Source organism: Heloderma suspectum, chromosome 5 (assembly GCF_057233095.1).
Source record: "Heloderma suspectum isolate Gila_16-S chromosome 5, 16-S_ref, whole genome shotgun sequence".
NCBI lineage: Eukaryota > Metazoa > Chordata > Lepidosauria > Squamata > Helodermatidae > Heloderma > Heloderma suspectum.
In genome coordinates, this window is record NC_139462.1 from 120475640 (window position 1) to 120547728 (window position 72089).

Consider the following 72089-nt stretch of genomic DNA (forward strand, 5'->3'; position numbering starts at 1 on the left):
AATAACACCAAAAGTTGAGCCAGCTATTTCACACTTAAAGGTTATATCTCTTTTGTGTGGGGGGGGGGGAGGCAGGGGGAGAGAGAGGGGGCTTTCATGTTATATCCTGGGACGAATCTCTATGGCACTGCTTTTGTTCCACTTTCCACTTTCCTGCGCTTTTACAGCGCTCTGAACCTTCTTATTTGGTGATACACTACTGTGAATTATCCCATGGAGAGCAGGACAAAACTGATGCTGTGGAGATTCTCTGCAATGGTTGCCCAGTGCTCAAATACATCTTTTTGTGCTGCTTCTGGCCTGCTTCTGGGTGGAGCCTAGCATCACCAGAGAACCTTCCACACCAACCATGTGTTCCGTATCCTACTCTTCCGCTATTGTCCTTCCCCCCACCCCTATTCATCCCTCCGATAGTCAATACAGTAGCACTGTTGACTCGCTGTGCTTTTTGTTTATTTTATGATCACTAAATCGCATCATCTCTATAGCAAAGTTCCTGTACCCCATTAAAGTGCAATGTCACTATGTCACATCCATGAATACAAGCAATGGCTTTTCCCTGTGGACCAACTCCCCATTCAAAACCTCAACCCTGTGTTGTGTGTGGTATGTCAGATTCACTCTGTCCAAGTGCTGTCAGACCTTAGGGAAGGAGAGAGTCTTGAAAACGCACTATTTTGAGTGTAGGACTCTCCTTTGACCCCTCCTTCCCCACAGTAATAGAGCGACATTCCGTTATTGCGCATTTTCGCTATCCTGCTCTATTGTTTTATCACCCAATTAAGCTTTTGGGAGCTTTTTAGGGTTGCGTAGGAGTCTCCTTGGACCACTTCCTCCCACCCACTTTAGAGGCAATTTGCTATAGCACATTTTTGCTATCCTGCATCCTTGTATTATGGACAAATTGAGCTTTTCAGAAAGGGGACTACAGGCTTTCTGCTTGCTAGTACAGAGGGCTCCCCTGCCTCCCCTCCTGCTGTCCGCCAGGTGACATTTTGCTAGCATGCATTTTCACACACACACATCCTTGCAGTTTATCCCTCCATTACCTCGCATGGTTGCTCCTCAGAATTGATGGGGGGGTGTGTGTTGCGATTTCACATTTTAACACCATAACGTTTTTAATGGTTTACTTAAAATAAATATTGCTCCCAAGTGACTTCTGCGGATGACAGAGGTTAGATGAAGAGAGATATCAACTACCAGACTGACAAAGTGAATCAGTGTGAACTCTGAACTCCAGTGTGCCTGGCTGAGAAATGGAGGAAACAGTGCAGGGAAAATTGGGAGGGGGACACATCCTTTGACTGGGGTCAGAGAGGTCATGGGAAGGAGAAAGACACACCCCCTGGGCAGGGCTCTCATACTGAAGTAAATGCGGGAGATGAGGTACGCAGCACAAGAAGCACAGAGAAGCCAATTTAAAGGAATAAAATGGACTATTCTTAGAAACTCCGGTTTTTCATCAAAAAATCCTCCGAGTTAGCTGCAAAACGGCCATGACGTCATGCCCCCCAAACAACCTCAAAATACTCCCAATTCAGAGCATATACCCCGTGGGAACACGCCCTGGCCATGCCTGAACACATGTGGTCTCTCAATGTGACGCCTTTATTGCTGGCTGGTGCCTGTAACCTCCTCTGTTATCCTTCAGGCGTCATGCAAAACCCTTGTTTTTCTTCCAGGCCCTTTAGGGTTTTCAATCTCACTGCACTGTTCTAATTAGTGTTTTGAGTTGCTTGTTTTTATACTGATTACATTTTATGTTTTTACTGACATTTCGAGATAAACTGTCCTGGGAACATTTTTTGATGAAGGGTGGTATAAAAATTTGATTTTACCAGCTGAATAACTGGGTCGTGTGTAAAAACAACAACAACAACAACAACCAAGATATGCTGCCCTAAAAATACAGAAGTCTGTTATTACTGCCTATCTTGTCCTTAAGGGCCAAATTAAACTTTCTGCTAATCATGCATAGTGTAGCTATGCGTGATAGTTTTCTTAATCTTGTGTAAAAACGTGTGGCCCCAATTTGGATCAGGACCACAGCACTCTGAGAAAGGGCGTTAAACCTTTCCCAAATCTTTCCCCAGTGAAATTCCACCTGGCCCTGAGGGGGTCTAAAGAAGACAAAAGTCGCCATTGACTCCTTTTTTAATTTGGGGGGTGAGAGAGGTGTGCAATTTTGGGGAGGAGCACCATGGTTCTGATCCAAATTAGGGACATGCACGCTTACTCGAGAGTAAAGCAAACTGTCACACATATCTACACTATGCATGAAGAGCAGGATATTTAGTTTGGCCCTTAGGGACAACAGAGCAAGCAATAACAGTATTAGTAACAGTGATTAGTATTTTCTGCTAATCATACTATGCATGATTAGCAGAATGTTTAGTGTGGCCATAAATCACTCCAATACCCATGATAGTGGAACCGTATAGGTGTCTTCCTTCTATCATGCACATACCAGATCAGATCCAAATCTAAGCATGTGCATCTGGGCAGGCAGAAGCAGACTTCCCTGCCACCTCCTCTCCACAGCAGCCTCTCCAGCCCCCTAAAAATGTTACAAAGAGGGTTGGAGGAGCTATTGTTGGGTGAGCTGTGATGGCGGGTGGAAGGCAGATCCCCCCAAATCGTGCAGACGCATCTTCTGTGCCACCAGTGGAAGGCAGATCCTACTGGTTCTATTAAGTTAACCTTCTTCTGAACAATCCCAATCTTAAAACCAAGAATCACTGGGCTGTAAGGAATCCCTGAAAAGTAACTGAGAGCAACCCCAAAGGTTGGATCCAGATTTAGTCATACTTAAAGTAGACCCATTGAAAAATGAGGTTGGGGCATTTGGGGCATTTCATCAGGAAGGGTAGCTGGCGCACCACCCATGCATCTAATAGGAGTATCCGGTCAAGGAGCACCCCAAGCCAAGCAACACCATCCAAGAGAGGCTGCACACAGAGACCAGAGTCATGAGGTCCAGTGATCAACGGCACATCCACCTTATCTGGGTTCAGCTTCAGCGTGCTCTGTCCCATCCAGTCTTTCACAGCAGACAAACAATTTAAGAGTTTTACTGCCTTGCTAGGATCAGATGAAAATGAAATACACAGCTAGGTGTTAACCGCATACGATGTGCCAGCAGCCCAAACCTCTGAGTGACTACACTCTGCGGTTTCATGTAGATGTTGAACAGCATGGGGGATGAGATGAAACCCTGCAGAACCCCGTAGGTCACTAGCCAAGGGGAAGAGCAGTAGTCCCCTAGCACCACTTTCCAAGAATTTGTGCAACCAACTGGAGACAGTGCCTCCAATGCTCATCCCGAGGTAAGCCAGAAGGATACCATGGTCTATGTACTGAATGCCACTAAGTGGTCCAGGAGAATCAACGGAGCTGCACTCCCTCTGTCCACCTCTCAGTGCAAGTCATCCACTAGGGTGAGTGTGAAACTTCAGGGGGGTCCAGGGGTCACTTTTCACTTGCTGGACCCTCCCCGCCCCCAGGCAGAAAAAAGGTGTGATGGCAGAAAAAAAGTACCAAAAATTGTGCTTTTGAAGCCACTGCAGCAGTTTGCTGGTGAAGTTCAGTAGCAAGCTGTTGAGATTTTTTGCCATCAATCTGCCCATTCTTGAAGACTGATCAAACTGAATAGTTTTGTGACAGCTTGGGGAAATTTCTGGCTGGTATGGCTGGCAGTTCTGCCAATACCGTGGTTAATCTCTGAAATGCAGAGATGATCTGGGCAATTAATACTATGACCTGGTATGCACGTAATGGCAACAGAGAGTATGGGTTGAGTATGTGTTGGGTATGGGTTGTTATTAAATCATGGGTTGTCATTACATACAAACCCTGCACTATGATTTAACTATGGGTTGTTAACCACGAACAACTCAGAGTTCACAACCCAACAACAAACCATGGGTTCTTTTCCTGGGTTGTCTGTGGTTAACAACCGATAGTTAAACCATAGTGCAAGGTTTGCATGTAACGATAACCCATGATACAACAACAACCCACAATTCAGCAACAACCCATACTCCACCCATACTCTGGGTTGTTGTTTTGTGCGAACCAGGCCAATCACTCCTAAGTGACCTCTTCCCCCTGATAGAGTTCATAAGCCCACCCCAGTTTACTGGGGAGCTGGGAGCAATGAGGAAGGTTGGAAGTCAACTCAATAAACAAACAAAAGCAGGATATTGCTAAAAAATGTCAGGAAACAATAAAGATAATAAATCATTGCAGAGGTACCTGCAGCAACCATTCAATCCTGAATCCCTGGCAATTCCATCAACCAAATTCTCCCCTCCCCCCGCCTCACCAGAGGAGCAACCAGATGATAAATCTCCCCTCTTCCTCACTAGGAAAGATATGGATTGGCACCCTTGGCCTTGTGCAACTGCTGAAGTGGTGACACCCAAAGGGGCTATCCCCTGCCACCTGCTGCAGGGCCAAGGGACATCTCCTCTGCCCCAGGAAGTGACCTTTGAGGCCAGTGTTACAGTTTGCTTGGACTGGGGTCACCTGGCCTTTAGACGGCCCTGGCTCCACTGTTCCCTCCAGGTGGCAGCAGCAATAGGAAGGAGCAGGAGCTCAATGGCAACCATCTCTCCCTGTTCCTCCTTGCTCGTCTGGCTACCACTTTGTCTGATTTACTGTTTAGTTTTATTAGAAGCTAGGAATGTTCAAGTGCCTGACGAAGGCAAAAGTGAATAACAGAGGTGCTGAAACGACAAGATCCTCAGTATTGTATCATAAAGATGGGGTAGAATGAATGCTCTTAAATGCTGAAGTGGAATTGCTTGCCCCAGCAGCAGCTGCTGACCTGGTCACTTCCCAAGCCCTTCTCTGTTGCACATGGCTACATATTCCGGCTCCCTCCCTTCCCCTGCCACATTGTGCTCAGGCCTGGGTACAGGAGCCTGCACAGAGAGCAACATGCTGCCTGGTACTTATTAAAGGGATGACATTTCCTGTTCAGGGAGGCAGAGGCAGAGGGGGATGGCGCTCCTTCTCTGATTCCCCTAGTTGGTAGGCCACATCAGCCTACACTAAATAAAATCAGTCTTAACTCTTTAGATTAACTTGAGGTGCTGCGTGCCATAGCAAAACACAAAGAACAAACTGAACAGTTTTCATGCATGCAGTTTTTACAAGGGAATCAGTTCTTCAATCAACATACAAGCAGGTTGTCTTGTAGTATTATAAAATGTATTCCTCAAATATTTGAATGACAAAAAATACCTTTTTCAGTTACATGGTTTATAACTCCGTGCTGCTGAATCCTCATCATCTCCGAATGTAAATCATTAAGTCATTCCAGGAGCCACCAATACCTTGTTAAATAGAGAGGATTCCTGTCCCTGTAATCAGCATCAACACTGTTTGATGTTCTTTTCCAGAATGGTTACTACATTCTTAGCGGGAACGTGCCTTGGCTAATAATACCAGAAAATGTTCATTCCACCTAAGCAAGGATGCACACCTCACATTTTAGATGAGCTGCTGAAATATTTTTGCTGACCCCCCAGGGTTGCTCAGCTTCTTGGACAAGTTATACTTCAAACCTGCTTGCATGTGTGACCTAGACCTGGAAAGGCAACAGCCCTAGGGAGTTCCTGCATGGAGGACTGGAGGTGTCTTTGTCATCTGCATAATATTACATGGGGAGGAAAGATTTGGCAAAGGTTTGCTGTATCTGTATCCTCAAGGGTCAAATGCATCCCCATACCAAAAGCAAGGGAAGCAGTCTGGTTTTGCTTAAAGTAGGACTTGGAATCTTGGGCAACTGGGGTAAATGAAAGCCATTGTATTACCAAGTCCACGTGGTCGAAAGTTATTTGCCCCTAAGAAATCATGAGACTACAGATATATATGCTCATGTTTACTTGAACTAGAATCTATAGTCTTCTTTCACTGCCTTCCACCAACCTTCATATCTACATATACTGGTGAAACCATCCATGTATGATCCTGGATCACATCACCAAGAATCTATTATCATTATCATTATCATCAGCATCAGCATCAGCATCAACCACCTTTTTTTCTAAAAAGCCATCAAGGTCAGTGTATCACCTGTGCTTACCTTAGTTACATTGTTACCTTGAAAGCAGAACAACTGGTAAGACCTATTTCATTAACCAGAACGTCATCTGCAAGTCTAAGAATGTAGTATACACTGTTATATGCAAGTGCCCTGGATGCCACATTCTATACACTGGAAAAAACAACATCAGGCATTCATACACCACTTGTCAGCAATCCTGAAAAATAAGCTTGCGTGACCTATTTCAAAACATTTTAATTCTGATGCCCTCAACCTCTCCAACTTGGAAATACTTCCTTTAAAGCAGCCATCAAATCTGGGTATATTGAGAGAGAATGTCTTGATCTAAAAGTACCTTAATATCCCACTGTAATATGAAAGATAGCATTTGATTTTTCTTTTAAAACCAACAAAACCAAAACTAAACTCTCTTGCAAATGCCACAATAATTAGAACTCTTCCATCTTAGCCTGGGTGCTCTTAAAACGATTGCCTTGGCTCCCACATTTAGATTTCATTTGAAATCTAAACTATATTACTGAGGAAGGGGGAAGCTGAAATATTTAACTAAATAGTGATATGCTTAGTCATTCACTTATATATGTAAATAACAATATATACACCGTGTGTGTGTACGTAACGATATTTGTTGTTGTTCCCCATGGACCATAGCACGCCAGGCCTTTCTGTCCTGCGCTCTCTCCCGGAGTGTGCCCAAGTCCATATTCATTGCATCAGTGATGCTATCTAGCCATCTCATCCTCTGCCGTCCCCTTCTCCTTTTGCCTTCAGTCTTTCCCAGCATCAGGGTCTTTTCCAGAGAGTTTTCTCTTCGCATTAGGTGGCCAAAATACTGGAGCTTCAGCTTCAGTATCTGTCCTTCCAATGAGCACTCAGGGTTGATTTCCTTTAGGATGGACTGATTTGACCTCCTTGCAGTCCAGGGGTACATACATACAAACTACTAACCTTTTTAGAGAGAATTGGCAATCATAAGTATTTCTTTTCATTCACCAGGATAAGAACTAAAAAATGGCTGCGTATTTTTCCCCCCAACAACCAAGCGGATGTTGTTTGCAGTCCAGAAATTGCTACTAGAGCATTTTATTTACTTTTTACATAGATACCATTAAAATCCTATTTAATTACTGAACTTTCCTGCTGCCAGGAAAGTCCCCCATCCTTCTACATCCACTTGCTCAGTTGGAAAGTTCATCCTCCTGGACAGTTCAGAGGGACTCCTGGTGAGACAAATTCAGGGTTTTGTTTCAGATCTGGAAAAACTGTGGGCCAGTTCTAAATGGGGCCCAAGCTTTATCTACTGCACACACCTGATGCCTGCAGGTGTATGCAAAAGTTTTATGAACTTTGTGGTGCCAAGCATGCATCCGGAGCCCTCAGGCACCACTTCTCACCTCCAGCAAAAACTGAAAAATTCAAAAAAGGGTGAAAGGGGATGGCAGGGGGGATGCAGAGTATGACATGAGGCACACACCCTCAGTTTCATTTTCCAGCCTGATGGCAGAAGAAGAGATTGAAAGCTCCCATGCATCATGGGAAGGAACAGCTTGGTGGGGAGATGTAGGGCTCCTTCACACTGAGCTTTTATCCTGTGAGTGCGATTGCTCCTTCATGGAAGTTTGCGGGCTCTTTACATGGCGCCGTGATCTGTTCTGTGTTTAAATAGATCGCAGATAATGAGCTGTCAAATTACTGCATTGTGTTCCACTTCAGTTCCCTCTGTCGAAAGAATCAAAGTGGCAAGAAGAGGAGCGAGATCAATGAAAGAGAATGGAAGACTCAGATATGAGGAGAAGGAGAGGGAAGGGGAGGGAGGAAAAGAAAGGAAGCACGTGTAAAGGGAGTCAGTTGTGATCCTGCATTTAAAACAGAAGCAGAAAGCTCCATTTTAAATGCAGGATTTTAGGCTGGTGTAGAGATGCCCGTGGGAATGACATTAAAGGCAAAACTGAAGTACTTTGGCCACATCATGAGAAGACAGGATACCCTGGAGAAGATGCTGATGCTAGGGACAGTGGAAGGCCAAAGGAAGAGGGGCCGACCAAGGGCAAGGTGGATGGATGATATTCTGGAGGTGATGGACTCGACCTTGGGGGAGCTGGGGGTGGCGACAGCTGACAGGAAGCTCTGGCGTGGGCTGGTCCATGAAGTCACGAAGAGTTGGAAGCAACTGACCAAATAAACAACACAACAACAAAGATGCCCATAGTACTTCTTCCTACAATTCCCATGGGGCCATAGGGCAATGGTTGCTGGATTTCTAACAACTTGGCATCTCTGCTTAGTGCACCTAAAGGACAAGGGGAACACAATCCAACACAGAGTTGGGCCCATGCTTAAACATGTTTAATTCTGTTTTGGATTGTAGCCAAGTGATATATTGGGACCAAAAAACCCAACGTTGGTTTCACTTCCAAAGCTCATAAGACATAGATGAAGAGACATTTGCATTGGTCATCATCTTGAAGAAGGCATGTGGGACTATAGTGTGGGATGTCAGCCCCTCAAATGTGCATCTGGATAGCTTGAGCTAAAGAGGGAGGCTTCACTGGAATATGCTGAATGTGGCAACACACACAACCTCTCGGTGGCGTGCATCTTTAGCCCTTTGGCTTTCTCTCTAGCCACACAAACAGCAGTATCATGCTGAACAAGGAAGGGCAAAAATAGAGAATACAAGAGGGAGCTCACCCCCCAAAAAAGATAAAAATGGCAGATGAAGGAAGAAACGTGAAGCCTAAATTCCAGAAAAGGGATAAATTAACAGCCTTCTTAAAGGTGCAAGTTAATTAATCTGGCTGGCCTTTGGCTGTGTAAGTAAAGGACTTTTGACTATTTTAATAAGATTCTACTCCAGAAGTCACTTTGATACGTACCCTTCCAAAATGCTCTTTTGCCACCCAGCTTGCAGCTGTAAAGCTAGAAACAAAACATTGCTGTTTGCCAGTTGGCTACAGAAATAATTTTTTCTACATTAAAATCCCAGCTAGCTACTAATTGTTACTGGGATCAAAGAAAATAAAAAAAGCAATGGTTTGGGTGTAAAGGCATTTACTAGTTGCTAGATTTGTCCCCGGGTATATCAGCAATGGTAAATCAGAGTCAAATTCACTTCTCAAGTTTGCATTTGCTAAAGCCTGCAGGAATTGTGAGGTGTCAGAGGACAGAGTTCAGCTCTCAACTTAATTCTACAGCCAAAATTGTTAAGCAAGATGTAGTTCAGGGGAATCAAACCACTCTCATTTCCCATTTGAGAGAAGAAAGCATTTTGCAATAGTATTTGCACAAGGGTGCAAATGATTATTGACCTAGTGACATGATTATTTACTTGCACACCGTTTGTGAAAATGACTCTGTGATCCAAAAACTCAGTCACTCATGATATACTTCCAAACGCCCAGATAAAGTCTCTGTCTACTGAGAATAGATACTGCAGGGGAAACTGTAGACCTCACCGTGACTACTTCTATCAGAGATAAGGCATCCCTGTTTCCCATCTTCTCAAATGTCTGAGAGAGCTTCTCCTCTTAAGAACAAAAGAAAATGTAGGAAGTGTATGAACAGCCTCTTGAATGTTTTTTTTTAACTGAAAACCAGCTGTGGGAGGTTGCCATGTTCAGCCAAGGAATATCAGGTGGAGGGGGTGTTCCATCCTTTCACTCCCCACTAGTTGTATGCTCCCAGATTTGCTTTTCTCCCTGTAGGAGCAAAGATATGAGGACTCCATACGTTATTCTTGTAGGTAGGGAAGCAACTGCGGGTGGGAATATTTTGTGCAGAAAAGTACCAGGGAGGGAAATAGTTAAGCAGCCTCTCCCCCTAGCTGCTCATCCACTCCCAGTTACAGTCTCCAATGCTGCATTTCAGTTTTAAAAGTTCAGGAGTCTGTGCATCTCCCACATATCATCCAGCCTGGTCCTCAGTTTTAATTGCTTTTCCTTCTGTCCAAAAAGAAAAGGGGCTATTTACATGATTTAAACTTAGATGGAGGGAGTTATTGACAAACCATTTTTGAATAAATCTTGTTGAAATCTCCCATGGTGTTGAAATGTGGCATTTTCCTAAGCTTGTTGCATCATTTCATCAGCTACCCAAACCATTCCTTTCTCCCTGTGAATCCAACAACCCATCAGTTCCCTTGCCTGCCATCTTTTTCTTTTCTTTTTTAAAACCCAAATGCATGCCACGGCTGGATGTACAGAATAGCCTTTGAACTGTCACCCTGTGTGAAGTCTTCCGGCTGATACCTACCTCACCCGCATCTGTAGTTGCTGTAACCATGAGAACAGATTCCAGTCATATATAATGGTCCAGAAAGCAGCACAGAAATATCACACACATTCCAGGCTGTGTGTGAGTGAGTATGTGTGATCAGTATGAATTGTAAGTGGATGTCATGGACTTCTTTAAAAAGTTGTAGCGTTATGCAATCATACTATAATACTAGAGGTTAATAATACCCCCAGTGACTAACTAGCTGAAAACTCATGGATTTTGCTAGCATTTCCAGACGAGCCTGGAAGGACCTCTTCATACGTCATATCAATTTAGGTGTGTCCTTAGGATGTTTAAGGGTATGCCTACCAATGTGAAATGTGAATGTAATGACCAGATAATTGAAAAGACACGTATCCCACTGGCGCACTCTTCGAAGAATGGACACTGGCTGCCGCTCCTTGATGCACAGCCAGTCGCGAACCCAGTGATGCTGCAGTGCAATGTGCGAAATGTCACTAAGCGATGAGGGCCAGGAAGCGCCCTTCAGCTGCTCAGGCCAAGTGCGATTAGAGGGGGATGTTATGTGGCATAACATAAGAACATCGGAAGAGCCCTGCTGGATCAGACCAGGGGTCCATCTAGTCTAGCATTCTGTTCACACAGTGTCTGCCATGAATACCTCTCAGTGTCTGTAATTTTATTATTTATTTACTTACTTACTTATTTATTTATTTATTACCTTTATATCCCGCCTTTTTTTCTCTTTAAGGAACCTGAGGCGGTGTACATAAACCTCCTCCTCTCCATTTTATCCTCTCCACAACAACCCTGTGAGGTCGGTTGGGCTGAGAGTCTGTGACTGGCCCAAAGTCACCCAGTGAGCTTCCATGGCCGAGTGGGGACTAGAACCTGGATCTCCTGACTCCCATTCCAGCACTCTAACCACAACACCACACTGGCTCTGTAATGATTTTGGAATTACAAATGCCCCAGTCATACAGCCACTGGCACTCCTGTGTGCATGGTGGGGGGCAGATATGCTCCCTGCCCTCACTCATGCAGCTGACTTCATATATACCAAGGGTGGAGGATGCGTGGCCCTCCAGATGTTGAACTGCAACTCCCATCATCCCTCACCATAGGCTTTGCATGTTAGGGATGATGGGAGTTGTAGTCCAACAACTTCTGGAGGGCCACACTTTCCCACCACGGATGTGCCCTGTGGGTGCTCCACACTAAAACCCGGTGCCTGATTTTGTGTGCACCGGTGCATCTCCCTCCTGCCCTCCTGATTTGAGGGGGAAGAATCCTGTGAATTGGGCACCTGTACAATCAAGCATTGGGATAGAGAACATATCTTGCTTCATGCACAAGTCATCTGCAGAAGGGTGTGTGTGTGTGACAGAGAGAGAGAGAGAGAGAGAGAGAGAGAGAGCGAGCAAGACAGCATTTCTACACCAGGCTAAAATCCCACAACTTTACCGGGGCCTTCTGTTTCCATTTTAAATGCAGGATCATGACAGGCTCCCTTTACACACACTTCCTTTCCCCCCTTATCTGTGCGTTCCATATGTTTCATTATACAGCCAAGAGATGGCGCTGTGGTCTAACTCCTCTTATTGCTGGATTTCCTCTTTTCATGTTTAAACTCAATGTGCTGTAAACTGACAGCTCTTTATCTCCGATCTTTAAAAAATGGGATAAAGCTCATTTAGTGTGGGAGACGCCCTGGAGGTTGATGGCATCATCTAAAGGGCCAGCAAACTTCCATGAGTGAGCAATCTCAATTGCAGGATAGAAGGCCTCTGTGTATGTGTGTGTGCACGTGCGCACACGTGCAGGCAGCAGACATGTATGACCAGGTGCTGTGGCATCTTTGAGACTGTCTTACTGTGAGAGGGATGTTTTTTCATGTACCACAACTTACAGTTGTGTCATTTATTTATTACTGTATTTATATAGCTGCCCCATAACAGAAGGCTCACAATCAAACATAACATCAACATGCAGTATAAATCAATTCATTAAAAAAGGAAAGTTATTTAAAAGGCGGGGATGAGTAAAAAGGTCTTCACTTGGTGCTGAAAAGACTGTAGAGATAGTGACAATGAGCCTCTCTGGGGAGGCTGTTCCATAACTGGGCACCACCCTCAAAAAGGCCCCCTCCCTAGCAGTCACCTATGGGCACTCAGAGTGGGGCCTCTGAAGGAGATCTTAAGATTCAAGTAGGCACATGTGGGAGAAGGCAACATTAAAACACACACACACACACACACACATGCATATAAACAAACACAGGAAAAGAAGATGGCATTTTCACAGTTTGCCCAGGCTTGACGTTACATCTGCTTTGCACGCATTTTGGTGGTTGGATCAACAATCTGAATTGCCCAGAATCAGATTGCATCTAAAGCCACTTCTGGTGTTTTGTTTTGTTGCTCAAAGGGGGCGCCGTCCATCACGACTTTCTCTGCTGCACTCTTGCACAGCCCCATCCATTTCAGTGAGGCTCATGCAGAAGAACTTGGACCGTGCTCCAAATCTCTAGAAATGGAGACAAGCTTCAGCATCAAGTCAGGCTATTTTTATGAAATACAAGAAAACAGAAAGTGTTCTGGAAGTTCCTAGTAACCGGTTTTTAATAGCTGAAACAAAACATCTTTCTATCATCAGAGAATGCCAGTGATGCTAGGTCCATATAACCAAGTTTGAGATTTACCTTGGTTTCAACTTCATACATTTCCTATATTTAAACAAATCCATTTAATCACGTTTTATTTTACCCAAGAAGGACCAATGGCCTTGAAATCTGAAAACTATATTCGGCCACACAAACTAATAAGGCACTGGGATTTTAGCAGATACTATAAAATGTAAAATTAGATGGAAAATTGCCTTAAGCCTCTGTAAATTGAAATTACTCTCTTAATAGCAAAAATAACCCTTATATAGCAACAAACAATGTTGCGATCTTCATTTAACTGGCAGTTTTCATATGGCCAAGGGTATTTATTCATCCTGCTCCACTGGCCCAGCCAGCTTTTAATAACATGATGTCTTGCATATTTTCACATCACTGTAAAACAAAACAAAACTTTCTGTAGATTTATTTGATTCCTGTTGAAAAATATTTTACCTCCTCCTAACCTGTGCAAGCTGCAAATTATCCTTAATATGATTCTCTTGGTTCCCCATCCACTTATTAATCAGGAAGCCAATTAGAGATGGTTGGTGTATTCTGATTTGAAAGACTAAAGCAACATATGTTGACAGTTAATTTGGATATTTTTGTTAACAAGCATTCAAGTTTCTTCAATGAAATCATATTTGATTATGCTTTAGAAATAAAAACAAAACAAAACAAAACCACAGGCTATTAAATTGCAGCAGGTTGGGAAAATGCCAGTACATTAATCACTCTGGGAGCAATAATGTAGATCATTTGGTATTTAACATTCTAACATTTTTGCTGGTGATTTTCCATTTTGCCTATTTTTATGCAGTATTACCAGGATTTGATTTAGAGCTTTTGAAATATGTGTCATTGCAATTCTTTAATGCATTTTGAGTTTCTACAGGCCCACACATTGCTGAAGACTCATTCAGGAGGAAAATATGACATATCCTAGCTGCATGCATATCTGTTGTGATTTCAAACACTTCTAGCTTTATGGCTGTTAAATAATGTGATTGAATTCCGTAAAGAGGTAAAATTAATTTAAAGCAACAGTACAGAACCTCAGGCCATGGGGCAAAATCCAGCCCTCCTGGGGTCTCAATTTGGACTTCTGGGGTTCGCCAGATGGCCATGCCCCTTCCCCTGGCCCCACCTCCTTTCCTCCAGCCACCAATCATTTAGTGGTTTCCTAGCTTTTGTGCAGTTTTCTGCCCATTTGAAATACCTCTACAATATGCTGGTATTTTGGCCCCACCCCTTTTGGCTTTGGCTCCACCCACCACTGGGATGCGGCCCCGAGAACTTCTCCAAAATGGAATTCAGCCTTTGAACTGAAAGACATTCAACTTCCCTGATTTAGAACCTAACTTACAACTTTTGGACCTCACTTTGAAGCTCATTTCGGCTCACTCCTGTTATTGTTTTCAACCTGTTTTCCAGCTCATTCAAGTGGGAAAAGTGCACATTTCCCGGCATTGACTGAAGTGTGAAAATGCATATATTTTGAAAAATGCACATTTTTTAAAAGTACACATGTTTTGAGTGCAATTACAAATTCAGGAATTTGCAAACTTTTCTAAAACGGAAGTGCTGCTGCTCACATTCACCTCGTACATCCCTACGATAGAAACAGGAAACTGAAAGATGAGAAGAGGTAACACACATACCCCCCACCGGGTCGAAGGCAAACACCTGAGATTGGATTTCATTATCCAGAGAAACATGAACAGCAACTGTGGAGTGGGTAGGATGAAAATGAAGAGAATAAGGAATAAGAATGGTAATTGTAAGGGCGCAATCCTACGTCCCTTAGACAGCATCTGGGGGACATAGGATATTTCGGTTTCTGGGACCTGAGGTCGGAACCAGGGCTCCACAACCTTGGAGTCCAGAAACCACACTGCCCGTCCCCTCCCCTGCCCCCTCGTAGCCAGTGCGGTTCTTCCCTGTCTCCGTGCTCAGAAATGGAGCATGGAGATGGGGAAAAGGGGCTGTCCGGGGGGCGGGGAGGGGAGAAGACCGCTGAAGCCTCTTCCTTTGTGCTGCATGGCCTCCCTCTCCCCCTCTGAGGCTCCCTGGCGAAAAATGCAGGGCAGCCAGAGTTAAATGGAAATTGTGGGGTGGCTTGTTCTAACCTTAATAAAATTGAAAGGGTTTCACCAAACTTCCTGAAAATCACATGTGCCAGAAAGAAATGTCTGTTTTACATAACTGGAAAATTCAGGAAGTTTGGTTAAAGACTGAGGGAGGAGGGGCAGTTTACAGGAAAAAGAAAATAATTCAGTCATGCAAAAGTGTTTCTGAAAACATGTGTTGGCAACCTCTTGTGCTCATCATTTGTGAAAAACAGTAGGCTATATAGGAAAACTATATATGTTTCCTATTCCCTTTCTATTGTAGTTGGTGGAATTGCTTTTTTAAAAATTCAATTTGCTTATTTTTAAAATAATTTTATTTTATAATGAAACTGGGAGTTCATACCATGGCACTTGGAATGTTGAGTGGGGGAAAGGGAATAACTGCAGAACTGTGGAGGAAAAGCAGCAGCAGCGGTGAGTTTCTGGGACCTGTGTGTGTGTGTATGCAGACAAGCAGTCCCTTCAGCGTGACTGGACCCCACCACTTCTGTTAACTGGTCTGTGCTCCCACTCGCTCCCCTTCTTCTTCTGCACCCCCTTTCTAACCTGGCTTGCTTGATTTTTATCTTTTGCTTCACTGAACTTTATTAGCAGATTTTGATTTGTTTTGACAGCTGTTTTGGTTCTTGCCTTCCTTTTGAGAGAAGAAGAGTCTTCTTTTCTTTTTTTGAACATGTTCTCTCTCAGCTTTGACACTATTTTGGGCTATTTTTCCCTTAGCCAGTTTCTCTGAGCCAGGCCCCTGGCACCTGAGCAGCTCGGTGTAGTTTCTGCCTGCGATTTTATTTCACTCACTGGTGAAGCATGGGTTTCACAACACTTTTCAATTTAAAATATTGTCTTCACTCTCTACCTGGATTAATTTTTCCTACCTGGTCTTTGCTGAGTTCTACACTCTGGATTCTAGGAGAGGTCTCTTTCAACCTTCCTCTGGGTCCATGAAAGCCTGGTCTTCAGATCTCTGCTTGGGATAGGTAGCTATACCTTCCTTTTAATCCCCACCCCCACCCCCACTCCCTTCGTTTTCTCTAAAAATTTGGACTGTACTTCTATAATGTTGAAAGCTTCAAACACTGCATTTAACTAGTTTGGACAGGTGGAAGTTTATGTAGAGCTAAGTACAACTGAAACTGCTCCTGGGCCTACTTGGGCCTCCTAACACTGATTTGGGCCTCCTAACATCGGGCCTCCTACCATTGTATTTTTAATAGGCCTTAGCAAGAGTTAAACTGTGGTGTCTTTTGCATAGTGTACAGAAGTATTTTCTTTGTAATCATTGCATGTTTCACATTTTACTTCTGTATGTGATGTGCATTCACATCTTCTCAGGGCAATTTCTGTGGATTCAAACTAAAAGAAAAGTGCAAATGTCCCAGTTACACAGGATTCTTTGTGCAGCAGAATCAGAAGTATGCCATATCATGCACTCAGAATTTTTCTTTCTTTTTTTTTAATCACAGAAGCTTTGACACTGCCAGTCACTTTTTCAAAACCAGTTTTGAGTGAGAGAAATAGGTTGAAATTGCATACACACCTGTCTGTCTGTCTGTCTATCTATCTATCTATCATTTTATTTATTTATTTATTGTATTTTTATTCCACCTTTTAGCCCATAAGTCTCCCAAGGTGATTTACAAAGGTCACTTAGGGCACAATCCTATGCGTGTTTAGATGGAGAAAAGGCCTACAACTCCCAGCATTCTCCTGCCAGCTGGGAGTTGTAGGCCTTTTCTCTGTCTAAATATGCATAGGACTGTGCCCTTAAAGTCACAGACATCTAGTTAAAAAGATTTTAGGTGGCTTCTGCTTGAGATCTTGCAGAGCTGCAGTCCATCAGAGTAGACCAGCCTTCCATAACCTGGTAGAATCATAGAATAGTAGGGTTGGAAGAGGCCTATAAGACCATCCAGTCCAACCCCCTGCTCAGTGCAGGAATCCAAGTCACAGCATCCCTGACAGATGGCTGTCCAGCCTCGTCTTGAATGCCTCCAGTGTGGGAGAGCCCACCACCTCCCCAGGGAATTGGTTCCATTGTCGTATTGCTGTAACAGTCAGGAAGTTTTTCCTGATGTTCAGCCAGAATCTGGCTTCCTGTCACTTGAGCCCATTATTCCATGTTCTGCATTCTGGGATGAGATCTTGGCCTTCTTCTCTGTGACAACATTTCACGTACTTGAAGAGCGCGATCATATCTCCCCTCAGTCTTCTAATCTCAAGGCTAAGCATGCCCAGTTCTTTCAGTCTCTCTTCATAGGGCTTTGTTTCCAGTCCCCTGATCATCCTCATTGCCCTCCTCTGAACCCTCTCCAGTTGGTCTGCATCCTTCTTCAAGTGTGGTGCCCAGAACTGGACACAGTACTCCAGATGAGGCCTAACCAGTGCTGAATAGAGGGGAACTAGTACTTCCCGGGATTTGGAAGCTATGCTTCTATTAATGCAGTCCAAAATAGCATTTGCCTTTTTTGCAGCCACATCACATTGTTGGCTCATATTCAGCTTGTGATCGACAATAATTCCAAGATCCTTCTCGCTTGTAGTGTAGTTGAGCCACATATCCCCCATCTTGTAACTGTGCATTTGGTTTCTTTTTCCTAGGTGCAGAACTTGGCATTTATCCCTCTTCAATTTCATTCTGTCGTTTTCTGCCCAGCGCTCCAGCCTATCAAGATCTCTTTGAATTTTGTTTCTGTTTTCCAGGGTGTTAGCTATCCCACCCAATTTTGTGTCATCTGCAAATTTGATCAGCATTCCCTGCACCTCCTCCTCCAAGGCCTTCCTGTCCTGCGCTCTCTCCCGGAGCGTGCTCAAGTTCATATTCATTGCATCTGTGATGCTATCTAGCCATCTCATCCTCTGCCGTCCCCTTCTCCTTTTGCCTTCAGTCTTTCCCAGCATCAGGGTCTTTTCCAGGGAGTTTTCTCTTCGCATTAGGTGGCCAAAATATTGGAGCTTCAGCTTCATTATCTGTCCTTCCAATGAGCACTCAGGGTTGATTTCCTTTAGGATGGACTGATTTGACCTCCTTGCAGTCCAGGGCACTCGTAAGAGTCTTCTCCAGCACCACAGTTCGAAAGCATCAATTCTTCGGCGCTCAGCCTTCCTTATAGTCCAGCTCTCACAGCCATACATTACTACTGGGAAAACCATAGCTTTGATTAGACAGACCTTTGTCGGCAAGGTGATGTCTCTGCTTCTTACTATGCTGTCTAGGTTGGCCATAGCTTTCCTCCCAAGGAGCAAGCGTCTTTTAATTTCATGGCTACAGTCACCGTCTGCGGTGATCTTGGAGCCCAAGAAAGTAAAATCTGTCACTGCTTCCATTTCTTCCCCTTCTATATGCCAGGAAGTGATGGGGCCAGATGCCATGATCTTAGTTTTTTTAATGTTGAGTTTCAAACCAGCTTTTGCACTCTCCTCTTTCACCCTCAACAAGAGGCTCTTTAGATCCTCTTCGCTTTCCGCCATTAGGGTGGTATCGTCTGCATATCGGAGGTTGTTGATAATTCTCCCAGCAATCTTAATTCCGACCTGTGATTCATCCAACCCGGTGTTTCCCATGATGTACTCTGCATATAAATTAAATAAGCAGGGCGACAATATACAGCCTTGTCGTACTCCTTTCCCAATTTTGAACCACTCGGTTGTTCCATGTCTGGTTCTTACTATTGCTTCTTGTCCCTCGTACAGGTTTCTCAGGAGACAGGTAAGGTGGTCTGGTACTCCCATCTCTTTTAGAATTTGCCACAGTTTGTTGTGATCCACACAATCAAAGGCTTTAGCGTAGTCAATGAAGCAGAAATAGACGTTTTTCTGGAATTCTCTTGCTTTCTCCATGATCCAACAAATGTTGGCGATTTGATCTCTAGTTCCTCTGCCTCTTCGAAACCCAGCTTGTACTTCTGGTAGTCCTCGGTTCACGTACTGCTGAAGCCTAGCTTGTAGGATTTTGAGCATCACCTTGCTGGCATGTGAAATGAGCACAATTGTACGGTAGTTTGAACACTCTTTGGCATTGCCCTTCTTTGGAATTGGAATGTAAACTGACCTTTTCCAGTCTTGTGGCCACGGTTGAGTGTTCCAAATTTGTTGGCATATTGAGTGCAGCGCTTTAACAGCATCATCTTTTAGGATCTTAAATAGCTCAGCTGGAATACTGTCATCTCCTCTAGCTTTGCTGTTAGTAATGCTTCCTAAGACCCACTTGACTTCACTCTCTAGGATGTCCGGCTCAAGTTCAGTGACCGCACTATCGTGGCTATCAGGGACATTCAGATCTTTCCTGTATAGTTCATTTGTGTATTCTTTCCATCCCTTCTTAATCTCATCTGCTTCTGTTAGGTCCCTGCCTTCTTTGTCCTTTATCATGCCCGTTTTTGCACAAAACGTTCCCTTGAGATCTCCGATTTTCTTGAAAAGATCTCTAGTCTTTCCCATTCTGTTGTTTTCCTCGATTTCTTTGCATTGTTCATTTAAGAAGGCCTTCTTGTCTCTCCTTGCTATTCTCTGGAACTCTGCATTCAGTTGGATATATCTTCCCCTTTCTCCTTCGCTTTTCACTTCCTTTCTTTCCTCAGCTGCTTGTAAAACCTCATCAGACAGCCACTTGGCTTTCTTGCATTTCTTTTTCTTTGGGATGGATTGAGTTGCTGCCTCCTGAACAACGTTACGGACCTCCGTCCATAGTTCCTCAGGCACTCTGTCTATCAGGTCTAATCCCTTAAATCTATTCCTCCACTGTATATTCATAAGGGATTTTGTACACCAAGGCCATGCTTGCCTGTTATCCCGGTGATTTCTTGACTTCCTACTTTAGCATTCCAATCCCCTATGATGAAGAGGACATCTTTTTTTGGTGTTAGGTCTTCATAGACCGTACATGTCTATGATACGGTCTTCATATACAACATAGAAGGTGTTGTAGGTCTTCATAGAACCCATCAACCTCAGCTTCTTCGGCCTCAGTGATTGGGGCATAGACTTGAATTACTGTGATGTTGAATGGTTTGCCTTGGATTCGTACTGAGATCATTCTGTCGTTTTTGAGATTGTACCCCAGTACTGCTTTTCCCACCCTTTTGTTGACTATGAGTGCTACTCCATTTCTTCTAAGGGATTCTTGCCCACAGTAGTAGATATGATGGTCACCTGAAATGAAGAAAATGGTTGGAGGGGCATGATTTGGCTGAGGGGGTAGGAAAATGCTGCAAAGCACTGGGGCACTGATGTTCCAACACACTCTTAAAGGCCCCCTTCCCCCGACCTTCTGGTTGAGGCAAATATAAGGATAGTAATTAGACTTTAGACCCTTTTACAGTCTAAAAAGACACTATATACAAGGAAAAAAATAGGGAGGGATGAGGAAAAAATTAAGATTGCACCCTATGTCTTTCAGTGGGGCTGATAGAATGGTTCTGCTTCCCCCTCTCATCTGAGAAGTGGGGTAATTTATAAGATCAATGCATTCTCTATGGCTGCATTAATTTAAAGCCTTGGCTGCTGCACAGTGATGCATTTCTGGCTTGAATCGAGGGGGACTGAGGTGGGATAATTCTTACCTCTGCGCTGCTTCAAAGGCTTAGACCTTGCTGGCGATGGTTGCCCAGAAGCGTGTTTTGTTTGTCTGTTATTTAACTGTGCTGTTTATGTCTAAGGAACTTTGGGGGGAACTAGGGACACATACTCCTTCCCTGTGCTCATCTTCATCTCCATCCCCACCTCTTCCCCCATCTCTTCTCCCCCCTTCTCCTATATACATGGAATTCAATAAAACAATTGGTGCTGGTCACCAGTTTTGATGGCTTTAAAGGGGGATTGGACAAATTCAGGGAGGATAAGGGTATCAAGAGCTACTAGTCATGATAGCTATAGCTATCTCCAGTATCAGAGGCAGTATGCTTATTTACACCAGTTGCTGGGGAACATGGGCAGAAGGGTGATGTTGCACTCATGTCCTGCTTGTGAGTTTCCTGTGGGCAGCTGGTTGGCCACTGTGTGAACAGAATGCTGGACTCTTAGTCTGATCCATCATGGCTCTTCTTACGTTCATATTAGAGATGGAACCTCAATGTTCAGAGGCACTGTACCTTTGATTTCAAAAAGAGACAGACAGACAGAGTGGTGTGTGTGCGCGTGCACATATCTATATTGGGCAGAGCATTTGCTTTTCAAAAACCAAAGAAATTAAATCATCAAAAAACCTGCCAGTTAAAAGATCAGAAGATAAGGCTATTTCACGTTGGTCCAAGCTCCACAAAGCCAGGAAATTGCTAAGGTGGGGATGCCTTATCTGACGTGCCTTGTAATCAGTGAGGATGTTGTGCAATGTCACAAATTGTGCTTACTTACAACTTACCCTCCATGCGCTACACCTTTCCTGGGTCTTTCAAATCCAGATGGGTAGGGTGGAGGGCCAGGGATCAGCAAAGATGCCCCACGTTGCCCTGGCCCTGTATTGCCTTATGAAGCGTCTGAGCCTTGCTGTATCACATGAAACGCGGCCTACTAGCCATATATTGTGACCTATAGAATCATAGAATAGTGGGGTTGGAAGGGGCCCACAAGGCCATCGAGTCCAACCCCCTGCTCAACGCAGGAATCCAGGTCAGAGCATCCCCGACAGATGGCCGTCCAGCCTCGTCTCAAATGCCCCCAGTGTGGGAGAGCCCACTGCCTCCGTAGGTCATTGGTTCCATTCCACATTGCTCTAGCAGTCGTATTGCTCTAACATCTAACCTGCCAGATGCCTGGCAGCCTGCCTCTTCTTGCAGTCCCAGGCAGGCAGCCGAGAGAAGGTTTTATCACACCCCGAGTAGAATGTCACCAGGGCCAGTGTCAGGGGCTCACCTCTGTTAGGCAGGTGCCACAGCCCTGATCCACCCTTGGCCCCTGAGGCAGAGGAGAGGGAACAGCAGCTGGCGCTGCCACCTGCGCACTCTCTCTCTTCTTTTATTCACTCCAAATGTCTATATACCACATTTTATCAAAGACTTCAAGGTCGCGTTCAAACATTAAAAAGAAGTAAAACAAAAACAGCCAATGCAAACAAAACAAGCAGCAGATAAAAGCACAATCAACAGAGTTCAAAATATTGACCAGCGCAATATGTGCACTCAGAAGTAAATCCAATTGAGTTCAACAGTAGGTGAGCACAGGATTCTTGCGTATGATAGTAAAGAAAGTTTCAAGATGCCCGGATGAATAAAAGTGCTTTGGCGGGAGTGTGAAGGGCAGCAAAGCTGGCCGCATGCACACGTGGCCGGGTGGCATTCTTCCGAAGCTATGAGTCTTCCCTCCAGTGGAGGTGCTGTCTAGAGAAGGGCACTGGCTGGCGACCTGAACGCGTGGGCAGCCTGCACACGTGGAAAGGGTCGACTGCCACGGCATTGGTGGCTGCTGCTCCCTCCACCTTCCTGATTCCTTATCCAGGGGTGCAGGTGTAGAGGGTGGCTAGAAGCCCTGGCCGGGGGAAGGCAGGTGAGTGAGCGACGGCCGCTACTCTTCGCCGCCCTCGCTCTTTGCCCATGGAACAGGCCTCCACCCCCCAGGAGATGCAGAGGGCGAGGAGGTGATGGCCGCTGTTCTTGCTGCTGATTACTCGCTACCTGAAAGTGGCACACGAGAGGGAATATGGCCAAAGGGTGGGCTGTAGACATACAAAAGTCACCACTCCCCCACCCCATCCCACCCAACATACACACACCGCAAACTGCCCGAGATTGGGCATATTTGTGACATCAGTGGCATTTAAAGGGGCAGTCAGATATTACTGTGCAATCCTATGCATGTCTACTCAGAAGTAAGCCCCACTGAGTTCAATGAGGTTTTGTTGTTGTTGTTGTTGTTCAGTCGTTCAGTCGTGTCCGACTCTTCGTGACCCCATGGACCATAGCACGCCAGGCCTTCCTGTCCTGCGCTCTCTCCCGGAGCGTGCTCAAGTTCATATTCATTGCATCCGTGATGCTATCTAGCCATCTCATCCTCTGCCGTCCCCTTCTCCTTTTGCCTTCAGTCTTTCCCAGCATCAGGGTCTTTTCCAGGGAGTTTTCTCTTCGCATTAGGTGGCCAAAATATTGGAGCTTCAGCTTCATTATCTGTCCTTCCAATGAGCACTCAGGGTTGATTTCCTTTAGGATGGACTGATTTGACCTCCTTGCAGTCCAGGGCACTCGTAAGAGTCTTCTCCAGCACCACAGTTCGAAAGCATCAATTCTTCGGCGCTCAGCCTTCCTTATAGTCCAGCTCTCACAGCCATACATTACTACTGGGAAAACCATAGCTTTGATTAGACGGACCTTTGTCGGCAAGGTGATGTCTCTGCTTCTTACTATGCTGTCTAGGTTTGCCATAGCTTTCCTCCCAAGGAGCAAGCGTCTTTTAATTTCATGGCTACAGTCACCGTCTGCAGTGATCTTGGAGCCCAAGAAAGTAAAATCTGTCACTGCTTCCATTTCTTCCCCTTCTATATGCCAGGAAGTGATAGGGCCAGATGACATGATCTTAGTTTTTTAATGTTGAGTTTCAAACCAGCTTTTGCACTCTCCTCTTTCACCCTCAACAAGAGGCTCTTGAGATCCTCTTCGCTTTCTGCCATTAGGGTGGTATCGTCTGCATATCGGAGGTTGTTGATAATTCTCCCGGCAATCTTAATTCCGACCTGTGATTCATCCAACCCGGCATTTCTCATGATGTACTCTGCATATAAGTTAAATAAGCAGGGTGACAATATGCAGCCTTGTCGTACTCTCAATGAGGTTTATTCCCAGGTAAATGAGCATAGGATTGCAGCCTAAATTAGAAACACCTGCGTCCACAGATTACTTCTGAGTCGTGACCACGAGGGGGCAGTGGTCTCTTGTTTTTGTTAATATTGCAAGCACCTGTTTCCCTCTGGTGCAATCTTTTCTCTAGAGAATCAGAAACTAACTGGGAAGAATAGTCCTTATACAAGTTGCTGTCTTGGAATTGTATTGCGTAGGCAGGAAAAACAGTATTTGTGTGGTCAGATATATTCATAACATTACACATAAGTATATATGACAACACAACTACTTGCTGTGAATGTCTGTTGAAACTGCTCCAGTTATTGTTGGGACCTTTAGCATGATAATAGAGAAATGCAAGAACTGACGTGTGAAGTGGAGGCAGAACTTGAAGCACCTAGAGAAATCATGCAGCAGAAAAATCCTGCTGCTCATCCCAACCGATCCACAGAAGAGTTCTACCGGCGGTTCATCTATATTCCCTGCCTGGGTTCACCTCACTGAGGACTTGTTTCAGTGATGAAAACCCACCTGCTTACAGTTTGCTGAAACTACATCCATCTCAGATGTACCACACTGAAGAAAAAGACTTTTAAGCCCAAGTCAGTTCCATTCGAGAACCTTACAAATTTGAAAACTTTGGGGATAAATTTATCACTTGGCATGAGTTGTGGGCAAAAAACATACCAAAGTAATGCACCCATCACCGTGTGACATATGCAACATGACCCTTACTGAACTACTGGACCACACCAAACTGCTCCCTGCCATTAAAATAGCCACCGTTACAGCACTCCCCCCGCCCCCAGTTAGGGCATGCATAATTGAATGATCCTTTAGCACTTTGCCCTCTAAGACTCCAGTTTTTGTCTAAAGAATGGTCCACTTTGTATTATATTTTCCGTTATGTTATGGACAGAAAAGCATTAACAAAAGAAGTATCTTGGGGCTGTGGTGGACAGCTCAAAGAAAATGTTGACCCAGTGTGGGGCTGCTGTAAAAAAGGCAGACTCCACATTAGGCATAATTAGAAAAGAAACTGAGAATAAAACTGCCAATATCATACTGCCCCTATACAAATCTATGGTGAGACCACAGTTGGAATACTATGTACAGTCCTGGTCATCATACCTAAAAAAGGATATTGTAGAGCTGGAAAAAGTGCAGAAAAGGGCAACTAAAATGATCAAGGGGCTGGAGCATCTCCCCTATGAGAGAAGGTTACAACAGCTGGGCTTGTTTAGCTTGAAAAAAAGGAGGGTAAGGGGAGACATGATAGAGGTCTCAGAATGATGCATGGTGTGGAGAATGTGGACAGGGAGACATTTTTCTCCCTCTCTCAAAATACCCAGGGTCATCCCATGAAGCTGATTGGTGGGAGATTCAGGACAGATAAAAGAAAGTACTTTACAAAGCGCATAGTTAAACTATGGGATTCGCTACCACAGGAAGTAGTGCTGGCCACCAATTTGGATGGCTTTAAAATAGGGTTAGATAAATACCTGGAGGAGAAGGCTATTGATGGCTACTAGTCCTGATGGTTATGTGCTACCTCCTGTACCAGGGGTGGTACACCAGTTGTTGGGGAACATGGGCGAGAGGGTGCTCTTGCACTCGTGTCCTGCTTGTGAATTCCTGGTCAACAGCTGGTTGGCCACTGTGTGAACAGAATGCTGGACTAGATGGACCCTTGGTCTGATCCAGCATGAGTCTTCCTATGTTCATATGTTCTTAAGTATGACTGGTTTCAGACCTTATGTCTGGCGTTCGTCACAGCCAAGGCAGATTCTGTGTGAAATTCAGCCTTAGGGTTGTTAAATGGGGTGGGGGGAGGGGTCCTCCACGGCAGTGGAAGGAGACAGAAGGAGAAGCCAATCGTGGCTTACCTGGATTTTTCAAGGAGCCGGCTTTGCTGTCCACAGGGTTCCGTGAGCAAGTGTATCGCAGTTGCTTCGCAGAACAGTGGGGAGGGGGGTTGGCAGGGGCTGCTCAATAAAAGAGGCTTCCCCCACTTTCTCTTTTGATAAAATCCTGGGAGGTTTCCTCCCCTGTATCCACAGAAATCACCCTCTTTCTCTCCCCCGGCCAACTGACAATCATGAAAGGAACACCGTGTTCTAGCTGCCCTGCTGCGATCAATCGAAGCTTTGAAGATTCAAAGCTTTGACATTAAGGCTCTCTAAATGCGTTATTGCGATTTAGACATTAAGGCTCTCTAAATGCGTTATTTCACTTGGAGCGGGGTTGGGGGATCTCTGTAAATTCTGATGTGGGCATTCAGAGGGCAAGCCTCATTCAGCACAAAGGGAGTTACTTCTGAGGAGAGACTAATGGGTTTGTGCAGGGATGGGAAACACAAGGAAACACCCCTTGACTGGGGTCACGGTGAAAGGCACATCCCTGGGCAGAGCTAGCATACGCAAGGTCAGTGCGGGGGTTGGGTCACACAGCACCTTTACTGGGGAGAACCTGACTTGAGGAAAAGAATCGGACTTGAAGCAGTCTCAGGAAATCCGGTTTTTCCCTGATAAGCTCCAGGGTGGCTGCTGGTTGGCCACAACGTCATGTATCCCTAATGACCTCAACGTGCAGCTAGCTGAGAGTAAATTGCTCATGGAGACACACACCCCGGTTTAGAGTCCTACAGAATTGTTGTTCAATGGACAAACTGAAGCTGTATGTTTTTCTAGTGTCTTACTCTGTTATTGTCAAATGGACAAATAAAGCAATGTGTTGGAAGTTAGTTCTGAAATATATAATCCCATACAATACAGAAATCACCAACAGGCACAGCCCACCATTGTTTCTCATTGCCTCTCTTCAGCGCCATGTAATGGCGCATGGGGTTTAGTCATGTAAACAATCAAATCAACAACCTTTCATTAGAAGCCATAGACCTTGCCCCACCGCCGCTAGAATTATTTCTGCAGACACCCATGGCTTTCCCCCAAATAATTCTGATCCAAGCATGCTAAAGTTGAGTTTGGCCTTAAATTTAACAGTCTCCCTGCTGAGACAGGAATCTGCACCACCTGTTTTGCGTCTCAGTGCTGTGTATAGTGAGCTACTGCAAGCGCTGCTGTGGATGTGCAGCTGTAGCTTCCCTGGTTGCTTTTCCTGGTTCCTCTCTGACAAAAGGCTCTTTCTCCTCAGCTTTCCCCAGGGAACTTGGACCTTTGCCCCCAGGAAGCCTGTTTATTACATATATTTCCTCCCAAGCAAGATGTCCAGGTGTTCTATTGTACTAGGGCATGGTATGAGGGCACATGATGTAGCCACCTTTCTGAAGTTAAGCAGATCGAGGGCTGGTCAGTGCCTGGATGGGAGGCTGCCTGGGAATCCACATCTACGCTGCCTTGAGTTTCATGACAGTAGAAAGGTGGGATATCAGTCTATTACATAAAATAGATGTTGTCCATCATTCCTTCCATCATTCAATGCTGTCCATCATTCCTGTGTTTCGGGCAGTCACAACTGTGGTTCTTTGCAATCTGTGTGCATGAATATTACAAGAAGATTCAAACCCATGAAGCCTCTCAGTTTCTGTCCTCTTACTGCCTGCACTACTAGTTCCCCATGCCATGCATCTGTTGGCACCTTCTATACCTGGGGTCATTGTTAGCATGCTACTTCATGGGCTCTCAATAAATACAGAATTATGAGCGTCTCGGGACATGGTCTCTCTCTTCGGTGGTCACTTCAGTAGATGTTTCCACTGTTTTGTGTTGGTCATTGTCAGTGCCACTTCATGAATGGTAGTAGCTGGAGTTATCTATTTATAGTTGTTGCCGTGGATGCTGGAGAGTGGCTGGTGGAGTTGCTACATCCTGTGGTTTTTGATATGCTGCCGTTCCCTTCTCAACTTTGTGTTGAATAATTATTGGCTTTTTTCCTCTCTCCTGAAGGTTCTGAGCATGCCACTTATTTGCCAGAACTCCCAGCATGCTCCGAGTGACAAACCAGTCCATGTGGAACATTTAAAATGCTTCTACTATTCATGTTACAATGGTTTGAATGACTGATAACAGATCAAATAAAGAGATATATGACTATAACAAGTGTTCTTAAGAATAAACCTTAATATGTACGTATGTCAGTTATATTTTCTTCTCTTTAAGCCAAGAGATGTCAAGTTAACTAAGATTTTTGGAAGATTTTGCCTACAACAAACCAAGAGAGATTCTAGCTAGATTAATATTCCTATTGGCTTATACATTTAAATTAAGGTTTGTAATTACCAGATGCTGCTGATCTTGGCTGATTATATGCTTAAGGGTGGTCACTCTTTGATGGCTTTAAGGGTACCTGACCATTCCCTGTAGTAAAATCATAAATCAAGCCTTCACTATTTTGAATACGAGTCCAACCAATATGAATCCTGGGGTGTCGTAGTTAATTCAAACCAGTTTTGTAGACATGATCACTACACAGTTGTATCCTTTAGCCTTTGCAAACTTTATCGAAAAGCCGATAAAAGGCTGTTTTTCTTTGAGATGAACACCTCTGTATCAGCCATGATGCCCTGAGCCAGAATCATTTTTCTTCCTTGCACCTGCTGTGTTTTCACCAAAACTGCAGTATCAGGTTGGCCTAACATGCTACCAATAACTACTTCTGGAGATACCAGGCCATCCAAAATAGTTTGTTTTGCATGAACTGTTTTGTTCTTTTGAAGATAGACTGGAAATTCTTCCTTCCTCTTGACACCCGAAGGTCACATCAGTTTTAACTTTAATTTGAGACCGGTCTATCCCTGCTAGCGAAAGCAAGGCACCCACAGCCATATGGATGGCTTTGGAAGTGACTATGTGCCTTAGCCAACACTCACTCCCCACAGTACTCAGGCATACTGACCTGCGTGTTTTCCTGATGTTCTACACCTGCCTCCCGGGCCAGACAATGAATGCATAAAGTGATGATGTCACTACATGAAGGAATGTGTCTAAATGTTGCAGAAAGAGGTGGAAGAATTCAACATAGATCTGCTGTTGGTGGCAACCCAAAGTTGAGTGTCACAATAATTGGGACTAGTTATGTAATCAGGGAGTGTCACATGAATGAAAGCTTCCTGTACTGGGAATCTTCAACTTCTATCACCTACAGAAAGCGGCCATGGTACATATAGATTTAATAAGGACCAAATATGGAACATATGAAACTGCTTTATATTGAGTCAGACTATTGGTCCATCACCTAGACCAGTACTATCTATGGATGCTGGAAACTGCTTTCTACTTCTCAGCAGTGGTCTTTCCCAGCCCTGCCACCTGAGGTCTTGTTAAGTGGTGATCCTGGCATTGAACTTAAGAGCTGGACCATCATCTCCATAACTGCAAATACATTCCGAGCATAACACTCAACTTGAACAGAAAACCACTTGTGTTACTTTTGCTTTCATTGCTGACTCTAACCTATATTTACTTCCACCATAGTCCTGCAGTTGATCTCATATACTTCGGGACTGTTTTCACTGCTTCATCTTCCATTCATAAGTATGAGTGTGTTTTACATCTCTTCCTCCTCACCCCACCCCACTTTAAGTTGGATGCATTCTGGATAGTCAGTCATGCTTCACTTGGAGTAAGTGCCGAAGGTGATAGGTACGCACTCCATACATGCCAAAGGTCTATGGGGCCTCATTTATGAGTTGGATCACAATCAGCAGCAGAGTGGATGGAAATCTCTGGCCTGTTTATGTAAATGAGACTATACTGAACACTTGTCTTAACATCTAATCCAGGGTACACAACACCTGTATTTAGAAGCAGCTTCATGTCTTCCTTTTTAGATCTTTATCCATCTTTTATAGACCCTTATCAGTCACTGGCTGCATCAGCAATTCCTTCCTGTGATTGCTCCCATTTCTAATCCATGATGGATCTTCATAGAATTATAGAATAGTAGGGTTTGAAGGGGCCAACTCCCCTGCTCAATGCAGGAATCCAGGTCAGAGCATCCCTGACAGATGGCTGTCCAGCCTCGTCTAGAATGCCTCCAGTGTGGGAGAGCCCACCACCTCCCTAGGGAATTGGTTCCATTGTCGTATTGCTCTAACAGTCAGGACGCTTTTCCTGATGTTCAGCCGGAATCTGGCTTCCTGCAACTTGAGCCCTTTCTTCCGTGTCCTGCACTCTGGGATGATAGAGAAGAGATGCTGGCCTTCCTCTCTGTGACAACCTTTCAAGTACTTGAAGAGCACTATCGTATCTCCCCTCAGTCTTCTCAAGGCTAAACATGCCCAGTTCTGTCAGTCTCTCCTCATAGGGCTTTGTTTCCAGTCCCCTGATCATCTTTGTTGCCCTCCTCTGAACTCTCTCCAGCTTGTCTGCATCCTTCTTAAAATGTGGTGCCCAGAACTGGACACAGTATACCCGTGCAAATCAGCGGGGAAGTAGGGTGTGGGAGAGGCATGATGGGTTCTCTAGAAGGCACCCATGGACCATAGTAAAGGCAACTGCAGGCCACATGCAGGCTGCAGGTTGCCCACATGCGACAGACTACCTGGGTAGCTAGCTCTTGAGTACCGACTTGACAAAAAACAGTCCCTGTAAAGACTTATATCATGATAGAATTACTAGATCATTACTGGCAAATGTTGGCAGCTACTCTTTCCTAGAAAGGCTTGATCTTGTTGTCATTGACTACTATTATCTTATTATTGACTACACTGAAAAGAGTGACCACTGTGCTAAAGATTATGTTTGCATTCTATAGTATATGCTCCATCTTGAGAACAGATTATTGGTCATTGTTTTCTGGCTCTACTTTTAAACACTTTACAACTGACTGGCTTTCAGCATATCACATCATTTCCTCACTCCAGATCAGGGCACATTTCTGATCCACCAGAAGGATTAGATTAATTTCAGGGCCAGCCCCTATCATGAGGTAGCACGAAGCAGTTGCCTAAGGCTGCAGATGCTGGGAAGTGGCAGCAAAGTGTTGGAGAAGAGAGCTGTGGGCCACGTGGCCTCCCTTGTGTCCCCAAGCTAGTTGCTACCTTCAGGTGTGGTGGAGAATGCTGTCCCATTGTCAGTATTGAAGAAAGATGAAACTGCCTGTCAAATTGGCTTTTGTCCATGGAATGGGAGGGAGTGCCATCTTGTCCTTTGCCTCAGGCAGCAAGATGTCTGGAGCTGGCCCTGATTAATTTACAGAAGACCCTGTTATTACAGACACTTCTTAGCAAGGGGGAAAGGAATTTGAGCACAAAGTAAAGCTTGAACATTAATTCCCATTATGTGTTGAAAGAATCCGTTTCATAGAGAAGATGATATAGTAGGAAGAGTTAAGCTCTTGCCCAGTCATAGAGCTGAATGTTATCACCAGGAGGGGATAGCTTTGTTTGAGAGTTAGCTGCAATAAAGCACTTGGAAAGCTAGACAAGTCTCAGCTTTGATGATATTATTATTATTATTATTATTATTATTACACATTGAATTACTAAAAGTTATTTGCCCTTGCTATAAATGTGCGGTCCTTGAAGTACAGTTGGAAAAGTCAAGAAAATAACTGGCAGTCAGCCTATAAAACTATAGTTAAAACAAATGTAAACTCAATGCACAAGTCGTTCTTGGGTTGGAAGTATGAATTAAGGTCGGGGGCGGGGGAGGGAGGATGCAATGGAAGCCAAGAAGGTATGCCAGGAACTTATTTCATTGGCTCATGATCACTGGCTTCCAGAATCCAGAACTGTAGTGAGTGGAAAAGGCTACTATGCCTCCTGGCCCAATCAAGGAAGGCATGGGGAGGGAAGAGGGACGTTCCTTCCCATGTTGACTCATCCTACCTCCGTTAGGAGGCCCTCCTTATGCGGTCAGAGACATTGGTTTAGCGTAAGGATTCTCACATTGCGTGATAAGGCAGACAGTGAATGGTTCAGGCAAGGAACCAGAAAAATCACTTCATAAAAGGGGGAAGCAAAGCTGCATGTCCTTATAACCAGCTTGTAGGATTGGAACTATTGAAGACTCCCCTGAGGCAAAGAAACTAATTAACCCATCGCTCCTTCAGACCCAAAGGATTAGCAACTGTTCTTGCTTCTATATTTGGAGGAGGACAATACCGTGCTATACCTCCTGAACAATTCAAGACATGCAAGTGGGAGGAGGGAGCACTGCCTTCACATATACAGCCAAAGTTCAGGATCGATTCAGTGCCTCCAGTCAGAGCCCCAGTGAACAGAATGAGGAGATGGATTGGCCTCTTGGTCTTTCTGCTCTTATAACCTGGATAGTTCCTTTAATTAAAAAATGACTTTCATGGATTCACAAATGTAACGATGAGAGACCATGTCACACTTGACATCATTCCAGTTGTTCTTTCTTTGGATGCGCTGGTGATCTATATGCATGACAGCACAGTTCTCATCATTGCCACTGGGTTCACCCACTCTCCAGAATCTGAAAGAGAGACACTTATGAGAAAATGATTCAGAGCAAAAGATCTTATAGGCAAATGAGACCATGGCTGCTGAGGGATGGAGAGTGAGAGGGAGAGAGAAGCCCTATTTGGGCAATGTAAAACCCACTTATCTCCACACACAAGCAGGGTGTGGGTCTGTGCCACATAGCCTTGTCACCCAAGCATTTGTACGTAGAACATGAACATCTGGAAGGGGAGGCCTACGTATGTACAGCTGTACATGCACAAACATTTAGAGCACAAACATTTAGAGGGGGGCCTCCCCCTTCTAAAAGTTTGTGCTCAGTGCACTCATACCTGGGGGAGTGATGTTACATGTGTGGCATCAGAGATGGGGCTACGTGGCATTGCCCACTCCTCACTTGTGGGTGGACGTAAATTGGTTTTAGAATGCCTGAAACAGGAGGGGAGGAGTATAATTTTCCCTGCTCCTCAGGTCTCTCAATAACAAATCAAAATGCTGAAATGAACATAGATCAGATTATTTGTTCTCACATATGCAACTTGTTTTCAACCAGTTCAGGGGACCCAACATAGGTTTCTTAGTGATAATTATTGTCCCCAGCTCCTGTGCAGTACAAGGACCAATGCTTGGCACTGATTAACAGTGTAGGCTGTAGAACTGTAGATATCAAGACATAACCAAGATACAGTATGGGACTAAGGGCCAGAAAGCAGGAAATGTTGTGTTCTCAGAAAATCAAAGGGACTTTGAATCAGAATTACGCAAATTAACAAGTCAAGGAGGGCAGGAATGGAGTTGGTTAAGAGTTCCCCTGACCTTAGTTCTCAAAGGTTGGGAGAACAGCAAACAGAAGAGAAAAGCAAACAGATACGTAGGCACAGAGACTAATATTTTGGACTTAACACCCTGAAGGGTGACTAGACAGAACATGCAGGAGGTTCCCAAGGAAGATAGCAATATAACCATGTTTCCCGTGAAACGAGAAAGCTTGCAAACCCAGAGTTGGAAGGGACCTTGGTGCTCATCTAGTCCAATGCCCGCTCAGTGCAGGTTGCAACAATAGTACCCCTGAGAGACAGCTTCCCAGTCTCTGCTTGAACACTTCCAACAAAGGAGAACCCACCACCTCCCATGGCATCTATTCTACTGTCAAGCAGCTCTTACCATAAGGAAGTTTCCCTGCAATTTCCACCCATGGGTTCTAGTATTTCCCTCAGGAGCAACACAGAACAAGTCTGCTCCATCTTCTGCGTGAAAGCCCTTTAGATGTTTGAGGACAGCTGTTATGTTTCCTCTTAATCTGCTCTTCTCCAGGCTAAACTTCCCCAGCTCTTTCAACTGTTCCTAGTAGGACTTGGTTTCTAGACCCATCACCATCCTGGTAACCGTCCTCTGGACATGCTTCAGTTTGGCAGTGACCTTAAAATGTGGTGTCCAGAACTGGACACAATACTCCAGATGCAGCCTGATGAACACAGAGTAGAATGGAATGATTACTTCTCATGATCTGGATACTATGCTTCTGTTTATGCAGCCTAAGATTGCATTCGTTTTTTTAGGGTGCAATCCTAAGGCGGCCAGACAGGATTTTTTGTTTTCTAGGAACCAAGCTTGGAGCCAGTGTTCTGAGGTCGGTTCCCAGAAAACCGCCCCCCTGCCCCCTCCCCCGCCGCCTCGTATGCTGCAAGGTTCGTCTCCAGCTCCGTGCTCGGAAGAGCAGCATGGAGCAGGGGAAAAGGGGGCATTCCTGGGGGTGGGGAGGGGAGGGGACAGCAGAAGCACCGTCACAACACTTCCTGTGTACTGTCCTGCCTCCCCCCCCCCGAGGCTCCCCGATTAGACCGCTGAAATCAGCCAACTAGCTGCAAATGCAGGGTGTCCAGAGCGTGGAGGAGAAGATCCCCTCTGCACTGCACCCACCCTGCGTTGGATAGTTGGCCACCTCAGAGTTTGAAGGAGAAGATCCCCTCTGCACTGCACCCACCCTGCATTGGATAGAGGGCGCAATCCTCCCCACAGGATTGCGCCCTCTGTAGCAGAATCATCCTGTTGGCTCATGTTCAGCTTATGATTCACTAAGACAGCTAGATCATTTTCACATATACAGGTGCCAAACTAGGGCTCCCCCATACCATATTTCTGCCTTGATTCTTTGTACCTAAATGTAGGACTTTACACTGATCTGCTGAATTTCATCTTGTTGGTGTAGGCCTGACAAGATAACGTTGAATCTTGATTCCGTCTTCTGTGGGGTTAGCTATCACTCTCAGGTTCATGTCATCAGCAAATGTGATGATCCTCCACTCTACTCCCTCATCAAAATCATTTATTAAAATGTTGGGATTGCACAGAGTCCTGTGGCACTTCAAGTTAATGCAACACCATTCATGAACACTTGTCTGGTATGGTTGTTCAGCAAACTGGATCTGCCCACATCGTAACATCTTGTCACCAAGGATATCATGGGAGACTTTGCTGAATCAAGATATACTCTGGCTACAGCATTCTCATGATCTACCAAGATACTTACTCTATCCAAAAAATTGAGATAAGGGATATCTGGCACAACTTATTCTTGATAAGCCCATGCTGGCTTCTTGTGATCAAGGCATTCTTTTCTACTTCATAATCTGTTCTAGAATCTTGCCTGGTATAGACATCAGGCTGATCAGTCTCTGGTTTCCCAGATCTGCCTTTGTTAACATGTTAACCCTTCCTCATCTTCCCCGAGCATTGGACCTAGTCCTCCCTTGCTCTTCTTTCTCCTGATTTATTTATTAGCCCTTGACATGTGTTTTTTCACCCTTTTCAAATATAAACTGCTTCTGAGGGCTAAACTATATGCTATGTTAAATATGTAGCATGCAGCTGAGTCTCTCTTTCTTTCTTTTTTAACTTCATGTAAGCATGCAGGGAGTTTAAACCTTCCCACCCTTTCACCCCCTAAATTCCATCCACCTACCCCTCGCACATGGACTAAAATGAGAGAGAGAAGTCCATTGGCGCCAATGGAGTGTCCCCCCCTTTTAACCACCCCTTATGTGTGTTGGGAAATGTAGGGGTGGAAACAGCTGGGGAGAAGGTTTAAACCTCCCCTACCCACACATGGTGGCCTGAACCCAAATTGGGGGCTCACACACTTACCTGGGAGTAAAAAAGAAAGTGAGGCTCATCTGCATGCTACATATTCAATGTAACGTGTAGTTTAGTCCAATGTTTGTGGTGGTCAGCTTCACTGGGTGGCTTGGATACTGTCATCTTAACTGGGTTCCCTGGTTGCTCCTCTGAATGCTACCCAGGACATCACAGCTGGTGAATATGCTTTTCATTAACCCTGTCTGTATATTTTCCTGGCAGATCTTGATAGTTGGTTCTTGGGTATATTGTTTTATGTTATTCCTATTAGGGCTGTGCATGGGCCCCCCGATCCAACTTGGAGGCCGCTTCATGGCTTCTGAGGCGGGCCTGATTTTACTTGGGCTGATTCGGGGGGGCCCTGACACACTTCAGCTTATGAAGCCGAAGCGGGCTTTTGACATCCCCCCAACATACCACCCAGCCCCCAGCTCCTTACCTGGGCCCTTGTTCTGTGGGGTAGGGGCCACCGGGGGAGCCACTGCCAGCACTACCATGGGAGCTATGGCCAGTGCTGCTGGGCAAACTGCTGCTGCCAGTGTTGCCGGGGGAGCTGCCGCCGCCGCCAGCTCCTAGCCCCTTCCGGAAATACAGGGAGTCGCCATTTTAAAAATGGTCCGTCCCCCCCGCCAGGACAACAAGACGACTGCCGGGGTGCATCTAGAGGACCCAGGTAAGAAGCTGGGGCTGCGCGGTGGCAGTGGCAGCATGGTGGCTGGGCTTCCGGATCGCTCTGAAGCACACCGAAGCACCTCGGAGAGACCCACTTCGCCTTGGAGGTGGCCTGAAGTGGCCTGAAGCACCCTGCTTTGACTCAGAGCTCTGGCTTTGGGCTGGAGCGGTGCTCAGGCCTAATTTCTATGCCACTGCTTGCTGACATGCTTGCTCATTCATTCAGTTATGTAAATCAGTACACAATAAATAGATATGTTTATTGAATGTTTTGCTCAAAAACTGAAGGGAGGGGTTCAGATGACCCCACATGGGGAGGTCGCAGGCTAGTTCTGCCACCTGCTGTCTGTCCAGTTGTCCATGTGTGAAGGGGTGCTACACACTTGCTGATGTAGATGCATACAGCTTCTTTGTGTAACGAACTCCTGTACCTTCTCCCTTCCAAAAATGGCTCATTTTAGGATGCTTTAAACTGTAGAAAAAGAGCCGTGTCACCCCACTATCCCCACCTCTCAATTGCTTGGTGAGAGGGAATGGGGGCAACTCCAGGGTTGAGATCCCCCTGGTCCCACAGCTAATAGCCCTATGCAAACTGCTGTTCTCTCAAGCCAGCCCCACCAGCCATGTGGGGATGAGTCCATGAGCCTACCACAGGCTGCTGAAAGGATTGCCATGGTCATATCTGTGAAGTGCTTGGCACTCTCAAAAAGCACTATATACGTGCTAAGTATTACTGTTCTTACTCACAATGCTGCAGGGTTAGTAGGAGTTTGATCCACCCAATGCCATTGACCTTCCTCCTCCTGGTCAGTGAGGCCAATACAGAAATTGTCTACTTCAGAAATGCCTTTGGTGTGTTTCATAAGGAACGCCTGTATAAATATTAGAAGCAACTTGCAGATGATTTAAATCGCAGAACAATGGAAAAGGGGAAGGAGCCTCCGCAGAGCAGAGGTTTGGGGGAGTCTTTCATGCCAAAGCCAAACACTCTGGAGGACCCAAACAGATTGCACAGCAGAGGCACCATGATCCCCCCAGTCTGGCACTGTGCTCCCAGGACAGAAGAAGCCATGCTTGCTTACGGCACAGGCAGCCAAACGGTGTCTCTTTGGGGTGCCTTTCATGGCCTAATCCTCATTAGGACTTAATGCTGCCAAAGACAGCAGGAGAGTTCTAAGCACACAGAGCCAGAGAGAGGGGGCCTCTTCTAGCATTCTGCTTTGTGGGCAGATTACTCACCTGTTCAGCATCTGAATTTATCACCACCAAGTCAGAGCCCATCCTTATGCACCTCATCCTGCTGACATTCCAAGTACTCCTGTCTGTAGAGAAATAGTAGCAGCTGGATTCAAATTGCTTCCAGTCCTCCTTACAACATGAGAACTCTTGTCCTGTAAGGGAAGAGAGAGGAAAAGAGAAGAAGCAAGAGATTTTGTTGCAAATGGAAACCAATAACATCTTTTTCTCCAGGACTGAATCTTCACGACAGCAGCAGGAGAAGCAAATGGAGGAGTACCGGATTTTTTTAAAAAAAGAGTCAGCTTTGCTGCACTTTTGTCCAGGCAGGGCTCCACGAGTGACTGCTCCATGCCAGTAAAAATTGCTTCGCAGGACATACTTTCTGGTGGGGGTTGGAGTGAATGTCATCTGACTGGGAGGGGCTGCTCAACCAAGAGAGGTTTTCCCCACTCTCCCCCTCTTTCTCCTTTCCCCTGAAAGTCCAGATGTACCTGCATTTCAGAAGCAAGCCTCATTGAACACAATGGGACTTACTTCTGAGTAGACACACATATGCTTGTGCTGGGAAAGGTGGGGGGGGGAACATAGGGATGGGAAACCAGCTCCCTTTCTAACTGCAAGATCTCTATAATGAAGGTGTGAAGTGGTTACTTCCTAAGGCAATAAACGAAGGCACGGAGAATCGCAGGTTCGATAAAGCACATTCCAGGCTTCAAGGAATCAGTGCTTTAAACTCTGTATTCAATTCAGGGGGATCTCTGTAAATTCTGATGTGGGCATTCAGAGGGCAAGCCTCATTCAGCACAATGGGAGTTACATCTGAGGAGACACTAATGGGTTTGTTCTGGCAAAGAGAGCAGTAAACAAAAAAGACAGGAAACCAGCCCCTCTTGTAAGATGCTGCACAGGATCTCTATAATGAAGGGTCGAAGTAGTTACTTCCTAAGGCAATAAACCAAACAATGGAGAATCGGAGCCTCGAGATCGCGCTTTACAACACTTAGGGAACTGGGCTTTAAACTGTGCCATTTCAATTAGGGGGGATCTCTGTAAGTTCTGATGTGGGTATTCAGGGGACAAGCCTCATTGAGCAGAATGGGAGTTACTTCTGAGGAAACACTAATGGGTTTGTGCAGGGACAGGAAACACCCCTTGACTGGGGTCACGGTGAAAGGCACACCCCTGGGCAGGGCTAGCATACGCGAGGTCAATGTGGTTGTTGGGGCACACAGCAACTATATCGGGGAGAACCCAACTTGAGGAAAAGAATCGGACTTCAAGCAGTCTCAGGAAAGCTGGTTTTTCCCTGATAAGCTCCGGGATGGCTGCTGGATGGCTACGACATCATGTATCCCTAACATCCTCAACACGAAGCCAGCTCAGAGTAAATCACTCATGGAGACACGCCCTAGGTCTTTGTCCTGTTTCTGAATCACATGGAAATTGGATTTTTAAAAAAAGTTGCACATGACACTTCTGGTATTCCACTTTCTTTCTTGTGTTTTGAAAATGGGTGTAAGGCGGTGTGAGAAAATGAATTCATATGCACTCTGCAATAGTCAGTTGTGAATGAGATATGGATGGTATAGATCCCAAAGTTTTGTCCGCCTTGTGTGTCAAATACACTCTTGCAATCATTTATTCTGACCCCTATCCTGTGCACATTTTCAAAGCACAAAGAAGGCTTTGATTACAGTTATTCCACATCATGGAGTTGCAGCATTCCTCTCCCCTTCCTTCCCATTCATCACTGCTGCAGGACAAGACACTCCCCAGATCCCAACCAAATAGACTTTTGAATCCTGCCCACCTTTCTTGAATCCCCCAGCCCAGGATGTGGGGAGGCAGTTGCTGATATATGGCTGAGCCACCTCATGGAAGAATCTAGAAGGTCAGATCATTTGTGGGCAGGGAATGTAACCCAGAAGCTGAGAAAATGTCAGGTATGGCTCTGGAGATCAGCACCAAGGCAGAATGTGAATCTGGAAATGGTGGAATTTTGCTAGATCACACAGCCTTAACCATGACTGAGCATCCAGTTAAAAACATGGCTGCACACAGATGTTTTCCCCCCCAGACATCTGAAGGCACGTCTGTAAAAGGGGGTACTGTCCATGGTGCAGACACTCATAATTACCTGGAAACTATAGCTCTAATGAACATTCTTCCATGGGTGGTGCCTCCTCCCTGCCAAACAGCTAACTGAGGAGATTTTAGCTGCACTGAACAGATGCTATATATGCACCCCTGGTATTCTGCACATGCTTTAGATTGGGGCATTTATATTTATTCCTGGTGTTTTCTTTTTTGCATATAAAATTCATTTCTTTTTGTCATTTCAGCACATATTTATCAACATAAGAAGAGCCATGCTGGATCAGACCAAGGGTCCATCTAGTCCAGCATTCTGTTCACACAGTGGCCAACCAGCTGTCAACTGGGAACCCACAAACAGGGCATGAGCACAGCTGCACCCTCCCACCCATGTTCCCTAGCAACTGGTGTACATCACTTCCTCTGGTACATGAGGTAGCACATAGCCATCAGGACTAGAAGCCATCAATAGCCTTCTCCTCCAGGAATCTGTCCAACCCCCTTTTAAAGCCATCCAAATTGGTGGCCAGCACTACATCTTGTGGTAGTGAATTCCATAGCTTAACTATGCGCTGTGTGAAGAAGTGCTTCCTTTTATCGGTCCTGAATCTCCCACCAATCAGATTCATGGGATGACCCCAGGTTCTAGTATTTTGAGAGAGGGAGAAAAATGTCTCCCTATCCACATTCTCCACACCATGCATCATTTTGTAGACCTCTATCATGCCTTCCCTTACCCTCCTCTTTTCCAAGCTAAACTTGGAAACACATATACTAAAAGCATATACACCACACACACACACACACACAAATATGCTTTAGTATGTTTTGTAGTATGTTTTGAAAAAGGAAATACATTTGGATAAAATACACATTTTAATTGCCATGATATTAGCAGGAAAAAGAAATAAGTTTTCGGCCCTATACTCAAATTATGCCAGCTTTTGAGGGGGGTGGGGTGGCTGTAGGAGATGGCTGAAGCCCCATCATTCCAGTGGAACATGAGAGATGCAGCCACTACTGAAGTTACAATGGTGTATTTGCATTGCAGGCACAACTCCATGAGTGCAAAGCCCCAACCGGGGCAGAGACATGAATGGCCAGGACGGGACAGGAGCAGACTTGCACCAAACTGCACTGCCTTCAGACCCTGTTCCCACCCCTGGTGGTGATTCAGATCTGCACCATTTACAGAGCTAGTGGAAGCAAAATGTCGCCCACTGAACTCAAGGGCAGGTGGAGGGACTCTTCCTCCCACCTTCCCCTGCCCTTCCCATGTCACCACAGCGGAGTATAAAATCTGACATAACTGCATCCAGTCATGGACCACCAATACGAGTATATTTTAACTTCTGTAAACCACGCAGAGAGCTTTGGCTATGGGGCGGTATAGAAATGTAATAAATAAATAAATAAAATAGGGGCAGCCATCTCCCCCCATTCCCCCCCCCCCACACACACACACAATACCCCTGGGAATCATGCAGTGTCATGATGCAGTGTCATTCCCAGGGAGAATTCTGTCCCAGGCTCGCTCAAAAGACAGGACATGTCTGGCCTCCTCGTGCAAGGATCTACCGCAAGCTTTCCCACAAGCAATGACTGTTGTCTCTGGAAAGCTTTCTCAGATCAATCCCTGCTCTTGACAGGATTTTCTTATTTTGAAGTGTTTAAGGTGCAGTCATGTACAGATGTGGCCTTCTCTGTTGGCCATCTGACTCTCTCATTAACAGTTGCCAACCTTCCCCTTCAGGACTCTTCAGGACGCAGTGCCACTCGGTTGAATTCTGAAGTAGGCTTTTGAGTGGTTTCTTCTTTGGACTTCTCGTGAGGATAACTGGAAAAGAGAGAAGTGGGAGCAACATTTAACAACATCATAGAGGTCCAAGATAACATCCTCCATTCCTCTGTATAGTAAAGCTGAATTATTTTTAACCCTAAATGAGATTTCCTGCTTTTGTTGGCCTACCCTTTCCACTCTGTCTTTACCTTGGCTGTTACTCTCTTTGCTGTCTTTTTCTGCCACCCCCTTTTCTCTCTCTCCCTCTTCCTTCCCATGCAGTAGGCTCCTGGGGAAGGGACAGATCACTCTCACCAGAGGTTTGAACTGATCACATGTAGAGGGCTTTGGAAATTAGGCCAAAGGCTGCATGAGGCCCAAGAGTTGCAGATTGCCTACCCTTGCCCTAGAGCCTGCTGTATGCTGGGGTTCTTCCAAAGAATGCTCAACGAAGTGAACCTTTGTTGGATCCAGCAAGGCTATTTACGTTCATAAGCAGGACTCAGGATCACTCCGGTTCACTGAACACAGATTGATTGATTCATTTGCTAGGTAATTTGCCCAATAACGAGCATTCTCTAGACCAATTACAAATAGTTATAAGGATAAAATACAATAGGGATAGTTACAAGAATAAGATACAGTACAAAATGACAAACAGTATAGAAATAGATAAATATAAAGATATATAAAGACAGCCATACAAAATTTAAAAACTAAGTCTCTAAGGGTATAATCCTGTGCATGTTTAGACAGGAAAAAGTCCTACAACTCCCAGCATTCCCCAGTCAGCAAAATGCTGGGAGTTGTGGGGCTTTTTTTTTTTTGTCTAAACATTCATAGGACTGCACCCCCAAATGCCTGGGAGGAAATAAAAGTTTTTTCCCCACATCAAAAAGATAACAATGTAGGCACCAGATGAGCCTCCTTGGGGAGGGCATTCCATAAAGGGGGTGCCACAATTAAGAAGGCCCTCTCTCTTGTAGCTGCCCACCTAACTTCCTTCAGCAAGAGCACCCAGAGGAGGGTGGTGCCTTACTAACAGATCCCAACATGCACTGTTGCTTTGTACATTGAAAACACATTGGTGGACCATAAAGATTCTAGTCAAAAACAAAACACTGAAGGTAGACCATGCAAGATTACAGTCAGTTCACTGATGATTTGCAGGATGCTGGAACATTCAGGGAATTTTTACAGAAGTCTTTGTAGTCATTTCCCCTGTTGGCCAAATCAGGATGGTCTAGTGTTCAAACAAAGAGGATTTTCATACAGAAAATGTACACCAAGACAATGAGATGGCCCAGACCTAATGCCAAACAATGCTCTGCTTGGCCAAACTATGGCTTGTAATGATGTCCAAACCAGCACCTCTGACAAGCCATATTTTGTGAGAGGCTGGCAAACCAGGAGGATCCTAAACCATTGTTAGCAAATTGTGCATTGGGGTTGCATCTAAACTACCTGAGCTTAGTTGGTTTTGTGCCAATGCTATGTTAAAATGTCAATGAGGCTTTTGGTGCTAGATATTTTAAAAGATCCTGCAAGAATTGAAAATTGCTTACTGATAATAACAACAAGATGGGGTTATTCCTTAGTGAGGGCTGGTTCCATGAATAAATGTTATTAAAAGCCTCAAAAATGAATTTAAACAATCTGATCTCATTTTTTGATCAAGTAATTGTGGACTGTGGGAATGCTGTGGACATCATATAGCTCGACTTCAGCAAAGCTTTTGACAAAGTGCCCCATGATATCCTGATGAGCAGACTAGCTCAAAGTGGGCTAGATGAAACAAAGATCCGGTGGATCCACAGTTGGCTACAGAATTGGACTCAAAGAGTGCTTATCAGTGGGACCTTCTCAAGCTGGGGAGAGGTATCAAGCGGGGTACCGCAGGGCTCAGTCCTGGGCCCAGTGCTCGTCAACATTTTTATTAATGACTTGGATGAGGAGGTGCAGGGAATGCTGATCACATTTGCAGATGACACAAAATTGGGAGGGATAGCTAATACTTTGGAAGACAGAAACAAAATTCAAAGTAATTTTGACAGACTGGAGCTCTGGGCAGAAAATAACAGAATAAAATTTAATAGGGATCAATGCCAAGTTCTGCACCTAGGAAAAAGAAACCAAATGCGCAGTTACAAGATGGGGGATACGTGGCTCAACAACACTGCAAGCGAGAAGGATCTTGGAATTGTCGATCACAAGCTGAATATGAGCCAACAATTTGATGTGGCTGCAAAAAAGGCAAATGTTATTTTGGGCTGCATTAATAGAAGCATCACTTCCAAATCCCAGGAAGTACTAGTTCCCCTCTACACAGCACTGATTAGGCCTCATCTGGAGTACTATGTCCAGTTCTGGGCACCACATTTTAAGAAGGATGCAGACAAGTTGGAGAGGGTTCAGAGGAGGGCAACAAAGATGATCAGGGGACTGGAAACAAAGCCCTATGAAGAGAGACTGAAAGCACTGGGCATGTTTAGCCTTGAGAAGAGAAGACTGAGGGGAGAGATGATTGCACTCTTCAAGTACTTGAAAGGTTGTCACAGAGAGGAAGGCCAGGATCTCTTCTCGATTATCCTGGAGTGCAGGACACAGAATCATGGGCTCAAGTTGCAGGAAGCCAGATTCTGGCTGAACATCAGGAAAAACTTCTGACTGTTAGAGCAATACGACAATGGAACCAATTCCCTAGGGAGGTGGTGGGCTCTCCCACACTGGAGGCATTCAAGACGAGGCTGGACAGCCATCTGTCAGGGATGCTCTGACTTGGATTCCTGCACTGAGCAGGGGGTTGGACTCGATGGTCTTGTAGGCCCCTTCCAACCCTACTATTCTACAATTCTGTGATTCTACGACTAGAAATAAACCCATCCTCTATGTCAGGCATGGGGAACCTCTGGCCGGCGGGCCAGATATGGCCCCCAGGCTTCCCCTTCTGGTCCACCAGCCTCTCCCTTTTCTCATTGCTGTTCCACGCTCTGGGGTAGTGAAGGGGCCGCCTTTGTCCCAAGCAGCGCGGTGCAGCGAGGCAGAGGGCAGCCCACGGAGCAAGAGCAGGGCCTCTCCTTTCCCAGGCAGCTCCCTGCCTGCCGGTGCTGTGCGGTGATGGAGGGAGCCCCTATCTCACTGTGCAGCATGAAAAAGCGGTGTGTGTGCATGTGTGCGCGTGTGCACGTTGAGGTGTCTGTGTGAATGGGATGAAAGGAATAGAGACTCTTATTAATTCACATTTCCCCCCCCCACCATCACCACAACATGTCCAATACAGAACTGATTCATTCATTTAACTGGATCCATTATGAACCGACATGGCTTTAAAGCTCTGCCCCACTCTCTGTTACAGATCCCTTGGTGCCCACAGTTTCTTGGAAAGAGGGAATAACTGTGGAGGGAGCAATCCTAGGGCCAGTAGGAATCCTAGGGCCACTAGACACTGTCGAGAGGGCCATAGCATTTTTCAGTTTCAGTTTCTGGGAACCAAGGTTGGAACCAGGGCTCCAAACACGGTTCCCAGAAGCCACACTCCCCTCCCCCTTGGAGCCAGCACTGTTCTCTCTGTGCTTGGAAACCAAGCACGGAGATGGCAAAAAGGGGGTGGTCCCGGGGGCAGGGAGGGGAGGAGACAAGGGAAGCTGCATCACGAAGCTTCCTATGCCCCCTGCAGCCTCCCCCCCCCCCAAAGCTGTGGTTGGACAAGCAAAATCGGCCATCTAGCCAAACATGCAGGGCAGCTGGAGCACGGAGGCAAAGACTGCCTCTGTGCTCTGGCCACCCTGCATTGGATACTCGGTGGTCTCCAACTTCGGAGGCTGCCAACTATCTCAGTAGGATTGTGCCCTAAGTCAGTTTAAGCCTTAGTCCAGGGGTGCAGAAGCTCAGGTCCAGGGGCCAAACCTGGTCCACCTGGGGTTCCAGTCTGGCCCTCTGGGTTTCCCCAGATGGTCCCACCCCCTTTCCCTTGACACCACCCCTTTCCCCCCAACCATCATTTGGTGATTTCCCAGCTTTTGCACAGTTTCGCTTCCTCATTCTCAGAGGAAGCAATGCCTCTCATAAGGCTTAGTCATCAGAGCATTGAGCTACAATGCGTTGGCATTTTTGGCCCTGCCCCTTTTGCCTTTAGCGTCACCCACCACTCGGTGGAGCTCCTCCAAAGTGGAATTTGGCCCTTGGGTGGAGCAATGTTCAGCACCACTGTTTGAGTCTAGGAGCAGGCCTCTTTTCCCCCGGGATTATTTGAAAATATCATGTGAGTATTTAGCAAAATAGTACCCCTTCTTCTTGATTTTATCCAGTTTTTTTTTTTTTGCAAACAGTTCTTGGCCCCATTATACTCACCAATGATGACAACAAGAAGCATGATGGAGAGCAACATCAAAAATCCAGACATCACCCAAGGGCACCAGGAGCTGCATTTCTGGAATATATTCCAAGGTGTTCTACTTTTGGAAGGTGCTGAAAGGTGAAGACCCACCACAACCAGAGTAAGGCTGCATACGCAATGGCAAAATAGCTATTTGTGTATCTAACTATGGTGTTGCACTCACAGTCCAGGTGGCTAAAGAACTGCAAAAGGATGAATCTTCCCCCTTCATAATGAATGTTTCCGGGGTCAAACTCAAGAAAACGGGGCCCCATCTACACAGAGATGCCTTCCAGCACGATTCAGTTCAAAACCGTGGTTTCATCCATTCGGATTTGCTCCTCCCATGGCACACGCAGCCAATTGAAGCGGCTTGTACATGAGGAAAACCTGCTTTTGCGTGGCAGACTGCAGAAGCAGCAGATGAGCAGAGACTGAAAAAAAGAGGCACCAACACGCTCCCTCCCTTAAAGTGACTGACCTTATTTATTTATTTATTTATTTATTTCATTTCCATACCGCCCAATAGCCGAAGCTCTCTGGGCGGTTCACAAAAATTAAAACCAAACAACACACAATAAAACAATTTAAAATATATAGAACATTAAAACCACAATATAACAATACAACCACAATAAAACCTAGCAGCAGTGCAGGAGTTTAAAATACAGATTTAAAACAACAAAGATAAAAATTTAGAAAGCTAAAATGCTAAAATGCCTGGGAAAATAAAAAGGTCTTCACCTGGCGCCGAAAGGAATACAATGTAGGTGCCAGGCGAACCTCACTAGGGAGCTCATTCCAGAGCCGGGGTGCCACAGCAGAAAAAGCCCTCCTCCTAGTAGCCACCCGCCTCACTTCCTTTGGCAGAGGCCCATGGAGAAGGGCCGCTGATGATGATCTTAAGGTCCGGGCAGGCACATATGGGAGGAGGCGATCCTTCAGGTAACCTGGCCCCAAGCCGTTAAGGGCTTTGAATGTTAACACCAGCACTTTGAATCGGGCCCGGAAATGGACTGGCAGCCAGTGCAGCTGGAAAAGTACTGGCGTAATATGAGCTCGCAGGCCAGTCCCTGTTAACAATCTTGCTGCCCTATTTTGGACCAGCTGAAGTTTCCGGACCGTTTTCAAAGGCAGCCCCACGTATAAGGCATTGCAGTAATCTGGACGAGAAGTTATCAGAGCATGGATAACTGTAGCTAGGCTATTTCTGTCCAGATAAGGGCGTAGTTGGTATACCAGCCTAAGCTGATAAAAAGTGCTCCGTGCCACAGAGTTCACCTGTGCCTCAAGTGACAGTTCTGGATCCAAGAGCACCCCCAAACTACGAACCTGATCCTTTAGGGGGAGTGCAACACCCTCCAGAACAGGTTGAATATCACCTAGCCGGGCAGACGAACCACCCACTAACAGTACCTCCGTCTTGTCTGGATTGAGTTTCAGTTTATTGGCCCTCATCCAGTCCATTACCATGTCCAGGCACTGATTCAGAACAGCCACTGCCTCACCTGGTTTTGATGAGAAAGAGAGGTAGAGCTGGGTGTCATCTGCATATTGATGGCACCTCAGCCCACACCTCCGGATAACCTCCCCCAGCGGTTTCATGTAGATTTTAAACAGCATGGGGGATAAAACAGAGCCCTGTGGAACCCCATGGCACAATTGCCATGGCACAGAGCAATAATCCCCCAGCACCACCTTCTGGAATCGGCCATCCAAGTAGGAGCGGAACCACTGTAGTGCAGTGCCTCCAACTCCTAACCCAGACAACCTATCCAGAAGGATACCATGGTCGATGGTATCGAAAGCCGCTGAGAGGTCCAGGAGAATCAACAGGGTCGCACTCCCCCTGTCCCTCTCCCGGCAGAGGTCATCCCACAGGGCGACCAAGGCAGTTTCCGTTCCAAAACCAGGCCTGAAGCCCGATTGAAATGGATCTAGATAATCCGTTTCATTCAAGAGTGCCTGGAGCTGTCCTACAACCACCCGCTCAAGCACCTTGCCCAGGAAGGGGATGTTGACCACTGGCCTATAATTGTTAACATCCTCTGGGTCCAGGTTAGGCTTTTTCAGGAGTGGTCTAATTACTGCCTCTTTTAAAGCGGCAGGCACCGCTCCCTCTCTCAAGGAGGAATTTACAACCACCTGGACCCAGCCGGACATCCCTTCCTTGTTTGATTTAATAAGCCATGAAGGGCAAGGGTCAAGCACACAAGTGGTCGATCGGACTTGGCCAAGCACCTTGTCCGCATCCTCAGGCCTCAGTAACTGAAACTCATCCAATAAAACTGGACCAGACGGTGCTCTGAACGCCTCTACCAATGGAACTGCATTAATGGTGGTGTCCAATTCATGACAAATCTGAGCGACTTTATCCTCAAAGTGCCGTGCAAACTTGTCACAGTGTGCTACCGAGGGTTCCACCGTCTCTCTCCCTGGCCCAGAATGTAACAGGCCGCAAACCACTCGGAAAAGCTCCGCTGGACGACACTGAGAAGATGCAATGCTGGTGGAAAAGAACTGTCTCTTTGCCACCCTCACCGCCACAGAGTAGGCTCGATAGTGGGCTCTTACCTGTGTTCGGTCAGACTCAGTACGAGTTTTCCTCCACCTGCGTTCTAGCCGTCTCCCCTCTTGCTTCATTGCCCTCAGCTCAGGTGTATACCAAGGAGCTGGCCGGGCTCTGCTCAGAGGGAGAGTCATCTCTGCATTCCACAGAGCGACCTGGGCTTCGACAGGAGCACCAGCCATACCAGCAGGAAAATCCCCCAGAGCCCTCTGGAATCCATCGGAATCCATTAATCTCCGGGGGCGGACCATTTTAATAGGTCCCCCACCCTTGCAGAGGGGAATGGCCGCCAGGAGTCTAAACCTCAGCAGGAAGTGATCTGACCATGACAAAGGGACAGATGTTAATTCCTCCACTTTCAGATCACCATCCTCCTGCCCAGTTGAGAAAACCAGATCAAGTGTGTGTCCTTTTATATGCGTTGGGCCGATGACATTTTGGGACAGCCCCATGGTTGTCATGGCGGCCATGAAGTCCTGAGCCGCCTCGGATACAGCGGCCTCGGCATGGAAGTTGAGATCCCCCAGGACCATCATCCTGGGGGTCCTCAACACCAAGTCCGAGACCACCTCCGTCAGCTCAGGCAGGGAGTCTGATGGGCAGCGGGGTGGGCGGTACACCAACAGAATCCCTAATCTGTCCCGGGTACCCAACACAAAGTACAAACACTCAAGATCTGCACTGGAATGAGCAGGAAGCCTGGAGAGGGAGATTGAATTCCTATAGACCACGGCAACCCCCCCCTCCCTGACCCTCAAGTTGGTGTTGGTGCTGCACCGAGTACCCAGGAGGGCACAGCTGGGAGAGAGTGACCCCTCCCAGTTCCCCCACCCAGGTCTCAGTAATACATGCCAGGTCAGCCCCCCCATCCACAATCAAATCATGGATGAGGGAGATTTTATTTTGGGCCGACCTGGCATTCAGCAGCAGCACCACCAGACCCGAGGGCAGACTGGTAAGGCTGCCAGGAACCATCAGGTTGGGGGAAGAACCAGAAGAGGGGACAGCTGTAAGGTGTCTAGCCCCTCTTCTCCTCAGCTGGCCTGTTAATCCCCCAACGCCATACCTCCCCCTGCCCATGACCACAGTTATGGTGGCACCTCCCCGACCCCCTGAGTTGCCCAATAGTCCTCCCAGGCACATATTAAAATGTTAGGATATAAAATGCTCAACAGTTTAAAAGAATATAAAAGATAAAAGAGATAAAAGAGAACAGCACAGGTCTGCTGCAGCGGATAAGGGGAGATGGCTTTGCCTTTTGTTTTCAGTCCCCAGTCCCCCACCCCTCCCTCCCCTGTTGTGCTGAGTAAGTGCAATTGAAGACAATGTGGTTTACTTCTGAGTAGACATGTTTATCTGCGCTGTTTTCAGCTAGTTGTTCCTTGAGGTCATTAATCTTATGTGAATATGCACACCTGCATGGAAGGGGATTTAAAAACAAGAGACCCCAAGAGCAGTGTGCTGACTTTCTCAGGAGTAAGGCTCATTTGGGAGAAAGCAAAACATGATCAGGGTAACGGTGAAGCCAGCTCCTTCCCTCGATTCCACCCTGTGCGGATGTGACTTTACCTTCTTCCTCTCAGTGCTGCTCCCCACAGCTGCTGCCGAAGCCAATATCGCAAGCTGAGGTCACACAGATTCCCAAACCTCACTGAATCTGGCATGACTTATGCAAGCATAGTCAATGGTAAGGGCTGATGGGAGTTGTAGTCCAACAACATGACTTCAATTCCTGCATTGAGCAGGGGGTTGGACTCAGTGGTCTTGTAGGCCCCTTCCAACCCTACTATTCTATGATTCTATGAACATCTGGAGGGCCATAAGTTTTGCCCCTCCAGATGTTGTATTGTCTATCCCTGTCTTGGTGCATGGTTACCATGGCTGGCTGAAGAGTGGCTCAGCGTGACATCCAAACCCAGAGCACATTTCCCATCATGGATTGTTTTGCACAAACAAGCCACCCCGAGAACCCATGGCTTGTACTAGGGTTGTTTAGGGTGGTGTTTTCTCCAGGTGGCTTAGTGTGACATCCAAACCTGGCAGGAACAGTTTTTGGTGGGTTGTCAGGAATGGCTAGAGAACTGGCTGACAAGAGTGGCAAAAACCCCTGCCACTCCTCACGATCTCACTAGTGCCACTGCTGCCATTCTCCCTAATCCCTTCTCAGCCTTAGGATGGATTTTTAATTAAGTAATGTATTTATTTATTGATAGGAATCATGAAGAATGTGTCTGAATGTTTCACAATTTTAAAAAAATGTGTTATGTTTGCTCCTGAGCAAGTGCACAGGAGCAAATGACTGCCGGAGGGGAATTTTGTGCAATTTTCCCTCCATTTTACTGCTCTGCCTTGAAATTTGCACAGTTTCTGCCTCTGGTTTACTGCCCTTCCATGAGATTTGTGCAATTTCCCCCTTAGCTTTACCACTTTGCTGTGAGATTTGTGCAAATTTCCCATCCATTTTACTACACAGGCATGAATTTTGCGTAATTTTTGCGATCCTGCTCACTGCTGTGTAACCCTCATGTACATCTGACAGCTAGCAACAGAGCCAGTGGCTGCAGTAGAGAAGGAAGGATGAAATCTACAAAGACATTGACATAATAATGTTTTGTTTGCAGCTTATTTAAAGAGAGAGAGAGAGGTGTTCACTAGCAAGGGAAGCAACAAGCATGAAGGAGCGGAGGAGCTGAACTAACTACTTCCTAAAGTTCCTCCAGCAGCCAGCAGCGCTTTTGGCTCCGCCTCCCCCCCTTTCCTTCCGACGGCCGAGAAATGGGAAGCCTGTTTATTCGAAGCTGCACAGCTGAGAAAGGGTGGATGTCAGGGAGGATGAGTTCCATAAACATGTACTCAGAAGCACTTCACTGAGTCTGTGTTGCAGAGTGGGGGGTGGGGGGAAGCCTGTTGATCGGGCAGTTAATATACATCAAAGACTATGTGCTAGTTACTCTCCCTCTTCCGCAGCTCTGCCCTCTCTGCTCTCAGCGCCTGCTCAATCTCCGGAGGCACCGGCTCCTGCTTGCCTGCCTTAGAAATGTGTGTGTGTGTGTGTGTGTGTGTGTGTGTGTGTGTGTGAGGTATGCGGGGTTTGTTATGAACGTCTACTCGTAAGCAAGTCCTGCTTCATTGAACACGCGAGGGAGGGGGAGCAAGCCTCTGCTCACCAGCTGCCCCACACCTATGCAATTGCTGACGTTCATTTCTACTTGCGGCGGGACTCACCCACCCCACCCCAGCTAATGAGGCTTCAGTTCCCATATGCACTTCAAAAGTGAAGGAATACAGCACTGAATGTACAGTGGAAAGTAGTAATTCGATTCTGTGAAACTGGATTTTGCCCAAATCGCTTCACAAAGCGTTTCCATTTAGATGACCACATAGTTACAGCACAATCCTATACATCTCAAGTCCCATGCATTCAATGGGGCTTAGTCCCAAGTGAGTGTGTATTGGATTGTCACCTATGCTCCTCATTTCATCAACTTTCTATATATGCTATATATAAAACCATTTTAGATCTACCTGTCACTTTCACAATCTACCTTATGCCTGCGATCAAGTAGAACAGGGGTGCAGAAGCTTTCCTTCTATTGCTAGCTGTCAAATATACATGTGGGTCACAGGGCCGTGCTGGGATTGGTAAACATATGCAAATGTGAAGGCTGGGAGCAGGGGGCTGAGGGTACTGGCGGGGTTGAGGGACAGTGGCGGTGGTGACAGCTGACTGTGGAGGGGAGTGACAAGCACAAAGAGGGGATGGGAGCTGAAAGTGGAGGGTAAAATAGACTAGGACATTGACAATGCGGGGATACAGCTCTGATTGGCAAAGTAGCAGACAGGTGGTCTTGTGGATGTGTGCTTGTGCAAGCCCCCCCCCAATTTCATTTAGAAATTATGATCTGATTTGCACAAATGTAAAGACCTGAAAAAAGGCCAGGTGTGCCAGGAATACTTTATTGGGGAAAGGGAAGCAGGCAGGTGGCGGCAGGGGGGGGAGATGTTTCTCTCCATAGGGAAGACGGGACAGGTTGAGCTGCACAGCACCCTGGGATACGTGTTGGCAGCGGCCAGGAGGACCAGAGGGAGGAAGAAACCATCCATAACCAACAGCCGCCTGCCCAGCCGTCTGTCGGGGGCAACAGACAAGCCACCCACCCGCCATGGCGTCTTCTCAGGGTGGCTTAGCATGGGGTGCACACATGCCCAGTATGTTTCTGCTCAGCGGTTCCCATTATTCATAGACTCCTTATGACTATGAGTCATTGTCTGGAACAGACAGAAAACAGCCACCAGCAGATTTGTTCTGAGTTTATACAGAGCCAGGTAGAACTATTTCAACTGGCAATTAAAATAAGAGATGGCAAAATCCTGTCCTCATATTCGGATTAAATAAATGGCACCTGAAAATCACATTGGGCATGTCATGATGCACAGATGTTCAATGAGAATTATGGCTTTTGATACTGCAAGTAACATTTCCATATATCCCAACAGAGCAATGGGGTGATGCCAGTCTGGATGCAGAATAAGTCAGTTTTGGCTCAGTCTTTTTATAACCACTTTTTAAAAATCTAAAATTACCATATGGAGAATTGATGCCATTTTTTAAAAATCAAGGCCCATGACTCTTTCACAGCTGCATGAAAGACAGACATCCAACAGGTGAAACTGCCACTACTGCTATATCAAGAAGATCTATACCAGTTAGATTCTGCTTACTATATGTCTGTTAAGTCATACAGGGGATGAGAAAACAGGAGGGTTAGGATTTCCCACCACCTGAGTGGCTCTGAAACAGCTCAGCTGAAAAAGAAGGCTCCAGTGGCCTCATTCCCTGTCCCCATCCAGAGCTTGTACATTCTCCCTATCCCCAACGTACACACCCATCCACCCCGCATCAAATCCCCTGAACTTTACCTTTGGGATCAGCAGGTGAAGGCTCTTTCCCGAATTTCACTTCAGCGTATGTGACCTCTGATGCCATTTGGATTCTAAGGAGCAGTCCTTTTTGGAAGTGTATGTTTCAACTGGGGGTGTCTGGGGGTATGGATTGTCTGTGTCTGTATGTGTGTGGGGGGAGCAGTTACCAAAAAAAAAGTAACACTAAAGTAAAGAGTCTCTAACTCTCCAGAAAGCTCCCTGCTTTCTCCTTTAGTCTGAGAAACCCAAATGACTGTCTGAGGGTGATAATAATGTGCTAAGAAGAAGGAAATGCCCTTTCCCACCCCACCCCAGATGATGCATTTGGATGCCCAGAGGAGGTTGTTTCTTCATTTGGAAATCTCCACAGCAGCAGAAGGAAAAGGAAAGAGGAACTTCGAAATGCAGGGGAAGTGCTGCCCTTCCTCCCCCTCCCCCCCTCAGCTATGTGCCAATAATTTGCCTCCCTCCCTCCCCACCCATGCCCCCTGCCCCCACATCCCTTGTCAGTACAAAGCAGAAGTTTAGTCCCGCACTCAGGCAAGAACCCAAACTGGATACTGAGCCATTGCAGACTCACAAAAGGACTACGTAACTCCATCCAAGTAGGGTCATCCCTAGATTCCTGCTTCTTTGCCCTCTTATCCATCACTGCAAACAAACAAACAGAAAACATTGGCTATCCACCCAGTTCCAGCCCCTGGGTCCAGGCCTTCTGCCTCATCTCCTCCATGCTCACAGGGCTCCACCTACTCCAGTACAAATTGGGCAGGACGAAGAATTTGAAGTGGCCATGAGGCGCTTCCAAACAGAGAGCTCCTGGCACCACCAGTCAAAAGGCCTTGTGCAACTATGCCATCTTTTCTTTCCTCTTCATTTTGGGGGGAAAGAAAAAGAGAGAGGGATTCTGGTGGGGTTGTGGTGGACAGCTCAATGAAGGTGTCGACCCTGCTGTAAAAAAGGCAAACTCCACATTAGGCAAAATTAGAAAAGGAATTGAGAATAAAATTGCTAGTATCATACTGCCCCTATACAAATCGATGGTGCGGCCACACTTGGAATAGTGTGTAAAGTTCTGGTCACCACACTTAAAAAAAGATTTTGTAGAGCTGGAAAAAGGGCAGGAAAAGGAAACTAAAATGATCAAGGGACTGGAGCATCTCCCGTGTGAGAGAAGATTACAACAGCTGCGATTGTTTAGCTTGGGAAAAAGGAGGGTAAGGGGAGAGATGATAGAGGTCTACAAAATGATGCATGGTGTGGAGAATGTGGATAGGGAGAGATTTTTCTCCCTCTCAAAATGCTAGAATCCAGGGGCATCCTTTGAAGCTGATTGGTGGGTGATTCAGGACAGATGAAGTACTTTTTCACACAGCTATAGAACTCGCTACCACAGGATGTTGTGATGGCCACCAATTTGGATGGCTTTAAAAGGGGGTTGGACAAATTCCTGGAGGAAAAGGCTATCAATATTGGGCTACTAGTCCTGATGGCTATGTGCTACCTGCAGTACCAGATGCAGTGAGCCTATGTATACCAGTTGCTGAGGAACATGGATGGGAGGGTGCTGTTGCACTCAGGCTCTGCTTCTGAGTTCCGGTCAACAGCTGGTTGGCCACTGTGTGATGGACTAGAAGGACCCTTGGTCTGATCCAGCATGGCTGTTCTTATGTTCTTATGATTAAAGACGTGGCGGGAAAGTATGGGAGGGTTATGAGAGAAAGAGGATGGCATCTGGAACCCCTCTAAAATCTGTGAATGAGGCAGGGTGATGCCACCATAAAAGCCTAATCTGAAAGTACCTCTGAACCCTTGCCTTCACCATGAGCACCTCCAATATTTCAGAGACTATACCATTCTTGGGACCAATTGTAGGAACATACATTTTACTTGTTTGCTTATTTATTTATTACTACATGTATATCCTGATTTTTCCTTCCAAGGAACCCATGGCAGCTTACATGGTCTTCCTCCTCCTCTGCATTTTATTCTCAGAACAACTTTGTGTTGGTGGGTTAGGCTGAGAGTCACCGGATCAGATGTTGGGGGCGGGGGTGTCTCCCATCCCTAGTTGTATATCCATCATAAGTTAGGGGCACTATATAAACCTTTCCTGATTTACTTGGTTTTGCTTGGGCTCTAATAGCATTGTCCTGTCCATGTCTTTAACTTTATAGAATGCTTTTTTCAAGACCCTAGACGGATAGCCCCTTGGTTTAAGCTGTTCTAAGAGAATTTTACCTGTATAGAGAAATCCCTATTATTATTGCCATTCCTACGCAGTCTTATCATCTGAGAGCACAGTAGATTTCTTTTTAGATAACCACAGAGGAAGCTGACATATGCCAGAAAGGAGCTGGCATAAGTAGGTTTCCTATATACATCTGTCTGGATTCTATATTCTTCTATTTTTGCCACCACATCTAAGAAGTTAAACTTACGATGGTGATAGTTAACCTAAAATTGAATCGTCTCCTGTAAACTATTGACATATTGTCCAAATTCCTTTAGTTTTCTTCCGGCCTCCTCCAAATGATAAATATATCATCCAGAAATCTCTTACACATAAAAATGTATTTTAAGAATTCATTACTGAAAGACAGAATATGTTGCTGTTCCCACTGGTCCATATACACCTATTATCCCCCACTCCCTTACTTGCCTTTTTTCTCAACTGAATAGCCACCATTCCTCCTAAGGGAGTTGTTCCAGTCCGCTGAAGTTTTTTTTTCTGCACCTTTTCCAGGCTCTACAATAACCCCCAAGCTTTCTGAAAAGGTCTTATCCTCTTGATTTTCCCTTTCAACTTCCTTTTTACCAGTTCCGCCATTTTTGAAAAGTTTTATTTTTTGAAGTCAGATGTGACTGTGTTTGATGATCTTTATTTTTATTTTTTACAATTGTCCATTTATATATAGATTACATTTGAGAGTGCTGTGGTCCACTGTTTCCATTTGGTTCCACAACACTGATGTCTCACAGAGACAGGGAAGTCTCATAGGGTTAAGTCCAGGGTCACCTGCCCCGGCGACTGACCCACTCTGGTCAGGCCCATGGCCAACTGTTCTAGGGTACAGCCATTTAGGGTATCTAGAAATGTTACCTCTTCATCACAACCAGACTATTCATGACAGTCTACGTCAGTGCAATTGAAGCCATCCACTACTACAATACTCACTTCTTCATCTGCCTCCCTGGTTTCATTCTCCAGCTCAAAATCACTGTGAGCATTTTAGTCATGCAGGTGATAGTATAGCCCACAAATTAAAAGACTTTTGGGCCCTAGTATTACCATCCTGCAGTTCTGTGGAGGAGTCATCCCCTTTTAAGGATTCTAGCTTGTTTGACTGTATGCCTTCTTCAACACACAGAGCGATGCCACCCCAATACACCTTTTCCTGCCTGTTGTGCTTGTATTCAGAAATAACCATATCCCACTGGTTTTCTACATTCTACGATACATTTTCATTACATAAGTTTCCATTTCACCAGGCATGTCGAATCTTTTTCAGCCCAGGGGCCAAATTCCAATTTGAGAAGGGTCTTGGGGGCCACAGTCCAGCAATTAGTGGACCTAAGGGCACAGGCGGTGGGGCCAGATAAAATTTGTACAAATTTGGAAATTTTCCCCACCAATCATACAAGCAACAGCTCAATTATATGCATGTCTACTCAGGAGTGCAACAGTGTTGGGCATTTTTGTAAATTATGTATGGTGACTCAGTGCTTAATGTGAGATGCATTCATCCTGTTCCATATTTCTAATTGTCATATTGCATCATTGTGCTTTGATGATTATTGTACAAAAACAACTGTTTGACTGGAGATAAATATTATTTCTCCTGAAGAGACAGTCCTGCAGTCATGGAGGTACACAACATGGGGCATTCTAAAGATTATTTTGTGGTAAGAGGACATGTGGAAGGCAAAAGGAAGAGGGGCCAACCAAGAGCAAGATGGATGGATGATATTCTGGAGGTGACGGACTCGACCTTGGGGGAGCTGGGGGTGGTGAGGGCCGACAGGAAGCTCTGGCTTGGGCTGGTCCATGAAGTCACGAAGAGTCGGAAGCGACTGACCGAATAAACAACAAAGAGGACACGTAAACTTTAGTTCCTTATTGGGCTTATTCACACGATCACACAGCCCACGGTGGCATATTTAAACTACAGTGGGCTGCAGTGCCTGCTGGTGGCCATTTTGAATATTCAAGCCATCACCACAACTTGTTGTGTCATCCAAACCTGGTGGGGGTGAGTTGTGCGAGGGTCAAACAATGCTTGCAGGACCCCTGGCCCGTTTTAGGGTCATGTGGGAGTTGTTTAACCCTCACACAACCCATCCCCACCAGATTCGGATGACATGACAAGCCATGGTCACAACTTGAATTTTCAGGATGGTGCCTGTGGGCGCTGGGGCTTGTTGTGGCTAAATAAGCTGTGGCAATCACGTGAACCCTGTCATTTAGATGACTGACTGAGCTGTATTTCAAACTCTCAGACCAACTGAGAACTAGTAACCAACTTCAGCATCATTATTTTTTAGAAGTGAAAGCAATAACATTCTACACCAGATGACCTTAATGATATCATCACAGAGGAGCCCTTTCCCATAATCTCTGCGTGATGCAAGTAATGTGCGATCTTGCTCTTACTACATAGTTTCACTGGGGGCAGGTTTATCCATCAATATTCTGTTTGCTTATTGAAGCAGAATTTTTCTTTAACAAATCTCAGAGAATATGAGAAGATTCCCCCCCCCCCCCGGTCACTGGTATTTATTTATTTGGCAGCTTTTGTATGGTGGCCCATAACAAAGTTACCTGGGTGGTTTACAACAAACAATCAAAAGCAACACAAAATGCAAGAACAAAACAAGACTCACAGCACCCATTGGGCATTTCTGCACAAGGCTGTTAATCCACTGCATCTACCTTCAGTTTTGTTGCAGAACTGAGGTCTAAGCACTACGCAAGGAGTTTCTGCTACATAACCTCTAGGTGGTATAGCAGAATAGCACAAAAACACAAGCGGAAACAGCATTTTCTTTCGCTTTCAGAAATAATACCCCATTTTCCCTGCTCTAAAAAAAACTCGCTGAAAGTGCTGTTTGAAAACCAAAGCGAAACTGGAGGGTCATGACATTGTCTGAACCCATAAAGAACCATGAGTAGGGAATGAGGAGCACACAATAAATGCCTTGTGTAGAAAAGCTCTAAAATTTTAAAAGTGAGGGACCTAGTCTAACACATCATTTAAAAGATCTGGGAAACAGAAAAGTCTTCACTTGGTGCTGAAAAGACCACAGGGATGGGAAGGCTGTTCCATAACTGGGGTACCACTGCTGAAAAGGCCCTCCCTGGTAGTCCCAGGCTTCACTTCGATTGGAGGAGGCAATTGGAGTAGAGCCTCTGAGGAAGATATGCAAGTTGCTTACCTGTAACTGTAGCTCTTTGAGTGGTCATCTGTGCGTTCACACATATGGGCTCTGTGCCTGCATGGAGCCTCCATTTGGGAAACTTCTATTGCTAAGGAATGCTGTTTTGGGTAGGAACCCTCCCCCACCGTCTCACTGTGCATGTCCAAGTGGGTTCCCGCCAATCTCCTCAGTTCCTTGAGACCACATACACAGTCTCAGATCTGAGGAAAACCCTCGGTATCAATACCAAGAAGATACTGACACCGAAGAGGGGATGGTAGGTGGGTTGTGTGAATGCACAGATGACCACTTGAAGAACTACAGTTACAGGTAAGCAACCTGCCTTTCTTCTTCATGGTCTCTGTGCATCACACATATGGGTGCATAACAAGCCAACTTACCGGTGGTGGGTAGGTGTGTCATCATAATACTGCCAACAATACTGCTCTTCCAAAGGTGCAATCTGACCTTGCACGCACATCTAACTTGCAATGCTTCACAAAAGTAGATGGAGTAGCCCACATAGCAGCCTTACATAGATCCTGCAAGGGCACCCCTACACCGAATGCTGTAGACGTCGACATGGCTCTTGTAGTGTGTACTTGGGTTCAAGGCAAAGTGTCTTGACCAGTAAACTGGTATGCCAATTTTATAATCTGAATTATCCAATCAGCCAGCCTTTGGGACGACACAGGTAGGCCCTTATTGGGTCCCCCGTAACTGACGAATAATATCTGTGATGTACAAAAAAATTCACTTCGGGCCTTGTAAAAGGCCAGAGCTCTGCGAACATTGAGATTATGCAAATGTCTTTCCAACTCTGAAGAAGGAGATGAGAAAAAAGCTGGAAGGACCACAGGTTGGTTAATATGAAAATCTGACACCACTTTTGGCAGGAAAGAGATGTCCAGTCGAAGGACCACCTTGTCCTTATGAAACACAGTAAAAGACGAGTTGAGATGGAAAGCACATAACTCACATGCCCTTCTAGCTGAAGTGATGGCTACCAAGAAAGCCACTTTCCAAAAAATGTCCATAGTAGCCATTGGCTCGAACGGCTTTGACATTAAAGTCCGTAGCACCAAAGAAAGATCCCATTCTGGTACCATTCTTTTAACAGAGGGAACCAAATTTTGTAGTCCTCACAAGAACTGTTTGGTGAGTGGCTGTGTACACCAAAGATCCTTGTATCTGCCCTCTCATTACTGATACTGCAGCCACATAGACTCTAATGGACGAGTATTTCAGACCGATCTGAAACAAATGGTAAAGGAATGACAAAACATTCAAAATCAAACAAGAAAAGGGGAGAAACCCTTGGATTCTGCAATTTTCTGGAAGGTTGCCCATTTATTATTGTAAGAGTGACCGGTAGTTGGTCTTCTTGCAGCATCCAATACTTGCTGAACTAGGGAAGGGATCAATCTTTTCAGTCCTCTGAATGAATCTTCCACACCATCAGCTTCAATGTATGTATATCTGGGTGCCGGATCCTCCCTCAGTCCCAGAAGATCTGACTCCTTATGAGTGGAAGACGAATGAAATTGCCCTTGGCCATGCCTGACAGAATTGTAAACCATGGTTGTCTCGGCCACCATGGAGCAATCAACACGTAATTGGTCCTCTCCTCCTTGATCTTCGCTATCGCTCTCAGTATCAGAGGAAATGGGGGAAAGAGATAGAAGAAGGCTCTTCTCCACTGAAGGAGAAAAGTGTGTCCCAAAGACCAACAGCCCACTCCTGCTCTCAAACAGAACGTGTTGCACACTGCACTTGAGGGGTTTGTGAACAAATCCACTGATGGGTGCCCCCACCATCAAAAGAGTCTGCATAGGATGACTGGAGACAGTTCCCACTCGTGAGATGTCTGAAAGGTACGAATGAGTGAATCTGCCAAGATGTTGTCTGTTCCTGCGATGTGAATCACGGTGAAGCGTATGGATAATCCCCTGAGGATAATCCAATCATAAATTTTGAGGGTGAGCCCCACCAGCCTGGATGGATGACTGCCCCCTTGTTTGTTCGGGTGCCGAAGAACAGAAGTGTTGTCCTCTAGGAGTTGAATGTGTTTGCCCTGGAGATAAGTTGCAAAAGCCTGTAGACCCTTCTGCACCACAAGAAGCTCCAAAAAATGTATGTGAGCCCGACACGCCACTGGCAGCCACCGACCTTGGACTTGCAGAGACTCATGGTGAGCTCCCCACCCAGTTAGGGAGGCATCGGTGGTGAGGACCTGAGATAGTGAGGGCTGCAGAAGAGGGATGCCTCAACTGAGATTGTTGGGATCCATCCATCAGCAGAGAGGCTGAGCGATGTGTTCCGGGATTGTGAACTGGGTTCAATAAGCACCGGTCTCATTGTGGAAAATCTGGATGAACCAGTTTTGCATAGGTTGCATCCTCAATTGCACCCGCTCCACTACAGACACCATGGCCACCATATGCTCTAACAGGCATTGGATGTCATAAGCGGAAACATATCTGTCTCGGTACAGAATGCTCACCATGTGTACCAATTGGACTACACAGTCCTGAGGGAGGAAAGCACGGCCCATCATAGCATCCAAGAATGCCCCTATGTATTGTATAGTTTGAGAAGGGAGCAAACTTGATTTCTCCTTGCTGAGGCAAAGTCCCAAAGTGTTGAGAAGATTCCAAACAAGCATGACAGAGCGAGCCATGGCTTCTTTGGAAGTGTCGACCAGGAGCCAGTCATCTAAATATGGGCAAACTTTGACGCCCTGGAGTTGGAGATACACACAAACTACTGCTATGCATTTCATGAATCCTCTCGGATCTGTTGCAAGGCCGAAAGGCAGCACACAGAACTGGAACATATCCGGACCTACTGTGAAGCAAAGGAACCTCCGGAATGACTCTTTGACTGCTATGTGGAAATAAACATCTTTGAGATCCACCACTGCAAACCAAACGCCTTCCCAAATGAGGGAAAGAATTGTTGAAAGCACCGTCATCCTGAATTTCCTGGGTGTAATAAACTCATATAGTTTTCGTAGATCCAAAATGGGTCACAGTCCGCCATCCCTTGTTAGAACTGTGAAGTAGAATCATAGAATCATATAATAGTAGGGCTGGAAGGGGCCTACAAGGCCATCGAGTCCAACCCCCTGCTCAATGCAGGAATCCAAGTCACAGCATCCCTGACAGATGGCTGTCCAGCCTCGTCTTGAATGCCTCCAGTGTGGGGGAGCCCACTACCTCCCTAGGGAATTGGTTCCATTGTTGTATTGCTCTAACAGTCAGGAAGTTTTTCCTGATGTTCAGCCGGAATCTGGCTTCCTGTAACTTGAGCCCATTCTTCCGTGTCCTGCACTCTGGGATGATCAAGAAGTAACAGAAGGAAAAACTCTTGTTCTTCTGCCTGAGAAAAACACTCTGGATGGCTCCTTTCTGAAGGAGGGACTCTGTTTCTATGTGTAATGCTACCAATGGTGGAATCACTCATACGGTTCCCACTGGAGGGAGGCTGTCAAATTTGATCTTGTATCTGCAACAAACAATAGCCAGCACCCATTGATCCAAGGTTATCACACACCAAGTAGGGAGGAAGAATGAAAGCTGATCATGAAACTGCAGGAGAGGAAGGTGGTGACCAGCTTGAGCCGGGGCAGAGTCAAAGATGCTGCTAGGAGGAGTTGTCAGGCTTGGTATGGGTGTCCCAAAATCTAGCAGCAGAGCATTGCTTCCTTTGATGTTATTGCTGTGGCTGGTACCAAGAGGTATGGTCTGCAGCTTGTTTCTGGTAGCATGAAGGCTGTTGTCTAAACCAGTGATGAGGTCTGTATGATTGTTGTTGTTGAGGTTGTCCGATTCCCATCTTTTTAGCCATTGTTCTGGCCTTTTATACAGAATCCATTTGATCATCCATCTTAGAATTAAACAGACCTTCCCCATCAAAAGGTAAGTCTTCAATTCTAGAACAGGCCTCAGGTGTTAATCCTGCAGACCAGAGCCAAGCATGCTGCCTTAGTGCAACTGAGCCCACCATTGACTTCACGCTGCAAGCCGCCTGATGATGTGCAGTATTGATTTGTTGGCGTGAAAGTCAAACTGCCTCAGATTGGAACACCCTGGCCAATTCTCTCTGATCGTCTGGCAAGTAAGTGCATAGGGAGTCCATCTCCTCCCACAAAAATAACTGATAATGAGACATCGTGGGTTAGCAACAACAAGCCCCAATGCTGCAGATGAATAGAATTTTCGTCCCATGAGGTCGAGTCTACATCCTTCTTTATCCATTGGAGACGCATGAGATTATTGAGACCGACCCTGAGCTGATTCGACTATTATCGAATTGGGACGTGAGGGTGAGAAAAGGAATGCGGCATCCTTCTCTTGCACTTTATACATTGACTCCTATCTCTTTGATGTGGGAGCCGTAGAAGATGGGGCAGTCCAGGTTTGCGTCACTGTTTGAAGAAAGGTCAACAGAAATGAGATCGCCACCAGCACCAAAGACTCTGAATACACTGTATCAAAGACTGGATCCTGAACTCTTTCCATCGACTGTTGCACTCTATTCCTAATGACTGCACCATTCGCAAAACTTGTTCTGAGAAATGGCCCATGTCCTCCGAAGGGGAAGCTCTATTTTGGGCACCCACCACATCATCAGGAGACGAACTAGGTGGTGGAACGGAGGAATAACACCAGGAATCTGACTGACAACCCCTTACCAAATCATGAGATAATTCCATCTGATTGGTAGTCTTTACTTGCTCACTCTGTTCCTGCACAGGTGGGGTTGGCAAGGGGTGACTTGGAGGATCCCAATCCATGTTGTCTCTAGGTAATTGCGAAGAAGTTGAACGTGGAGGCACTGGAGGTGGTTGCTGGAAAACATCACTGTCTGGTGGGTGTGAAATGGAAGCTGATAGGTGTGATCTGTATCAAGGAGAAGCTGCTCCAAAATATTTCACACAATCATAGTACAGATCATAATCTCTTCTGAGTGACCAGTCATCACATTGATATGACCCTGAAGGAGGCATAGACCAACCCGAGTATCGATCCCACTCCCACTGAGGGGAGCCATGTCTACTGCGATAGTCAACGAAGGGGTGACCGGAACCAAGAAGCAGGATCCCCATGAACTGTGGAAGATTGTGGCCTTCCGTACTGAGGATTGCAATCCTCGGTCACAGTATTGTGTTTCTGGAGATTGAGAGCATCAGTCGCAAGGGCTGAGATCTAGTTGATGACAAACAGGGGAAAGATCTCTGATCTCTCCTTCCAGGACCGGAAACAGAGGATCCAACGGTACGGTGGCAGTCGGTACCAAAGGCAATGTCGGGATCGGTGACTTTAAGAGAGGTGGGGGAGGAGGCATCCCCAACTTGAGTTATCTTGGTGGAGTCTTTTAACCTCCTTTTCCCTCTTTTTCTTAGGCACTGCCTCCGTCACCAGCTTAGCACCTTTTTGGAGATTTTCTTAGCTACCAAAACTACCAGCAAACAGCCAGGAGTAGGTGGGTCTGCTCTCTCCACCTCCAATGAGGATCGAGGAGGATAGGCTAATTCAGATCTCAGCATCTTTTTAGCTCCTGAGGTCCCTGAATGAGATTCGGGCTTCTGGATGTCCACCGTTCAAAGAACTTTTTGCCCCTAAATCACCTTCAATCTATCGGTACGATTCGTACAAGCTTGCTTGGAGAAAGATTGACAATGGTGGCAAGTCTCCATGATGTGAGCCTCCCCAAGGCAAAGAAGACATAAAGAATTACTGTCCGATGGTGGCAATTTACTGCCACAGTGGTCACACTTTCTGAAGAGGGCCTTCAGTGCCATATGCCAAGAAGACAAAAGAAACTATTCTAACCTACTTGGGGGGGGGGGTAGAAAACAGTGTGTGGGGGGGAAACAGAGAAAGACAAAAAGATGAAGAATTAAGAGAAAACCTCAGCACTAAAGTCCTAACAAGACAGACGAAGTTCCCGAAGAGGCAGCCGTAACAGTGGTCGAAAAGGAACTGAGGAGATTGGCGGGAACCCACTTGGACATGCGCAGTGGGATGGTGGGGGAGGGTTCCCGCCAAAAACAACGTTCCTCAGCTATAGAAGTTTCCTGAATGGAGGCTCCACACAGGTGCAGAGCCCATATGTGTGATACACAGAGACCACAAAGAAGAACTGAAGGTTCAATTAGATATATATGTTTGCACGGCATTTTGAACATAAAGTCACTTGCATTCGTCATGACTTGGACACTACAGTTAGTACAGGTCCACTAGTAGAGGTGTTCAAAGCACCATCTGGTTCAGTTTTACTGGATGAGTCTCAGTTGCTGAGGCCTGGGAATGCAGATGAGGTGTTTGGCCAAGCCCAGTCACCCACCTGTGTACTTGACCCTTGCCCTCCATGACTTTTTACATCTAATAGGGAGGGGATATCTGGCTGGGTCTCACTCCTCCTTGAGGGAGGGAGTGGTGCCAGCAACTTTAAAAGAGGCAGTTATTAGGCCACTCCTGAAAAAGCCTAACATGGACCCAGAAGATGTTAACAACTGTAGACCAGTTGCTAACATCCCCTTCCTGGGAAAGGTGCTTGAGCAGGTGGTTGTCAGCCAACTCCAGGCACTCTTGAATGCCTGGAGCTTCAGGCCTAGTTTTGGAATGGAAACTACCTTGATTGCCCTGTGGGATGACCTTTTCTGGGAGCGGGCCAGGGGGAGTGTGACCCTGTTGATTCTCTTGGATCTCTCAGCAGCTTTCAATACCATTGACCATGGTATCCTTCTGGATAGGTTGTCTGGGCTGGGAGTTGGATGCACTGAACTGCAGTGGTTCCGATCCAACTTGGATGGCCAATTCCAGAAGGTGGTGCTGGGGGATTATTGCTCTGTGCCTTGGCAGCTAAGCTGTAGGGTTCTATAGCGCTCTATTCTATCCCCCATGCTGTTCAACATTTACATGAAACCGCTGGGAGAGGTTTTCCAGAGAAATGGACTGAGGTGTCACCAATATGTGGATGACACCCAGCTTTATCTCTCCTTTTCATCAGTTCAGAAGAGGCAGTAATGGACTGGATGAGGGCCAATACACTGAGACTCAATCCAGACAAGACAGAGGTACTGTTAGTGGGTAGTTTGTCTGCCTGGCTAGGTGATGTTCAACCTGTTCTGGAGGGGGATGCACTCCCCCTAAAGGATCAGGTTCATAGTTTGAGGTGCTCTTTGAGTCACTCGAGGCATGGTGGACTTGGTGGCGTGGAGCACCTTTCATCAGCTCAGGCTGATACACCAACTACACCCTCATCTGGACAGAGACAGCCTAGCTACAGTTATCCATGCTCTGGTAACTTCTCCTCTGGATTACTGCAATGTGTTATATGTGGGGTGCCTTTGAAAACAGTCCAGAAACTTCAGCTGGTCCAAAATAGGGCAGCAAGGCTGTTAATGGGGACTGGCCAACGAGATCATATTATGTCAGTATTTTTCCATCTGCAGTAGCTACCAGTCCAGGTCCAGGCCTAATTCAAAGTGCTGGTACTAACATTCAAAGTCCTAAATGGCTTGGGGCCAGGCTACCTGAAGGATCATCTCCTCCCATATGTACCTGTCTGGACCATAAGATCACCTTCAGTGGTCCTTCTCCAGGAGCCCCTGCCAAAGGAAGTGAGGTGGGTGGCAAGTAAGAAGAGGGTCTTTTCTGCTGTGGCACCCTGGTTGTGGAATGAGCTTCCCAGGGAGGTTTGCCTGGTGCCTACATTGCACTCATTTTGGCTCTGGGTGAAGACCTTTTTATTCACCCAGGAATTTTATTTTTTTAGTTTGTTTTATATCTGGTATTATATTTTACATTTTGTATTTTACACTACAAACAGAAGCTGCTAGCTTATGTTTGGTTATTATTCTTATTTTTATATTGTAGTTTTAAACTTTTAAACTTTTATATTGTATTTTATCATCTGTATTTTATGGCTTTGTAGTTTATGGCTTTAATAGTTGTGAACTGCCCAGAGAGCTTCAGCTATTGGGTGGTATAAAAATGTAATAAATAAATCAATAAATATGGGAGAAGTTGATCTTTCAGTAATCTGGCTACAAACCATGTAAGGCTTTAAAGTTTAAAACCAGCACTTTAAACTGGGGCTGAAATGAACTGGGAGCCAGTGCAGCTGACAAAGCACAGGCATAATATGGCCACCCCCACCCCCATCCCAGTTTTAATCATGCAGCCGTATTTTGGACCAACCTCCGTTTCCAAACATTTTAAAAGACAGCCCCACATGCAACACATTGCAATAGTCCAACTGGGAAGTTACCAGAGCATAGATAATTATACCCAAATTAACTCCATCCAGGTAAGTTTGCAGCTGGTGTATCAGCCCAAACTCATAAGAGATGTTTTGAGCCACAGAGGTCACTTGAGCCTCTAGTGACAATGCTGGATCAGTAAGCACTCCCAGACTGTGACCTTGATCCTGTAGGGGGCATGTGACCTCATCTAGAACAGGCTGGACACCAATCACTCCAGTGGATGAACAACCAGGCAACAATACCGTTATCTTGTCTGGACTGAGTTTCATTTTGTTCACCCTCATCCAGTCCATTATCACACCCAAGCACTGGCATAGGATAGCCACAGCTCACTTGAGTCTGATGAAATGAGGGATAATGCTGGGTGACATCTGCATCCTGGTGACACAGCAGACCCAATCTCCAGAAGGCCTCTCCCAGCCATTTCACATAGACATTAAACAACATGGGGGGAAGAATAGAACCCAGCAGAACCCTAAAGGATTGCCAAGGTGATGAGTAGTCATTTCCAAGCACCACCTTCTGGAAATGGCCATCAGGTAGGAGCAGAACGATTGCCAAGTGGTGCCTCCCATACCCAACCTGAACAAGCTTTCTGGAAGGATATTATGGTCGATGATAGTACCAAATGCTGCTGAAAGGTCTAAGAGAATCCCTATCTTGCTCTAGACAAAGGTCATCCTACCAGTTGACCAAGACAGTTTCTGGCCCAAAAACAGGCCAAAGGCCAACTGAAATGGATCTAGATAATCAGTTTCATCCAGAAGTGACTGGAGTTGCCCAAACACCACTCTCTCAGTCATCTTGCCAAGGAAGCAAATGTTAGCCACTTGCCTATAGGTGTTAATGGCTGAAAGCTCCTACTACTAACAGTCAAGAAGGCATGATGCAGCAAGTTCATCTTATTTTTTCTTAACAGATTGTCCACGATAAGGAAAAAGACAGAGGTGATGCGGAAACATAGTGAAAGGTGATGATGATGCCATGTAAAATTCCATGAGTGAGGCAGGGTGATGGTGCCATGAAAGCCTTCTGTGGAACCACCCAACATCAACTGAGTCCAGGCTAGGGGGTCTTCAGGAGTGGTGGAATTGGACTTCCAGTTGGAGCCAATGTCGCCCTGGCAGCATTCCACAGAGCCTCTGCAGGATGCTATCTCAAACAGCTTTTCAAAAGGTTGAAAAACCTTTTCATCTCTCCCCTGGTATTAAAAGGGGAGGCAAGAGCAGCATCTGATCTGGATAAAGTTTTGGAAGAATAGTCCTCTGTGCGAAAAAGCAAGGGGGCTGGGCTCCAAGACTAGTCTGCCAGAGCTTAATCATCGTTCACCGTCGTTTTGAACCTCCTATCTAATTAGGAGAAATCAGGGCTGATGTGCTCCATTGTAGTTTATGGATTAAGAAATACCAACACTATTTGAGGAATGGATTAAGAAATATCAGCAATATTTGAGGACCTGCAAGATCTGTTTGAAGAGAAGGATGGCTACATCAAGGAGAAAAAAAGGATGTCCCCCTATCCCCCCCAATACCTCCCTTGGCAAAGGCTCTGAGAACCAAAGATACAGGGGAGTTACTTGCTCTGATAAAAACTTTGTCTTCACAAGTTGCTGAACAGGCTAAGAGGCTGGATACAATTCAAAATTCCATCACCACCCTGCAAGGGACTATGGATTTAATTAACACTTCTTGGCAAAAAATGGAGGCGAAGCTGCAACGAGCTGCAAGATCGGGTGGCAGTGAATGAGACTGCGTTACAAGCTTTTTTGAGCAATTTTTCTGTCAGAATTTCTCAACTGGAGGCTTTTGTGTGCAGGGCAAGTGTACGTATCATTGGTATTAAAGATTTACCTACTGATGTAAATTTGTCTACTTTTGTAGATAAGCTTTTGCATGAGATACTCTCTGTGCCATCTGATTATTCACTTGATATTGAGCAGGCATACTGTGTGTCAAATGCCAAAGGGACTGGGTACACAATATAAGTCCAATTTGTAAGAATCTCCACAAAAAAATTATATCCTGTGTTTGGCAAGAGGGGGCGGAAATCTTTTTTGGAAACAAGATAAAGTTATGCTATTTCCGGATTACACCAAAGAAGTTGCTGACAAAAGAAGGCAATTTAGCAAGGAGAAAAATCTGGTAAAACAAATGAACTTACAATATCACTTAAAATATCCTGCTACGTTTTGCATTTTTTCTGAAGGTCAGATGAAGAAGTTTCTAAATCACAAAATGGCGGAGGCGTGGCTGAATGAAAAATCGGGTGAGATTTCTGTTCCAGCCCCATGACCTGGAATCTACAAACATGTTTTGTTAACTCGCTGTGTTTAGTCTGTAAGATTCAGGCTAGGCCAGAGATAATTGCTCATATATATATCCGTCCTTTTTTCTTTTTTTTATTTTCTCTTTTTTTTTTCTTTCTCTCTTTTCTTTAAATCCTTTCTTTTTAAAATGGATATGATATACTGTACTTAAATCTACTGTTTGAGGGTGTATAGAAATGTGCACTCTCATTTATATATCTAGTATAAAATACATTAGTGATTGTTCTAAGGTTGCTTTTAAGCATTATTATTATATAAAATTATAAAATTTATTAGTGATTTGTTATTATTATTTATCATTTTTAATCTCCTTCCTTTTTATTACTATTATTATCATTATTATGAGACTGGTTAGTAAGATTTTCGGCTGGTTAGTTTGTTAAGCTTTACTATTATATGTTAATTGAAGGGCAATATATGGTTACTGGAAATTAATTGTAGGCCTGCTTCATTGCTATAAGACTGATGATGTGATATTGAAATGTAAGGTTGATTATTTATGCTGTATTAAATTGTAATATTGCCAATGTTATAGGTATAACTTTTAAGTAGAATGGGATTTGAAGTTTGTGTGTAATGGAGTTTAAATTTAATCCTTTTAAATAACTTTTTATATTTTTTTTCATGCTTCTCACTTCTTCTTTTGTTTTCTCCCCCCCCCCTTTCCCCCCCTCTTTTTCGTTATTGCTCTGTCCTCCTAAGAATATTGTATTGTTGGGAAACTGTAGTTACTGATTAGGTTGTTGGAGAGCCAGTGTGGTGTAGTGGCTAGAGTGTTGGACTGGGAGCCCAGCGATCTGGGTTCTAGTCCCCACTCAGCCATGGAAGCTCACTGGGTGACTTTGGGCCAGTCACAGACTCTCAGTCCAACCTACCTCACAGGGTTGTTGTGAGGATAAAATGGAGAGGAGGAGGATCATGTAAGCCGCCTTGGGTTCCTTGCAACAGGAAAAAAGGCGGGATATAAATGCAATAAAATAAATAAATAAAATAAATACTGTTTATTTCATTTATAATGATAAAAAATAGAATAAGTATTTTTTTAAAAAAAGGAGTGGTGGAATTATGGTTTCTTTTAAAGAAGTTGGAATTGTTCCCTATCTCAGTGAAGCATTTACAACCTCCTAGACCCAGACGGGCATCCTCTCCCTGCCATGAGGAGACCACAAATGGTCTTCCAGACCTGACCAAGCTCCTTGTCCATATAGTCAGGAAAGTATCTTCCCACTGTTCTAATATTACAGTTGTTACACATTACATAGCAATACCCAGTAACATGTGTTTTTATGGAGGCAGCTCACAGCACCTTGGCTCCCTTCTTGGTTTGTTTTTTAAAGGGGGGTGTATATCTGTGAGAGACCGAGTGAAAAGCAACATGACTGTACCTCCAAGGATGCAGCCTCACCTCACCTCACCTCCCAACTCCCGGCAGCAAAACTGCCCCTTCATACTGCCTTTGGAATGTGGGGACTGGATGTCACAGAAATAAGAACCTGCACAAGTATTTTGCAATACACACAATGTGATCGGGGCACACTTTTGTCGGTCATCTTGAAAAGTTATAAACTGCAATGGTAATAGCCCTTGCTATTAAATATGCAGTAGGGAAGAAATTAAAGTGGGGCGACTGTATCACACTTGTCCACCAGATGGCACCACAACCATGCCAAATTATTGCTAGAATAATAACTAAGTTTGGAAGACAAATGGGTCATGGGTGGGCAAAGAACATTATTCCATTCATTCCTCTACAACTGCATCAAAGACAGCACACTGATTCCTGGGGCCTTTTCACACTACTGTTTTCTTTAGGGGGTGGGGGTGGTATTTGTGTAACATACATGCAGTCAATTATTTGTTGTGTATGATCCAGGTCTCTTCCTTCTTCTTTTGCAGGGATATCATCACATTTCTGAGCATTGAAAGCTCAATGCTTGGTACATCTAGATAGCCCATCCATAGGGTATCTGGGTTGCAGGAGTGTTGCGGGTACCTATTGGACACTGTATGACAGAGATGGTGGCAAGCGACAAGTGCCTGAGAGTGAGTGCTTCTCCCAGCCCTCGCCCCTCTGTTGTGCCACTCCCTCAGGAAACACCCAACTACCCCCTTTAAAAAAACACATGCAACCACCCCTAAAAAACCCTCCCTGCCCACGTGCGTCCTGCCATTTTAAGATTCTTTTGCTTACGCTTTCTTGTGCCCTCCCTCACTCCAGGGCTGAGGTCCACCTGGGATTCATACAAGGGGACAAGAGGTTGTACTGCTGTTGGCTTTGAAGGAGGACTTGTGGGATAATTGGCTGAAAGGTTCAGATGTGGCAGGGGCAGCCCTTGATCAGCTAGTGATATGCTCAGGCTTGATCACTGTTTTAACCCTCGAGAAAGTGACACAGGTACTACAAAGAAAAGTTTCTGAAAGGCAGGGCAGGGCAGCTTCTTAAACTAAGAACACACACACACTTGTTACACCTCTCCAGGCACTCAGAGTGTACCATGCCCTTGTGTAGGGGTGTGAAATTTCCAGAAATGTTGAAGCCATGGGGGGGGAAGTGGGTTGGGGTGGTGGTGGAAAAAAAACAGATATTTGGGGGGAAATTGAAAAATAAGCAACATTTGCAGATCGAAAGTCACTCTGTTGCTTTAGGACAGTCTTCCTCAACCTGGTGCTCTCCAGATACTTTGGACTTCAGCTCTTACCAGCCTCAGGCAGGATGGCCACTGGTCAGGAATGCTGGGCATTGTAGCCCAAAACACCTGTAGTGCGCCAGGATGAGGAAGGCCACTTTAGGAATGTAAAGCAGCCTCTATGTTCCTAAAGTTACATTATGTATAACTGGGTATGTTTGTGAAATTATTGTTATATTTGAAAACTGTAAAAAGTGAACTCAGTAAATTTTTAATTTGTCTGAATAAACTATACTTTTAAAATGTAATATACCATACATGATTAATTTTATGAGCAAACCAAGTCTTACATAACATAATTTAGGTTCCTAGTTTATGTCTGACCACAGGGAACTTCAG

At 45.6% G+C, this 72089-nt stretch overlaps 1 protein-coding gene across 4 annotated transcripts; it reads right to left on the reverse strand.

Annotated features, from left to right (window-relative positions):
* Positions 1 to 31256: 31256 nt before the first annotated feature.
* LOC146344328 (C-type lectin domain family 4 member A-like) lies at positions 31257 to 53423 on the reverse strand. Of its 4 annotated transcripts, XM_084857142.1 has the most exons (6): positions 53042 to 53423; positions 45528 to 45644; positions 41139 to 41234; positions 37304 to 37455; positions 36812 to 36936; positions 31257 to 32270 (listed from the first exon to the last, which is right to left on the reverse strand). In XM_084857142.1, exons 1-6 carry the CDS (start codon positions 53106 to 53108, stop codon positions 32114 to 32116), a joined length of 714 nt encoding a protein of 237 aa, XP_084713268.1. In that variant the 5' UTR covers positions 53109 to 53423; the 3' UTR covers positions 31257 to 32113. The 4 variants fall into 4 exon arrangements, with proteins under 4 accessions (XP_084713268.1, XP_084713269.1, XP_084713270.1 ...); XM_084857143.1 differs by lacking the exon at positions 45528 to 45644 and having other exon boundaries at positions 53042 to 53329; XM_084857144.1 differs by lacking the exon at positions 36812 to 36936 and having other exon boundaries at positions 31259 to 32270; positions 53042 to 53288.
* Positions 53424 to 72089: the final 18666 nt, after the last annotated feature.

Bases quoted from the DNA above. Each gene is read 5' to 3' on its own strand.
- LOC146344328 (XM_084857142.1), bottom strand. From the start codon at position 53,108: ATGGCATCAGAGGTCACATACGCTGAAGTGAAATTCGGGAAAGAGCCT. The intron at 45,645-53,041 runs GTAAAGTTCAGG...TTCACCTTTCAG, and splicing joins TTCACCTGCTGATCCCAAAG to CACCTTCCAAAAGTAGAACA. The intron at 32,271-36,811 runs GTGAGTAAGAAC...TCTCTCTTTCAG, and splicing joins CCTACTAACCCTGCAGCATT to ATTCTGGAGAGTGGGTGAAC.